At 37.5% G+C, this 62,040-nt stretch overlaps 12 protein-coding genes, 1 non-coding gene and 1 pseudogene across 16 annotated transcripts; 10 read left to right on the plus strand and 4 right to left on the minus strand.

The window, feature by feature from the left end:
* LOC18591195 (abscisic acid 8'-hydroxylase 4) lies at positions 7,683-10,938 on the plus strand. Its single transcript, XM_018126268.1, has 9 exons — positions 7,683-7,953; positions 8,080-8,401; positions 8,560-8,709; positions 8,872-9,120; positions 9,272-9,361; positions 9,499-9,577; positions 9,799-9,905; positions 10,058-10,176; positions 10,544-10,938. Exons 1-9 carry the CDS (start codon positions 7,754-7,756, stop codon positions 10,641-10,643), a joined length of 1,416 nt encoding a protein of 471 aa, XP_017981757.1. The 5' UTR covers positions 7,683-7,753; the 3' UTR covers positions 10,644-10,938.
* On the minus strand, positions 11,746-14,731 carry LOC18591196 (thioredoxin-like 4, chloroplastic). Its single transcript, XM_007017174.2, has 4 exons — positions 14,573-14,731; positions 13,174-13,857; positions 12,641-12,694; positions 11,746-12,035 (listed from the first exon to the last, which is right to left on the minus strand). The coding sequence occupies exons 2-4, from the start codon at positions 13,648-13,650 to the stop codon at positions 11,916-11,918; spliced, it is 651 nt and encodes a 216-aa protein (XP_007017236.2). The 5' UTR covers positions 13,651-13,857; positions 14,573-14,731; the 3' UTR covers positions 11,746-11,915.
* Positions 15,420-17,358, plus strand: LOC18591197 (non-specific lipid-transfer protein-like 1). The gene is made up of 4 exons (XM_018125327.1): positions 15,420-15,740; positions 15,837-15,897; positions 16,733-16,835; positions 16,981-17,358. Exons 1-4 carry the CDS (start codon positions 15,615-15,617, stop codon positions 17,060-17,062), a joined length of 372 nt encoding a protein of 123 aa, XP_017980816.1. The 5' UTR covers positions 15,420-15,614; the 3' UTR covers positions 17,063-17,358.
* Positions 18,247-20,410, plus strand: LOC18591198 (alpha-amylase). Its single transcript, XM_018125718.1, has 4 exons — positions 18,247-18,416; positions 18,506-18,638; positions 18,890-19,674; positions 19,821-20,410. Exons 1-4 carry the CDS (start codon positions 18,339-18,341, stop codon positions 20,070-20,072), a joined length of 1,248 nt encoding a protein of 415 aa, XP_017981207.1. The 5' UTR covers positions 18,247-18,338; the 3' UTR covers positions 20,073-20,410.
* On the plus strand, positions 21,723-23,825 carry LOC18591199 (annotated as a pseudogene).
* Positions 24,634-26,506, plus strand: LOC18591200 (alpha-amylase). The gene is made up of 4 exons (XM_007017180.2): positions 24,634-24,813; positions 24,933-25,065; positions 25,170-25,951; positions 26,110-26,506. Exons 1-4 carry the CDS (start codon positions 24,742-24,744, stop codon positions 26,359-26,361), a joined length of 1,239 nt encoding a protein of 412 aa, XP_007017242.1. The 5' UTR covers positions 24,634-24,741; the 3' UTR covers positions 26,362-26,506.
* Positions 26,573-28,875, plus strand: LOC18591201 (pentatricopeptide repeat-containing protein At2g04860). The gene has a single exon (XM_007017181.2). It carries the CDS (start codon positions 26,583-26,585, stop codon positions 28,734-28,736), a length of 2,154 nt encoding a protein of 717 aa, XP_007017243.2. The 5' UTR covers positions 26,573-26,582; the 3' UTR covers positions 28,737-28,875.
* LOC18591202 (protein CYPRO4) lies at positions 28,929-32,118 on the plus strand. Its single transcript, XM_007017182.2, has 2 exons — positions 28,929-30,721; positions 31,486-32,118. The coding sequence occupies exons 1-2, from the start codon at positions 29,069-29,071 to the stop codon at positions 31,765-31,767; spliced, it is 1,935 nt and encodes a 644-aa protein (XP_007017244.2). The 5' UTR covers positions 28,929-29,068; the 3' UTR covers positions 31,768-32,118.
* On the plus strand, positions 32,324-33,933 carry LOC18591203 (photosystem I chlorophyll a/b-binding protein 5, chloroplastic). Its single transcript, XM_007017183.2, has 6 exons — positions 32,324-32,657; positions 32,757-32,889; positions 33,008-33,120; positions 33,240-33,344; positions 33,442-33,530; positions 33,622-33,933. The coding sequence occupies exons 1-6, from the start codon at positions 32,446-32,448 to the stop codon at positions 33,762-33,764; spliced, it is 795 nt and encodes a 264-aa protein (XP_007017245.2). The 5' UTR covers positions 32,324-32,445; the 3' UTR covers positions 33,765-33,933.
* Positions 34,041-39,202, minus strand: LOC18591204 (protein WEAK CHLOROPLAST MOVEMENT UNDER BLUE LIGHT 1). Of its 2 annotated transcripts, XM_007017187.2 has the most exons (4): positions 39,120-39,202; positions 38,921-38,978; positions 36,413-37,376; positions 34,041-36,217 (listed from the first exon to the last, which is right to left on the minus strand). In XM_007017187.2, the coding sequence occupies exons 3-4, from the start codon at positions 37,340-37,342 to the stop codon at positions 34,361-34,363; spliced, it is 2,787 nt and encodes a 928-aa protein (XP_007017249.2). In that variant the 5' UTR covers positions 37,343-37,376; positions 38,921-38,978; positions 39,120-39,202; the 3' UTR covers positions 34,041-34,360. The 2 variants fall into 2 exon arrangements, with proteins under 2 accessions (XP_007017249.2, XP_017981206.1); XM_018125717.1 differs by lacking the exon at positions 39,120-39,202 and having other exon boundaries at positions 38,921-39,037.
* Positions 42,167-45,191, minus strand: LOC18591206 (UDP-glucuronate:xylan alpha-glucuronosyltransferase 2). 2 transcript variants are annotated; one of them, XM_007017189.2, is made up of 3 exons: positions 44,824-45,191; positions 44,072-44,708; positions 42,167-43,356 (listed from the first exon to the last, which is right to left on the minus strand). In XM_007017189.2, the coding sequence occupies exons 1-3, from the start codon at positions 45,016-45,018 to the stop codon at positions 42,407-42,409; spliced, it is 1,782 nt and encodes a 593-aa protein (XP_007017251.1). In that variant the 5' UTR covers positions 45,019-45,191; the 3' UTR covers positions 42,167-42,406. The 2 variants fall into 2 exon arrangements, with proteins under 2 accessions (XP_007017251.1, XP_007017252.1); XM_007017190.2 differs by having other exon boundaries at positions 44,819-44,889.
* TRNAR-CCU lies at positions 43,958-44,030 on the plus strand. Its single transcript has one exon. It is a non-coding gene; the product is annotated as a tRNA-Arg (tRNA).
* Positions 46,300-48,889, minus strand: LOC18591207 (protein TIC 22, chloroplastic). 2 transcript variants are annotated; one of them, XM_018125317.1, is made up of 8 exons: positions 48,461-48,889; positions 48,317-48,379; positions 48,104-48,178; positions 47,741-47,791; positions 47,213-47,272; positions 47,030-47,101; positions 46,769-46,804; positions 46,300-46,689 (listed from the first exon to the last, which is right to left on the minus strand). In XM_018125317.1, the coding sequence occupies exons 1-8, from the start codon at positions 48,824-48,826 to the stop codon at positions 46,597-46,599; spliced, it is 816 nt and encodes a 271-aa protein (XP_017980806.1). In that variant the 5' UTR covers positions 48,827-48,889; the 3' UTR covers positions 46,300-46,596. The 2 variants fall into 2 exon arrangements, with proteins under 2 accessions (XP_017980806.1, XP_017980807.1); XM_018125318.1 differs by lacking the exon at positions 47,213-47,272.
* Positions 50,770-52,647, plus strand: LOC18591209 (calcium-binding allergen Ole e 8). Its single transcript, XM_007017194.2, has 2 exons — positions 50,770-51,028; positions 52,307-52,647. The coding sequence occupies exons 1-2, from the start codon at positions 50,770-50,772 to the stop codon at positions 52,645-52,647; spliced, it is 600 nt and encodes a 199-aa protein (XP_007017256.2).

Consider the following 62,040-nt stretch of genomic DNA (forward strand, 5'->3'; position numbering starts at 1 on the left):
TATATATATATATATATATATATATATATATATATATATATAACTATCAAATCAAACAAAACTTGATCAAAATTATAGGAAGGTCCATTAATTTTCAAAGTAGATACTTTACTCCAAACGTCTAAACAACGTTAATGTTGAATATGAAATATTTAAATTTTTTTTTTCTTTTTCTGTTATTTTCTTTCTCTCAAGTCAGCCTGCGATGTCCCTTTACACCGACCAACCACCTATCGCCACCCTGTGCTCCCCTGTAGAGTACCAGATTGGTCTCTCTTGGAGAGCTTGATTGTCGACCGCGAGAGGTCGAAATTTTTTTTGAAAAAAATAAAAATTTTAATTTATTTAATGATAATTTTTTAAATTAATAAAAAATAAAATTATTTTAAAAATATTATCACGTCATTAAACGAACAGGAATATTGATAGTTGACTAACGACAAGGATTATTTGTTCAGTAAAAATATATTTTGAGACGAAGTATCTAGTTTATAAACTAATGTACTTCTATGTAATTTTGATTAAAATTTAAAAATATTTGAGTATTTTACTTTTTTTATTTCAATTGTGAGAAGAGGAAAGTTATTAAGGTACATCCAAATGTGAATTTTCTTATTCATTGGACAGGGAATAAAATCCAAGAAAGATTTTCTCCAGGTGAAAAGCCATGCATACGCTGAAGCATTCCCGAGCAGCAAGACCACTAAGCCATTACAAGGATAACAACGTTGTAGGAACAACTAAGAAGTGATCGGTATCTACCTGCAAGGCATGATTATTGGATCGAAATTGGAAAATGTGCATGGATGTCGAAATAATGGGGCAAGTGAATGTTCCTAGTGCCTAGCTAGCTAGTTCTAGACTTGTGCTGGTTCCCTTATCAATCTTGTTCAAGTGGACGCAGGAGTTTGGATGAAACTTTATTGCGATGAGAGGAAAAATCCCATTTCTATATAAGATAGAGCCCGTCAAAAGAGTTGGAGGAAGAAGAATATTATCTACTAGACCTAATCCTTGTGTAAAAGAAGTTTGATTAGCATTTAGCACTAATAAAAGTGAAAAGGACATTCTTTTATCTCTCCTCTATACGAAACTACAGATGCTAGAATGGTTAGATCAAATTTCGAGCATTGATTAGATCTTGGCTCCATATAAAAGGTCATATCAAACTTTGAGGAGGATTTCACATTCAAATTCCCTTGTAACATGTGTGAGTATATCATTGATTAATAAAAAGGAAGTAATGCTAGAAACAACCACTTTCACTATAGAAAAAGAAAGAGCAACAGAACAATCACCCCAAAAAAGAAAGAAAAATTAATTTAGTACCTGATATGCATGCACCGGAATGGAGATATTCTTCACATAAATTGCTGAAGTTTTTATCTGGTATGAGAAAAGTTTCACTGAAGTTTCTCTTTTCTTCACCTTCATTATTACACCTTCTTCTGTTGCTCTATCATAAAGTTATTGCAACGACTAGTAGGCTATATGATATCAATTAGGAAATTAAGAAGTAGAGAACATTTCATCCTTGGAATGAGTTCAAAAACAACAAACTACAGTTACGAGCACAGAAAAAAGAGTCCACTCTTACAAAATTACCTTATCAATCATTAAGAGATTTTGTGTTCATTGAATATCGGATTTTACAAGATTATCAGTCAACTTATTTTACATATGTATGAGATACAAACACCGGATTTTGTGTTCTCCTTTGTATCCATCAATATATAAAAAATATACTTTTTTTAAAAAAAAAAAAACAAATGACACAAGATCTTGTGTTTTTATTTGTGAATTTACGATCTTATTTCTATATCAGCTTGAAATTAAATATTTTGACAGTAAAATAAACAAACATAACGAAAGCCCTTTGAAACCGTAAAAATTAATTGAAATTGTTTGAAAGCCTTTGAAAGTGTAACTATTAGAAAGTGTTGGAATGAGTATTCATGAAGTTCATGTTCTCAAACATTTTGAATGCAAAAATATATAATTCATTATGAATCTGCTTAAGATGTCCACATTCTTCACATGTTTCGTTATCTTGCTGTCGAAAATCACAATCTCACTTCAATTTTTAAAATTACTTATTAGAAATCAATCAAAGCTTCTTTGAAATTCATAAATATACAAGGAAATACAGCTCGAGACAATCTTAGTGTATGGTAATATTAATGCGATACTGTCCCAAAGCTGGTGCACATCGTGCCTTGAACCATGCAAGCAGCCGACACCTGGCCTAAATAATTGACGAACTAAGGATCCAGGAGAGATTTCCTTGTCATTTGGAGATTAAGTAAATCAAATCAATGTCCAACTAGGTGTCGAGACGAGAGAAGTAGGAGCGACAAGTTGTTCGACAAGTGGCAATTTCCCGTATCTTAGTACATTCTGCATATCTCCCACGCATGATTGTTAACATTGAAAAGATAAGCCTCGTACCCAAAATACACCAAACAGAAGCATTGAAGTTTTGCTAATGGAGTTGAATTTCTAATAAAGTCGTCTTTTTTTTTTCCAGTTGTTTAGCATTTGAATTTAAAGTGATGGACCAAAATCGATTGTGTCTACGTATGCAACTTTGCTTGAAATATGTTTTGGATGATACATTTGCTTTTGATAATTAAAAAAAAAGATTCGAATTCTGTTATTTAAATCGTGAAATTATACATCAATTAATGAATCAAATATTTAAGTACGTTTCAATAGTATATTTAAATCGAACATTTCTAACCATGGTTAAGGATTTTGGCAGAGAACTACTCAAGATATCAAGTTGGCAATAAAGGAAAATTGCCACTTCTCATCATGTCTTAAATTTTTTCTAACATGGGGTTGCTGTGTATCCGCTAAAGCAGAGCAGACAACAAGGGAATGTTGATGTAGTAGTATTGATACCACAGCTTCTTGGAATATAACTAAAATCGGAAACTTTCATTATTTTTTGATAAAATAGAGTGTAGTAATAGATAATTTATATTTAATATATATGAATAAAATTTTTTTATCTTTATTTAATGTTTATTTTCATAATTTTACGTCACATGTCCAGTATTATGTTATCAATCTTAAATTCAAAATCATAAATATTAAACCCTAATATGAGAAGTTTATAAAACACTTGACGTAAAATTGTAAAAAAAAAAAACAATCAAAAAGGACAATAAATGAGGATGTATATATATTTATATAGTAAGCTCATCATGAAGCAGCGAGATTTCTAGTATTGCCCATGGTGATTACCTGATAGGATATCTTGGCGTTTTCGGTGCAGCTCAAGCTCAAAAGAGTCGTGGGCAATGAACAGCTAAAGGGTTGTTCAAGATCTTCCATCCTTCCTCTCTATAGCCTGCAACTTGATGTAGCGCAAATCTATAGCCTCCAACTTTTGGGAATGATGCATTGCGCACGATTCATATGATTCCTTGGATGAACTTAATTCAGACATCCCTATTGCTATAGTTTCTTTCTATATTTCGTAGGTTCATATCCTATATGATCCACCTTGATTCGAAAGCCGAAACCAAACCCCTTTTCCCCTTCTGATCCCCGCAATATGTGGATACAACTATTACAAGTTATTGCTTCAAGGATTACACAGGTTGATAAGTGGATATTTTTTATCTTGTGTCAACTTACAAGTATCCGAATTTGGTTTGATTTCCTATTAAGTACCTGTTAATTAGATTAAATGGCCCCTTTGATACTTCTTTCGGTGTTTTTTTTTATATTTTCCATTGTTTGTCTAGTTTTTTATTATTTACCCAAAAATTTAATTTTAAACACTAATTCATAAATTCAATATGAAAAATTAATGATAAGAGTGATGTTAATATATAAAAAATCTACTAAATATATAATACAAAATTATGAAAAAAATACCAAACAACTATCAAATCGAACAAAGTTCATCATATTTTGTGAATATTTTTTGAGAAAAATATCAGACATTTTTAAATTTTGATCAAACCTATACAAAAGTCTATTAATTTTCAAAGTTAGTTATTAAAAAAAGCTTCTTCGAAATTCATAATATAGAAGGAAATACAGCTTGAGACAACCTTAGTGTATGATAATATTAATGAGATACTGTCCCAAAGCTGGTGCACATCGTGCCTTGAACCATGTAAGCAGCCGACCCCTGGCCTAAATGATTGACGAACTAAGGATCCAGGAGAGATTTCCTTGTCATTTGGAGATTAAGTAAATCAAATCAATGTCCAACTAGGTGTCGAGACGAGAGAAGCAGGAGCGACAAGTTATTCGACAAGTGGCAATTTCCGGTATCTTAGTACATTCTGCATATCTCCCACGCATGATTGTTAACATTGAAAAGATAAGCCTCGTACCCAAAATACACCAAACAAAAGCATTAAATTTTCCAGTTGTTTAGCATTTGAGTTTAAAGTGATTGACCGAAATCGATTGTGTGTCTACGTACGCAACTTTGCTTGAATTGTGTTTTGGATGGAACATTTATTTTTTATAATTAAAAAAAAAAAATTCGAACTCTGTTCTTTAAATCGTGAGATTATACATTAATTAATGAATCAAATATCTAAGTACGTTTCAATGGTACATTTAAATCGAACATTTCTAACAATGGTTAAGGATTTAGGATTTTGGCAGAGAACTACTCAAGATATTAAGTTGGCAATAAAGGAGAATTGCCACTTCTCATCATGTCTTAAATTTTTTCTAAAAAACACATAAAAATTCGAATGTATTTATGTTTAAAATAAAATTGAGATTCTCTTATATTTGTAAATATAATTAGTTTTAGATTGAATATTTGACGATATTAAAAATTTATCAAGTTTTTTTCTTTCACACGTGATTGTGTCAAGGACATTTGGACATCGATATCTCTTCTGTACTTAGGATGTATCTATGTCCCATATAGCTGTTTTTCTCCTTTTTTTCATGAGCTAGTCTACGTGTCATATTTTGATAGGTTAAATGAAGTTTCGGACAGTACTTAATGTAATGGATATGTACAAATTGATGTTGAAAAGATTATCGACAGACCCCTATCATTGCCAAGGAATCTACTCCTATCCAATGAAAATTTTTTTGACAGGTACCTGATTGTTCATTGTATTACTGGTCTTACCCTAGATGATGAATGAAATGTACGTTGTAACAGTAGTTTTCTTACTAATTGTAATATTCGCTAATTATATATAGGTGCATGAGCCAAGTCCAAAGAAGACTTGAACTGACGACTTACGATCTTGCATGTGTATCTTCAAAAAGGTATAAAAGCTAAAAGTTCGACTTCGAAGTGTCATGATCGACTTCGGTAAATGCTAGTAAGTGCAGCTAAGTATTGAGAGTATTGTTTCTAGAACTCTAAACCCATCTCTCTAATAACCAAAAGAAAACCGTAATTCTAATGATTACATTGAATTACTACTTACCAATGAATAGAGCAAAAACAAAAAGGGATGGCGACAGAGAAATGAGTGAGTTCGGGGCCCTTCCTGGTTCTACCTTGGGGATGGGGTGGCGGGTGACTTTTCTCGTATCGGAAGTCTCTGGAAATGGACCACCCAGATTCAGAGATGTGTCAAGCTCCAGCTAGCTGTGATGGTGACGGGCACGTCGAGCGTTGGGACATGAGCGTAACCACCCTATATATGCCTTTGGGCTTCGCCTTTGACAATAGTGGAAGTGTGAGAGATTGGGCGTACACCGAAAAAGTTTGCGGTCCAATGCTGCTGAGACTTCCACGACCGCAGAACCAACACAAACAAACAATGTTCTTTCTTTTTTTGTTTGGTCGTCGCACCGACAAGGAGTGGGGCGGGGAGAATCAGTGAGATGGTAGGGACCATGTAATTCCAGATTGGAGGATTTACGGACTGGGAAGTCGAAGATCCTAAGAATTCCACACATCACATGAGACCCCCCCGTGCTCTACCTGGTGAGCTGGATGCCACTCTTCCCCCTTTTACTCCTTTCATTTTCCCTTCAAAACAACATTAACTCTCTCATTCTTTGAGAAGTGTCAATATCATTAGCATGCCTACATTCTTTCTGCTAGATTTTAAGCTTGTTTTCACACTAGTTGCTATCTTTAACAATCTATACTTTCTCTTTTCATTGTCCAGTGGAATTTAGAGTGAAATATATATAGTTGCTTGAATTCAACATCGGACATGTATCATGACTGGGGTTTTGTCATGATACAAATCTTTGAGTTTGGGATTTAGCATGCGTCCATTCTCCTCATATATACACTTCATCTTCCCAAATTCATCATTTAGTTGCATCTTTTCTAGACTTGCTTGATTGTTATTGTCAAATAAACATAGACTGTTGAATATGATAACGATTCAAAGGGGCATGCATGGACCATCTAGGAGAACATGTTCAAAATCCTTTTTTTTGTTTTCTAGCTATACATGCTTTGGTTGCCTCAGAATTTATTACATACACATCCTAAAATTAGTCAAATGGAAAATGCTACCAGTTGTTTCGAGCAGTCAATATATATTGTGTCAGCTTGTTGATTATTCATTATTGATCTTTAATGCTTTCAAGCCATATTCACAGAATGAACATTAACTACTATCTTTCACAATCCCTGGCGGGCATAGTTTTCAACTTCGTTTTGTTTCTAGAAAAATCAAGAAGCCACAAATTAGGTTTCTCACAATGACCAATTGTATTGTTTTATTTAATTTATTGGATAATTTGGTTTTTTTGTTTTCTTTGTTAATGAGATTGCATTTGCATCATATATTACAATATTACTCGAGAAGAAATTGATCGACGAATAAATTAAATGAACCAATAAATTATCATAAAATTAGACAAAATTCACGTATAATAATATTTGAAGTTATTTGTTTTCCTCTGTTGAATCAAAAGTTAATTTCTTTACTATTAAACTTTAACAAATTAACATTTAATAAAATATATTGAATAACATCTAAGTATTTGATTCAATGATAAATGCATGTATCTTATAAAAAATTATTCTCGATTCAAAAAATTCACTGAATTATATATTTACTGTATTACACTGGGAGCTATGTTTTCTATTAGAATTTAACTTTATGGTAAAATTTGAACCTAGCAGGATGATTACAAAATTATTGTTCATTTTTCAATCATTATGGCTTATCTTCTCTAGTTTAGACTGGATGTGCCCCGAAGAGTTGGCGAATGGGCCCTGGACGATTATGGATGGACTCTCAGATTTTCCATATATTAAATTACCAGATTACTCTTTTAAGGTTATGTGCTTGGTCTCCATTGGTTCAGGCCCCACATTCCCACAGGTTAGCATCAGGCAGCATAACAGGAAAGCGAATCAGATTTTTGTCACCTTTATTTTTCTGGACCACAGTGATTACATTTGCAATTTGGGGGATAAGCTGTAAAATTCATATATATATATATAAGAATTGGATTCATCAACATAAATTTGAGAAATATAATAAGATGTAGCTAAGGATTATAAAGATATGGATATGTTGCATTAGCTCAATAACTGGTGAAAATTGTCTGCATAATGATGTCCAGTGGTTTTTTGTTGGATTTGTATGAATCTTACCATAATATGACAAAATCTAAATAAAAATAACGCACGTCCTTGTCTCCATGTTCTTTCAATTTCTCTATATTAGCCAATCCCTTCTCCCTCCACCAATGACTCCTATCACCAAACCAACATCTTGGATTCTACAACGAGTCAGGTTTAACTTTGCTACTCCCAAGGAGAGTGTCCGCGACAGAAATGGCTGGAATTTTTGCATATGCTGTTATCTTTCTCATAACTGTAGTCTTATATAGATTGTTAAGAAGGGAAAAGAAAGAATCCCAAGGAAGAGCTGAGGCTGAGCTTCCTCCAGGGTCAATGGGATGGCCTTATATGGGAGAAACTCTCCAACTCTATTCTCAAGACCCAAATGTGTTTTTTGCTGCCAAGCAGAAAAGGTTTTCAAACCCCCCTTCGTTTTGCTGCTCTGACTTTCAAAGTGTTTTACTGTCTTTTTTATTCTTTTCTTTTTGGGCTTTTTCACTCAACTTCGTTGTGGTAAAACTTAAAACATGGTGATTCAGGTATGGAGAGATTTTCAAAACACATATCCTAGGCTGTCCTTCTGTTATGCTGGCTAGCCCTGAGGCTGCTCGCTTTGTATTGGTAACTCAAGCTCACTTGTTCAAGCCCACGTACCCCAAAAGCAAGGAGCGTCTGGTTGGTCCAGCTGCGCTGTTTTTTCACCAAGGGGACTACCATACTCGTCTCAGGAAGCTGGTTCAAGCCTCATTGTCCATTGAAACAATTCGGAACTTGGTGGCAAATATCGATGCCCTAGCAGCCTCTGCTTTAGATACTTGGGATGGGGGGCATGTTATTAACACTTTTCATGAAATGAAAAAGGTTAATTTCGCTTCAATATCGTCAAAACAAATGATTGGGTTCAATGTTTTATAATTCTTTTCCTTATTGACACAGTTTTTTCTCTTTTTTTTTTTGTTCTGGTATTAATAAATAACGTCTTGAATCTCCTGACTTAAGTTTGTCTCCAATGATTGCAGTTTTCTTTCGAAGTTGGCATACTATTTATTTTTGGCCGTTTGGAAGCTCGACATAGGGAGGAGCTTAAGAAGAACTACTTCATAGTTGACAGAGGCTACAATTCCTTCCCTACAAACATCCCTGGAACTCCCTACAAAAAGGCATTACTGGTAAGCAGAATATCATATCATACAAGCAATCCCATTTCTGTTAATTTTGATTTTATTCTGACCTTTATCTTGTTTTCTTCTTGGAAGAAACTTCTCGAAAGTTCGACTTGTCAAATTATTAACTGTCTTCGTTCCTATTCCCTTAAAACGAATTCCCTGCAGGCAAGAAAGAGGTTGAGTAAGATTTTGAGTGATATCATATGTAAAAGGAAGGAGAAGAGGTTGCTTGAAAAGGATCTTTTGGGTTGTCTACTGAATTACAAAGATGAAAAAGGGGAAGTCCTAACTTGTGATCAAATCTCGGATAACATCATTGGTACTCTTTTCGCTGCTCAGGACACCACTGCCAGCGTCATGACATGGATTGTCAAGTACCTCCATGACAATCCGAAACTTCTAGAGACAGTTAAGGTAAGAGCATGGAACCAGTCCAACCATTTTTGCGGTTTCTAGATTCGTCCCCCCTCCCCATTAATTTATTGCTTGTCTTTATCATTGAAATTATGTCTCCAGGCCAGATACAGAAAATCTTATTTAACTATTGGTGAGGCTGTCTTTGTAGGCTGAACAGAAGGCAATTAGAAGACTGAATGAAGAAGGCAACCAGCCACTGAGGTGGTCACAGACAAGGGATATGCCAGTTACTTACAAGGTGAGAACTGTTAATCATAGTGACTTGCCTTATACAGGCATCTAGTCACATTGAAATTTGTTCTTTTCATGAATTGCCAAGTTGGATTTGGCTACCCTTCAATCCTGGCTAACAGTGGAAAGCATTAACTTGACCAGGTTGTATTAGAGACATTACGAATGGCAAGCATCATATCCTTCACTTTTAGAGAAGCAGTTGCTGATGTGGAATACAAAGGTAAGGATACATCGATTTTAATGACAGAGGGAGAGAATTTATTTGGGATGACTAAATAAAAGTGCACTTTGGGTGAATATGGAATTAAGAGCACTGCAAAACCATAAAAGATAATTTTTTCAGATTTCACTGCCGAAATACCTATGAGCATCCCATTCTTTGACTGAGCATTATCATATAAAATGACATAAGACAGTTGCTGACTCTAAAATTTGCAACAGGATACCTCATTCCAAAAGGTTGGAAAGTAATGCCTCTGTTCAGAAACATTCATCACAATCCTGAATTTTTTACTGATCCCCAGAAATTTGATCCTTCCAGGTTTGAGGTATGAATAGACTAAAATGTGCTATATATCCAATGTGTCTGTAGATATTTTTCTTTTCCTGTTTCATTTATGATTTTGCTATTAACTTAACTTTTATGGAGGCATTTCTCTGGTTGTAGACATATGATAAGTTACTCTCACTGTTTTTGTAGGTTGCCCCAAAACCCAACACTTTCATGCCATTTGGCAATGGAGTGCATGCCTGTCCTGGAAATGAGCTTGCAAAGCTGGAGATGCTTATAATGAGCCACCACTTGGTTTCCAAGTTCAGGTATTGTTTGAAAATCACAGTTCCAATAATAAGTAATGCTCCTGTCATTCAAACAGCACACTGGCTTAACAGTAACTTGGACCATATTCTCATATTGGTCCCCTTCAATGAGATTTCTTTCTTTGTCACTAGTAAAAACAATCTTAATCAATCTAGAAGAGAATGTTCTACCATCAAGATGTTTTAGAAAAGGGATTCTTGTTCATGTGAATGGCTGTATAAATTCATAAAAATGATCTAAAAAGACAACAAGAAGGAAATATAAGAGGGGGAAAAAAAGAAATGAAATTACATATCTTTGGGGAAGGAAGAAGACTTGTTTCTCTGCACATAACTGCTGACAAAAACATTTTGTTGGGTTTTGCAGGTGGGAAGTGGTAGGATCCCAAAGTGGGAGTCAATATGGCCCATTTCCAGTCCCTCTGCAAGGACTCCCCACCAGATTTTGGAAAGAATCTACTAGGTAGAAGGCAACATGGATGTGGATTATAATAATAGCTGTGATGGAACGCGCCTCACCCACCTCATTCACTCTTTTAGTCGCTACAGTAAAACTTTTAGCCTGGCAGTTTTCATTTTTACCATCCAATTTATAGCCCATCCCCTTACAAGGTCTTAGGGGATGGTAAGTTGTTTCCCATCCACTAGTTCAGTTTTAGTTCATTCTCATTGTCATTCAACGCCCCTCGTATTTTTTCTTTTAGCGGCAAGCAATTTGTAACTCGACATTTGATATCTATGGTAGTTGAAAGGTTTCCATTAGCAAACAAGTACTATTCCAAGTTTCGCATTTATCTGCAAATCCTTTTCAGAGAGGAGAAACATCTTGTTTTGGTTTTCCATTGCTTGCCGTTTTCCATAAATCATGACCACTTATGCCGTACCCTTGGAGTTCTCTTCCAGAGGCTGCCAGGGAGCCATGTGTCAAACTACAATGGGCTGAGTTGGAATGGGTGATGCCTCCGGCAGGCGAGCTCCGTCTGAAGGACACCAAGTTAGTTGACTACAGTTTGTGCTGTCTTCCCTTATGGACCCCACTAATTAGATGTGGCTACCAGAGCTTGATAGCTTTGAGCCCATTGTCATGTCAGTCTTTACCAGCAGCTTTGGCCATGATATTTTAAAGGATCCTGTACTGATGTAGACTGGAGGAACTTCCAGCAAACACATTTACCTTACCCTGCTTAGTCGATTGAGTTCATAACGCCTGTTTGGTTGTTTTCTTTCCTTCTCATCCTTCGAATCTGGCATAAGAAGGTCAGGAAAAGTTATCTCCACAGCACTTCATATGTTGATTTAATCCTACTTAACCATTGTCATTGGAAAATCTTTCTGCAAGACATCAGATTGAAGTTTGAACCATATCATGCGTTGGTCTGGTCAGTTGGCAAGGCATATATCAGTTGTACATGGTTTTTCCTTCATATGAAGCATTCCATATTCCTGATCATTCAATTTCTAGATAAGCCATAGCTAGAGTTGGCTGGAGAGGGCCCACTGATTTTTACATAAGCCATATCTAAAGGCTTCATCTTTAGCAGATAGACATTATTATGAACACTCGGAGCATACGGTCAACAGACAGAACAATAGAAACAACATTTTCAATTTTTAAGTACACCATATGAATAATGGTTACAGTAGTAATACGTTCTATACCAGTTATTCTTGTCTAATCCAGTCCAAGTATCTCAATATTTTACTGCAAAAGCAAAGTTCGAAAATATAACCGCCTTTGCTTAAGCATCTTGAGTGGTACATGTATACTTCAGAATGGCTTCAACAATTCTCTCCTTGTCTCTGGTTGGAAATGCTTCCAAGAGAACTCCATTTTTATAAAAGTGGAAGAGAGGCACTGCCTGCAACATTGAGGTTCATCGTATTTTCAATGCAGCATAGTACAGGAGCAAAGAAAAAGGACTATATATTGCTGATAATGATATAGAATGATGCATGAATAAAAGAAAAGCATGCTTAGTAGATTAGGATGCATCCACATATGCTATCCTGATTTTGGAATTAAGAAGTAGCATGGACCAGAAAAAGGAGGTTTCCCCCAAAAAACCATTGATGCAAAAAGCTTCCTTTTCTTGGTGATTTTCTTTCTTCCCAACTTGATTAGAAATAGACATAAGTAATTATTCAAGATCCTTTTCTCCACAAAAATTTTAAATTTCTACTCAGTTTGATCTTTTTGCCAAAAGACAAAAGATCAGGTTCAGCTATGATAATGACTCCACACAGGTGATCAGATGATAATGACATCTAAAGGAAAAGTCAGCAAGCAAATTGTCATGATGCTCAGGTTTTCTCATCAAAAAGTTGATCCGTACACACAAAATAAATGAGTGAACATGAAACTAAGCATCTTTGGATCGTTGATTTTCATTGCAAACAACTGATGCTTCTATTTTTTGCAAAATACTCTGTATAAGGAATGGACATAATCTACAACAGAGATTACCCTGATTCTAAGTCTTTCAGCAACTTCAGATTGTTCATCATACTCATCAAGTACCTGCGCCAAAAAACATATAATAAGAGCTCATATTTTATCACCCGTAGTCCTGGTGATGGTTTGAAGGAAAATTTAGACTAATGACTGAGGAACTTAGTCCAATGCAAACTGACACCCAACCAATTTTTTGTCTGGTCAAAATGCCCTCCTACCAACTAAGAGTCCAACTCTGCTGGATCTATGCCTTCTAAGATGAATTACATTTTTTAAATGGTCAAAATCCACATCACTTGCATATCAGATAAATATCAGTTTATCAGAATTTACTGCAAGTGCTAGGTCACTCTTGGGAGGCCTTTTTCCTTCCCTAGGAATGTAAGTGCAATTAATTTAGATGGTGTTAAGTGCTGAAATTCCATCTTAAGTTTCTTGTTGCTAATCGCACCCATGAACTTGAATTTAGGATAGATGCATGTATTCTAAGCAATAACATGGCTTTCTTTGCAGTGGATGCAGTTCAGCTTGTGAAAGATACTCACATTATGTTTCAAGAAAATTACTGCAGCTTCTTCATCGCCAGAACCCTTGCATAGTTTTGAGAAACCCTGCTCAATGTACTTACAGCTTCCACAGGAAGTTCGATAAAAATCTACCACAACTAAAGAATTTGTTTCCTTGGCCTTATCAAGGATTTTCAAAAACTCTTCATCAGTCTTAAATTCTCTAACACAGTCCACAGGACAGAGGTCATCATCTTCGTCAGATAATTGCCCTTGATTTTCATCAGCCACACCTTTGATACATCCAGGATGCAATGTGTGGCTAATTTCCAATGAGTCCAAGCCAGCAGTTATAGTCATAGCTGGTGTTTTGACCCTCATAAGACAAGAATTAACATGACTTCGATTATTATGTAAGCTGGGCAGACTACAGGGAATTCTATAATTGAGTTGCCCATCAAGATTTTTTCTGAAAATGAAAGAGGCGTTACTGTGGAGCATATTCTGCTTGTGCATGACAGCATACAGCAAACTCTCCACAACAGAAATATATTAAAAAAAAAAAAACCCCACCCTAAAATTTATGAATTTAGAGGACAAAGTTGAGATACGTGGGTTAATATATTGCCTGATTGAGCGGTTATCTTTCTAGTGTCCCTTATCCCTTGTCTGGTTCCATCAGCTGAGTGGTAATCAATCAGGCAGCCATCACTCATTCACTATCTATATGACAAATACGTATAAAAACATCAGAATTTTCTCCAAGTTGAAAAGTTATGCTTTATTTGTAAACAAATAACCTGCAGATTCCTGATTATCCAGATATTCAAATATTCAATGTATCTAGATAAACTTCATTCAAAGAAAGGTGGTAAACAGAAGGTATGATACAGGACATTTTCTGAAGTATATATATTCATATTCTCAAGTTGTCAGAAAGTGGGAAAATATGGATCATTCGTATTGTATAAATGACAGTGTTTTCTTTATATCTATCCAGACAACTGCAATCTTCAAGAAGAAACTACATGACTTTTCAGCTAAAGCAAGAACAGAGGTGCCATTTTCCAAAGGGTCAAAAGACCCATCCAGCACTTTGAAGATCAGAGTCAATCTACACCCCTATTTTCTGATCTTCCTATTGTTTTGTACTTTTCCCACTTGCCCACTTCCTCCATGAAACCAAACTTATCATACCAATTCTGGTTTCTTTCTGTTGAGCATGGATAAAACTTAACCATCCAATGCAAACAAGTAAACATGTAACAGTTCATAGTTCATCAAACACTCGACGGAGATTTGCTAAAACTGAACCAACAGGGATACAGGTTTCGACAAGAACAGCCGCTAAAATTAAGAACAATTGGTATCAAAGACTAGCTAGGAGACTGTTCTTCATGTTATGCGGAAGAATTTGAAGAAATGAACAGCAGCTTACCTCCGGCAGTTAAAGAGAGGTGACTTGCTTTTGGCGATAACTGAAGAAGCTTCGAATGAGAAACGGACACGCCACCACCTCATCCGCTTTTCACGTTCCCATACGCTATCCAAATATCCCTTCATACTATTAATTTGTTTAATGGGGGCCGTGTTTTCCCCTTATTTATCCAAGGGGAACAGCTCTTGTCCACCGTTTTTTTCAATACTATTATTATGCTAACATGACTTAATCTTCCCCTTTCTTAATTACTCTATTGAGGCATTATTTCAATGGTACCTAATTGCGTCAAGTCAAGTGTTTCAGAATAGGTAGACAGTGTGTTTCAATTTTACATCGACTAAATAAAAAATTTTTAAAAAGTTTATATCCCATGAAAATTGCATTGCACTACTTCTCTAAATCAAAAGCTCTAAGTTCAGATCTTTACTGTCAAAGTAAAATGCAAAATAGATATAGCAAGGATTTCAACTCAAGACTAGTTAAGGTTTTTATTCATGAAAATCTCAAAGCCCAAAGGCCCAAAACCCACTTCTAGATCAAAGCAACTGTGTTAAACCTTAGCCCACTAGAAAATATCTTAGCCCAGAACCAGACCAGACCAGAAAGTACTCGAAAAATTAATAAACGAAATCCCACGTGGACAAGCCACGTCAAGCTGGTACAGAGAATTAATTAACTAGTTATTGCGATAAATACCCTGTCAACGTTCTCACAGTAAGTAAGGTACAACTTATCTAAAAGTAAGCCATCAAGCTCTGATATATGTGAACACTGAGACTAGGGAAAAAGAACAGCTTCCCCATGGAAACAGCCGTATGGAAGCAAGGTTTTTATCATTTTTTTACAATATTAAATAGTTTTTATTGGAAAGCGTGTCACGCTAGCCATTTCATGATCCCTTGCCGGATTGAAATAAATTTTCGCCAGCTGCCTTCTCCCTACCTACATAATAAAAACAGTGTTAAGGATCCGTTAGACAAAAGCCAATTTCCATAGCTGCTTCTTCCTCTTCTTCGCTTCCTCAAAATTTGGTGTAATAATGGCGAATACTGAGTTGAAATCCGATAATTTGTTTGAGATGATGAAGATACATTTGGCTACCGATGCTGGTAAAGAGCTCACCAAGAAGATTGGCCTCGTTTACCAAATCAATATTGCCCCCAAGGTCCAACCTTTATGCATTCTTTCTTTCTTTTCTTAAACTTCAATTTAATTTGAAGTTTTGTTTTTTTTAATTCTGGGTTTTGTTTATGAGGTATAGAAAATTGGGTTCGATGAGGTTTCTTACGTTGTTGATCTCAAGAAAGGAGAGGTTACAAAAGGTTAGCCCTTTCTCTTCTCTTCTTTTCTTTTTTAAGACCTATCGTGTTTTTGTTAATCTTGTATTCTTTTTCCGGTTTTGATGTTTTGCTGGGTTTGTTTATGTTGCTCTGCCTCTTGATAAAATTGCAGCTTAGTAAATTGTGATGATGGAATAGAGTTTGAAGTTTGTATCTTTTACATATGTATGTATAATTCTGTAGAAGTTTTATCTACAAAAGATTATCTGCTTATCGAAAACTGAAATGGTTGCTTGCCAGTATCTGCTGATTAGTTCATTTCTCCTAATCCTGTAATTAGAGTATAAATTTTGTAACCGGTTGGGGTTCTTTTCTAGTATCATTTTCTTACATGTCTGTTCTATGATCATTATTTGGTTATTCAACTGCCTCTATGACAATGGTAGCAGAGTAGACCCCATTTCATTAGTTAATGCTTTACATGGTACAAGTCCTATTAATTCTTTGACAGCTTGCACTGCATTCCATTATTAGATATTCAATGGCAAAGTCCATTAATATTTCACCCTACTGGCAGGTAAGGGGGTTACCTAACTCTAACATATGGTGCTCTTATGTTAAAGATAAAGCCTGCAGTTTATTTCTGCAAGTTTTTGGCCATATAAAATAGGTATTATGACTGTTCTATTTGTATATGTTTACTTTTTATCTCGGTGACTTGCTCTTGGAGATACAGTATGATTACATTGATTCATGGATCTATACAATTAATTCAGTCTTCTTATTGCATTAGTTGGACCTAATAACTAAAGCAACATTAAGATACTGCTATTTTTTATTATATAATTTTTCATTATCCTATTGCTCTGAAACTTAGGTAAATATGAAGGGGGAAAGCCTGATGCTATATTTTCCTTTAAGGATGATGATTTTATAAAGGTTGCCACTGGGAAGATGCATCCCCAGATTGCCTTTATGAGGTACAATTTCCCATTTCTATTTATTTAGCCTTTATTATTAGTATTTTCTTTCTTCGGGGGGAGGATGTTGAAGGAAGTGGGGGTTGCAGTGTTAAGGATCTGTTCAATGTGTCTAACAATTAATATGTTGAAATCTATGATGCAGGGGTGCAATGAAGATTAAAGGGAGCTTGAGTGCAGCTCAGAAATTCACTCCAGACATTTTCCCAAAGCCTGCAAAGCTGTGAGCAGAGATGGTAATGTAGTACTGTATTAGGTTCTTTTGTTGGGAAAGCTAAGTTAGAAAAGTATAAATGGAAGCCATCCGTCAAACTATTTCATTGATAAGTCAGTTGTAATCCCTAAGGATTTGGATTATAAAGCTCCACAATCCATTTTATTGATCAATTGCAATATGCTACTTTTTTCAACCAAAGACTACGTGCTTTGTTGGATTCACAATTCCCTTCTTGTCAAGTTCACCATGTGATCAGATGCTAATTTTGCTTGTCATGCTTACTTGCTGTTCGCTGGACCTTGTTAACTTATTGTCAGGGCGCTTGATTTGATTTGTAACTCTTTTTGGGCGTGGGGACCATTTTATCTTTCATCAGGCAACTGCATTGTCCAACCAAGTATCAAGATCTTTGAAACAGCTCCTTAACTTGCAAACCCTGAAATGGGTTGTGCTATAATAAAATTCTGGTGATATGCAATTGCTGCTGATCACCAACTACAATTGTTTTATTCCAAGTCTTCTCATAATATATATCTTCCAAGTCTTCCATTAAATCCATGAAAGCTGGAATTAGATTCAACCGCTGTCACTGTCCATGTTGGCATATTTGCACTTTTTGCCCAATTCTCAAGTCAAACAAGGGTTAAAGTAACTGTAAATATATACCATTAGCAAAGCCAAAGTCATGGCTAAAACGTTTTTGAAATGATTAATATCTAAGAAAGATAAAAATCAATGATTAAGTAAAGCATTAAATAAGGGGAATTGCATTGCAAGAAAATAATACTCAGGGATTTGGAAGGTTGTAACTGTAATAAGATAAAAGGAGCTTAAAAGAACTTGAAGTGGAAACATCACAGATGACCAATACAATACGTTGAATTGTGACAAATAGACTTGCTGGAATTGCATCATTGAATGGCTTGAGTTCATTCAAGGTACCATTAGACGTCATAAATATCATCTACCGACTGATTGTGGTTAGTGCAATGGCCTTCGGAAGAATTTCCCGGCAGCTTCCGAACTGGACTCTTTGTTTTGATGGGGCTTGATGGGAATAATCATGGAGTCATTATTACGACCATCGTTTAATTGGTTTCAGACTTAAACAGAAATTTAATATTTTTGTCTATTTATTAATTTCAATCAAAATTCATTTCTCTCCTTCAAACACGTAATTGACTTCGAAGTTTTTGAAGCATCAATCACGCAGAAAATCCCAAAACATGCAGATGATGCCTATAAATGAGACGGCATAAACCTCAGCCCTCAAGACAAAAGGCCAAATGTTGACTTCACTTTGCTTCATCTCTCTCTTCCTCTCTGTCTTTCCCTCTTTGGTATCCCCTGCCTTACTGTTCCAGGTATGTTTTTTTTATCTCCTGACAACATGCAGAGGCTTCTGTTTGATTAAAACATAATTTTAATATTTAAGGATTTGATGTTGCTACAGGGTTTCAACTGGGAATCATGCAACAAGGCAGGTGGATGGTACAACTTTCTCAAGAACTCCGTCTCTGATATTGCTAACGCTGGTGTTACACATGTTTGGCTCCCTCCACCATCGCAGTCCGTTGGGCCCCAGGGTATACTCTACAATTAATTCTTCATTGATCATAGATATCATGTCATGTGGTGTGAATGATTACATGAATGTTCTGATTGATCTGCCAAAGGATCAATGGCCATTTTAGTGTTGATTACTGTGGCAGATAGCTTTTTTTCTCTTCTCTAGAATTGAGGCCTTGTATTTTGTTTGAAAATTGTCCTGTCCTAGCCATCTTTGACTGTATTGATGACTATCTTCACATCCTCAAGGAGCTCATTTTTCATCCAGGATACCTGCCAGGAAGGCTGTATGATCTTGACGCATCAAAGTATGGATCTCAGGCAGAATTGAAGTCATTGATTGATGCTTTCCATCAAAAAGGAGTCAAGTGTGTTGCTGACATAGTAATAAACCATAGAACAGCTGAGAGGAAAGATGGAAGAGGTATATATTGTATTTTTGAAGGTGGAACCCCAGATGACCGTTTAGATTGGGGGCCATCCTTCATTTGTGGCGATGATAAGGAGTATTCGGATGGCACAGGCAATCCTGACACTGGACTGGGTTACCAGCCTGCTCCTGACATTGATCATCTCAATCCAAGGGTACAAAAGGAATTATCGGATTGGATGAATTGGTTAAAGACTGAAATTGGATTTGATGGATGGCGTTTTGATTTTGTAAGAGGCTATGCCCCAAGCATTACCAAAATCTACATGGATCAAACTTCACCAGATTTCGCTGTTGGGGAGAAATGGGAAAACTTTTCTCTTGGACAAGAAGATTCACATCGCGGTGCACTAAAAGATTGGGTTGAAGCGGCCGGTGGGGTTGTTACAGCATTTGATTTCACTACAAAAGGGGTTCTCAATGCTGCCGTGCAAGGGGAGTTATGGCGGTTGAAGGACTCGAATGGTAAACCTCCAGGAATGATTGGACTTTTACCTCAAAATGCTGCTACTTTCGTCGACAATCATGACACCGGTTCCACCCAAAATCAATGGCCCTTCCCATCTGACAAAGTCATGCAGGGATATGCTTATATTCTCACCCATCCTGGCGTCCCCTCCATTGTAAGTTAACAGTAGCAGAAGTAATCAGCATTGTCTTCTTAACTTGTCACTATTCTTTGTAACTTTTGACTATCCAAATACACTTGTTTAATTGTTTACTTTGCCAGATTCTCAACCTAACGGAAACATGTTTCTTCCTCTTGCAGTTTTACGATCACTTCTTTGATTGGGGTTTGAAGGATGAGATTAGTAAACTGGTGGCGATCAGGAACAGGAATGGGATCAGTACCTCAAGCACGGTTAATATTCTGGCTTCTGATTCCGACCTTTACATGGCATCTATTGATGAGAAAATTATTATGAAGATTGGACCAAAGATGGATCTTGGAAACCTTGTTCCTTCTAACTACCAGCTTGCTACCTCAGGGAACGACTATGCAGTATGGGAGAAGAAGTGAAAAAATTTGAAAGAACACACAAAAAAAAAAAAGGGGAAAGCAAATTGGTCATCCGATGATGTTCTAAAAGAGTTGTCATTTCTGTTGAGAAGTAATACTTCATTGCATGCAGCAAGTGTTTGACTCTTAATTAAGTTTGTTTTCTTAGTTTGTTACAGTTTGCTTCGTTGTACTATAATTAAAAGTCTTGAGCTGTCCCTTACGTGTGAGTATGCATGAAATCTAGATTTAACACTTGTTAAATATGTTTACAAGTGTTCTTCATGTAAACAGGGTATATAAGCCTTGTATTATCTCCTCAATTTATGAATAATATGGTCCTACCTTCATTCTTTCTTCTCTTCCTCTACATATACTCTGTTATCAAGTCTCAGTTGCATTAACAATTTCTGTTAGAGCTAATTTCATGAGATCTGTTTGCTTCTTGTTTAAAAGAATTGGCAAAATACCTCAATTTTCTATGCAAAGAACATATTTGAAGCTAACTTACGAATTATCACCACTTTTTCTCTATTCTGTATGACCTCAGCCGTAAGTTTTTTCTTCCTAAAACAGCCTCAAATGATTGAATCAAACAGTACAGCCCTCCAATGCTGTTCGATGATAACAAAGATGGACAGGGTTTTTATCCATATCATTCTCTAGTTTGGATGAAGGTTAGCCGCAATTACCTCTTATCCGCTATGTTAAATATTCCTCTGTTTTCAATGTTATTATTGTCTCTTTCCATCTTATCCGCTATGTTAAATATTCCTCTGTTTTCAATATTATTATTGTCTCTTTCCCTCTCTCTCATACTCAGAAACCTTCTTTGTAGCACTCGTGAATGTTTGACGTAGGATGGCAATGTTATTGGCCTGTGTACTAGAGATTTTGTGAGGTGGATTTCAAGTTACGTATCACCACTACTACAAGAAAAATTAGAAATCTTTCATGTACAAAATTGGAGAGTATTATTCTTACGGTAAAGTGAGTAAGAATTATTTATAGTATTTGGAAAAATAGTGGCATGGTGGGAACAGAATCGTATTAGGTGTGACAAGGGTTCTTTCATTAGCAGAGTTCCACTCCTACACGTTGTTCAGCTTCTCTTACATGAATGACCCACCAGAGAGATCCCATTTTGAGGAGACAGCATTGTCCAGTTCTTCCTTTTGAGTGTTGCGTTTCGTGGGACTGGAAGACTCTTTTTCGTAGGAAAAGATGGCAAATTCTTTTTGGGTTCAAAGTGTTTTCTTTTTCTTTTCTGTATTGCAAGAGGATTTGCAGCCTGATTGATTAATGAAGTCGCTATCCATTGCACCATATTCTAACTTGGCAGTTTCTAGCTCTGCATCGGCATGAGTGTCCCCAACATAACTGTTTTAATGTGAACACTTCCCTGGTTATTCTCAGCAAAGTCCTACATCTTTGGCTATAATATCCAGGAATCAATATAAGAGGATAAGATCGATGACAATAATTCATTACAGATAACTAATTCGTGAATCAAGACTGAAGGAAAGGGGGATAATAAACAAAGATGAATTCAGAATTAGAACATCTTTCTTGAGATTTTTCTTGCCTTATCATTTTTTGCCAGATAGACATTTCTTGTTCGTTTTTGCTGGTTTTTTTTTTTAATTGGGTGTCTCAGTTTCAGTGTTCACAATGTATGAGCCATATGTGGATTGTGAATCTTGAGACAGGCATTGTTGGTGCCTATAAAAAGCCAGCAGCATCATCAAGCTCGTCACAAGAGGGCTAAGATACCAACATAAATAGAATGAGTTCCGTCACTTCACTTTGCTTCCTTTCTCTTTTCCTCTATATCTTTCCAGCTTTAACATCTCCAACCTTACTCTTTCAGGTATAGCTTGCGGTCATTTATCCCTCTCGTCTTTCTCCCACACTACAGATACACACCACTCCATGTGCATATTATGCGAAACTCTTGAGTCTCTAACTGTTGAAAACTTTGTTTGATGTCATATAGGGGTTCAACTGGGAGTCATGTAACAAGGCAGGAGGATGGTACAACTCTCTGAAGAACTCCATCCCTGATATTGCTAATGCCGGAGTTACTCATGTCTGGCTTCCTCCACCCTCTCAGTCAGTTGGACCTCAAGGTATTTCAAGTTTCAAGTTTCCATTGAGGCATCGATTGTGCTGATGTATTGAATGTAACAAAAAATGAGGGACTTACTATACAGTTAAAATATACCTTTCTGTTAGTGCTATTCTTAAACTGAAAGAGATTTTACAATTGACCAAAAGCATGAAAGAGAGACCAGAATCTATATCAGCATGATCTCTTAGCTTCCTTTCTCTCTCGTTTTCCCCTCTTCCCTTCTCGTTTATTTTATCACTTTCAGTTTGCTTTCTAAGAAAAATAACAGCCACCTTTATCGTGTCTACCGTCCTATTAAAATCCAGGATATCTTCCGGGAAGGCTTTATGATCTTGATTCATCAAAGTATGGATCTCAGGCTGAATTGAAGTCTCTAATTGAAGCTTTCCATCGAAAGGGAATCAAATGTTTAGCTGACATAGTAATAAACCATAGAACTGCTGAGAGAAAAGATGGAAGAGGAATATATAGCATTTTTGAAGGTGGAACTTCAGATGATCGTTTAGATTGGGGGCCATCCTTCATTTGCGGCAATGATAAGGAGTATTCAGATGGCACAGGCAATCCTGACACTGGACTGGATTACCAGCCTGCTCCTGACATTGACCATCTCAATCCGAGGGTACAAAATGAGTTATCTGATTGGATGAATTGGTTAAAGACTGAAATTGGTTTTGATGGATGGCGATTTGATTTTGTAAGAGGTTATGCCCCAAGCATTACCAAAATCTACATGGAACGAACTTCACCAGATTTTGCAGTTGGGGAGAAGTTGGAAGATCTTTCTCTCGGGCAAAATGGCCAAGATTCACATCGTGGAGCGCTCAAAGATTGGGTTCAAGCTGCTGGTGGAGTTGTCAAAGCATTTGATTTTACAACCAAAGGTGTTCTACAAGCTGCTGTGCGAGGTGAGTTGTGGCGGTTGAAGGATTCAAATGGCAAGCCACCGGGAATGATTGGACTTTTGCCTCAAAATGCTGTTACGTTTATCGATAATCATGACACAGGGTCTCCTCAAAGGCTTTGGCCTTTCCCATCTGATAAAGTCATGCAGGGATATGCTTATATTCTCACGCATCCTGGCACTCCATCAATAGTTATTTCTTACAACCTTATTTCTTAGTATTATCTCTTTTCATGAGCACATGTAATTTTTCAATATTATAGCTGTTAATTGAATTTTGTGTTTATAAGTTACTGGCAATATTCAGTTTGCTATACTGTCAACCTAATGAATGCTTACATTCCTTGTTGTGCAGTTTTATGATCACTTTGTTGGTTGGGGCTTAAAGGGTGAGATTACTAAATTGGCGGCAGTAAGGAGTCAGAATGGAATTAGTGCCACAAGCACAGTGAATATTCTAGCCTCTGATTCTGATCTCTATGTAGCTGCAATTGATAAGAAAATCATTATGAAGATTGGCCCAAAGTTGGATCTTGGGAACCTTGTACCTTCCAGTTACCAGCTTGCTACCTCAGGGAAAGACTATGCTGTATGGGCGAAGAAGTAAGACAGAAATCAATGTTCAAATGGAAGTGTCACCCAAAGATATCTAAATGCTATTATTGGCTAAATTTCTTGAGAGATATGTACGAATATTATTGAAATAAATAAATGTCTAATACAAGTACTTTCATTTAACTACGTGATCGTTACTTGTGACTAATATGCAGCATAATCTGCATGCCATCAACAATGCAATAATACCTAATTAAAGGTAGTTTAAATCTATTCCCTATTATATGAAGTGAAGAGAGAAATAAAAGAAGGTTTCTGCTGCCAGCACCAATACCCAAACTTGTTTGCTGGTTTACATGAAAAAATTAATGGAGTTTAAGGTGCTGCATACTGAACCGGACAAAAGTTGAGCCGGTTAATTATTAGTCAGTTTCTCTGGAAGTTGAAATCATTCTTTATTACTTATGAGTTTGTGGCAAAGTTTCCATTATCCGATTCGTGGCAATGATTACCCTGATGAACATGATGAACACCACAATTAGTATTCCTGTAATGGTTTTTTATCAGATGTCTCATTTTCACTTTGCTTGACTGGTATTCAGTATTGTTGGCACTCACAAACCCCTTTTTCCACATTCTGGCTAGATGTTGATTGTCTGCAGATAAATGAAGAAAACAAATATCTAGAAGCTACAAAAGTTTGACCCCGTTTCTGTAATGAACACGTTACGGAGTTAGAAAAGTCTTCCCGTGTCTATTTGCCAGGAAGAGATAAGGGAAAAGTTAGACTAGCATCACTGGAACCCAAGATGTCGTAAGGGACTAAGAGAGAGAAGGCACAGGGGAATGTAAAATGTTGGTTCAAATTTAAAGTCCTCTTGGCTTTATCCTTTGTTGAATTCACTTCTCAGTTCATATCAATCAGTAGAGTTTTCTTTCTTGGTTTTATTATCATATTCAGCATCTTCTTCTACGATTCTTCATTTCCCACAGTATTCTTCCCTAACTTTCCGGGACGTGTTGAATTTTCAATATGGGCAGTGCCGGTGGATGTCCGATAAGAAGAACCTAGTGTCACCAGCCCAAGGCAAACAACGAAAATGAAGTTACTCATTTCACTCTGCTTCATCTTTCTCTCCTCCGCTTTCGCATCTGCAGATATATTGTTTCAGGTAAAATATGGAGTCATGTCCTTCTCTTTTCTTTCATAGTTCCATCTCTGTTATTCTCTCTACAGACACACATAATAAGAACCAATTGTAACTGTTGTGATTGTTTGATGTTATAATAGGGATTTAACTGGCAGTCATGGACGAAGGAGGGAGGATTCTACAACTTCCTAAAGAGTTCCGTTCCTGAGCTTGCTAGTGCTGGAATTACTCATGTCTGGCTTCCACCACCCTCCCAATCTAGAGACCCTGAAGGTACTCTTCTTATTGTATTTAACTTGCTTGGCAACAAGCCTACGTGTTTACTCGCTTATGCTTAATCCAAAATTCTAAATATCCATCTCACCATTTTGTCCCAGGATACTATCCTGGAAGGCTCTATGACCTGAACGCATCAAAATATGGCTCTCAGGCAGAACTAAAGTCCCTGGTTGAGGCTTTCCATCAAAATGGAATAAAATGCATAGCGGACATTGTTGTGAATCATAGGTCTACAGAAAGAGAAGATGCACAAGGAGTATTCTTTGAAGGTGGAACTCCAGATGGCCGTCTAGATGGGGGAACATCCTTAATTTGCAATAATGACCCCAACTTTACTTACGGCACCGGGAGTCCTGATTCAGGCAGGGACTTCCCCTTTGGCCCTGATGTTGACCTTCTCAATACGACCACACAGCAACAGTTATCAGATTGGATGAACTGGTTAAAGACAGATATTGGATTTGATGGCTGGCGATTTGATTTTGTAATAGGCTATGCAACTAGCATCACCAAATTTTTCATGGAACAAACTAAACCTGACTTTGCAGTTGCGGAGAAATGGGATGACTTTACACTCGGCCAGGAAAATGCACATCGTAATGCACTAAGGGATTGGGTTGGAACTGCAGGTGGAGCTATCACAGCTTTCGATTTTACAACGAAATTTATATTTAATCAAGCTATAAAAGGAGAGCTGGGTCGTTTAAAGGACTCAAATGGAAATCCTGCAGGAATGATTGGAGTATTACCTCAAAATGCTGTTACTTTTATTGACAACCATGACACATGGTCTCAACGACTTGCCCCATTTTCAGATGATCCCGACAAAGTCGCACAGGGCTACGTTTACATTCTCACACATCCTGGCATCCCATCCATTGTAATTTCTGTTACCTTATCTTCATTTCAAGTCTCTTATCTTATATTTGTATGGATGCAGTACAATCATGAAGAATTTATCGTGTCATATAGTTACTTTCGGGAGTATGAAAATCTGCTGACTTCTATCCAACTGGAAATCTCTTTCTTCTTGTGCAGTTTTATGATCACTTCTTGGAATGGGGTTTAAAGGATACAATCAAAAATTTGACAGCCATTAGGAAGAAGCATGGAATCAATCCAACAAGCAAAGTTAAGATTCTAGCGGCTGAATCCGATCTCTATATGGCAGAAATTGATGAGAAAATCATAATGAAGATTGGGCCAAAGGGGGACCTTGGAAACCTTCTTCCATCTACCTACCAGCTTGCTTACCCTGGAAAAGACTTCGCTGTATGGGAAAAGATATAAGGGGATAAAGAATTATGCTTAGAAAGAATAGTCACTAGGATGATCTAATAGAGGTTATTCTTGTTCTTGCTAATAAAAGAGTTTCTGTATCAGAATTAATGCAAACAAAAGAAAAATAAATAATATTATATATATTGAAGGATTAGGAGGTCTATCTTTAATGGTAATTTGTTTTGAACTCTGGAGGACTTTGGACGCGCCAAAACTCCAAAGGCTAGAGCATGAGCTTCTTTAAATCAGTTGGTCTCTCTTTCTTCCATTCTTTACTAAAATCACAGCTTGAAACCAAAACCGTTAATTCTCCCTTACTTGTTTTCCGCCAATTACTACAATTCAATCTAAAGCCATCTGATCTCACTTTCTCTCTCGTCATCAAAGCCTCTGCTTCATATTCACTAAAACAGAGGCTAGAAGCCAATCAAATACATACCCATTTACTTAAATCCGGCATTATTCATTCTGTTTACATAACAACTGCTCTTCTTAGCTTATATGTAAACTTGGGTTGCATTAAAAATGCAAGCTTTTTGCTTGAAGATATGCCCGAAAGAGATGTTGTTGCTTGGAATGCGTTGATTTCTGGGTACTCAAAAAATGGGTACGATTTATATGCATTTTATCTGTTCATGGAAATGCTTAGAGAGGGATTTAGTCCTCAAACGACGACGTTGGTTGGTTTGTTTCCGTCCATTGGGAGGCTTGAGTTAGTGTCTCAAGGGAAATCTATTCATGGGATTGGAGTTAAAGCTGGGTTAGATAGGGATTCTAAGGTGAAAAATGCTCTTACTTCGATGTATGCCAAATGTAGGGATTTGGCGGCAGCGGAAATTTTGTTTGAAGAAATGGTGGAAAAGAGTGTAGTTGCTTGGAATACTATGATCGGTGCTTACGGACAAAATGGTTTGTTTGATGAAGCAATGGTTCTATTCAAGAAAATGAGAGAGAACACTCTGGAAGCAAATTCGGTAACAGTTATGAGCCTTCTATCAGCTAATGCTGATCATGAGACTATTCATTGTTTTGCTATCAAAACCGGTATAGTCATCGATGCTTCTGTAATTACTTCTTTAGTCTGTGTATATGCGAGGTCTGGAGATAATGAATCAGCTGGATTGCTTCATAACTCATTGCCTCAAGAAAATTTGGTCTCCTTGACTGCTATAATTTCAAGCTATGCTGAGAGAGGGAAAGTGGACATGGTGGTAGAATGTTTTGCTAGGAGTCAGCAACTAGATATGGAATTGGATGCAGTTGCAATGGTTAGCATTCTCCATGGGGTTAAAAATCCTGCTTACACTGATATTGGACTTGCTTTTCATGGTTACGGAATAAAGACCGGTCTGTGCATTCATTCTTTGGTTGCAAATGGGCTAATAAGTATGTATTCGAAGTTCAATGACATAGAAGCCGTGTTTTCTTTGTTTTCTGAGATGCAAGAAAAACCATTAATTAGTTGGAATTCAATAATAGCTGGCTGTGTGCGGGCTGGAAGAGCAGATGATGCCATGGAGTTATTTTGTCGAATGAAGATGTTTGGACATCATCCAGATGCCATCACCATTGCCAGTCTACTTTCCGGGTGTTCACAATTGGGTTATTTGCAGTTTGGTAAGAAGCTTCACGGTTTTGTCCTCAGGAATAACCTAGAGGTGGAAGATTTTATTGGTACTGCTCTTATAGACATGTACATCAAGTGTGGAAGCATTGATGTAGCAGAAAGAGTGTTCAAGAGCATCAAAGAACCATGTCTGGCAACGTGGAACACAATGATTACAGGTTATGGTGTATGTGGATTTCAAAATAAAGCGCTTACTCATTATGCTGAATTGCGGGAACGGGGGCTAAAACCTGATAGAATCACGTTCTTGGGGGTTTTGGCTGCGTGTATCCATGGTGGTGCTGTTGATGAAGGAAGAAGATACTTCCAGATTATGACAGAAGAGTTTGGTATGGCACCAAGTCTGCAACACTGTGCATGCATGGTTGCCCTCCTTAGTCGTGCCGGCTTGTTCAAGGAAGCATTATTATTTATCAGTAATATGGATTTCGACCCTGATTCCGCCGTGTGGGGAGCTTTGCTCAGTGCCTGCTGCACCCACCAAGAGGTCAAGCTTGGGGAATATATAGCTAAGAAATTGTACCTCTTGGATCACAGAAATGGTGGCCTCTATGTATTGATGTCAAATCTTTATGCTTCTAAAGGGATGTGGGATGATGTGGCAAGAGTGAGGCAAATGATGAAGGACACTGGAGGCGATGGATGTTCAGGAGTTAGCCTACTTGAGGTGACTTCATTTAAGGAAATGGATGACAATTCGTATCTTTGGGAAGTTGACCATGGTGCACAATCTTGCCAGCAAACATTTTCAGACTGACAAGACCAAATCACCAAAGCCTATTGGTCTGGGCCAGGATTAGTGGCAGCCCAAGTCTACCCATTTTACAGCGAAAGGTCAACCGTACGGTTCATTAGTATACTACCCGATAATAGCCGGTAACCCGTAAATTGCCCGTTGAGTAACCCACTGCTTGTCCTTTTCAGAACCCTAATAAACGTGAAAAGGGGAAAGCCAAAGAACTGCAACTCTCTTTATTTCAAAATTTGAAAATTGGCGCTCTTTGCAACACCCATTTGACATTTCCGCACCCCTTCGATCCCCAAAAGGAAACCCATCTCCCAAATTGTCAATTTTCTCTGTCAGTTACAATGGGTGGCGCTCACAGTCGCGAGGAACTGATTTCAGACTCAGACGAAGAAGAGTATGAAGAAGAAAACGAAGAGGAAGAAGAAAATTTTCAAGATTCTAAAGATGAGAGTCCGGAAAGATCTTCCTCAGGTCGAAGAAGACCCAAGACGCCGTCGTCTCTCGACGAAGTAGAGGCGAAGCTCAAAGCCCTGAAACTCAAGTACCCATCGGCCAACACCCAAAACCCGTCTCTCAATAACGCCGTTAAGCTCTACCTTCACATCGGCGGTAACACCCCTAAAGCCAAATGGGTGACTTCCGAGAAGCTCACATCTTACTCTTTCATCAAGACGTCGAAAATCAACGGTCAGGATGACGAGGAAGATGGTGAGGAGAGCGAAAACGAGGAGGCCAATGGGGAAGCTTGGTGGGTTTTGAAGGTTGGTAACAAAATTAGAGTGAAAGTGGGGGTGGAAATGCAGCTGAAAACTTTTGGAGATCAACGTAGGGTTGATTTCGTGTCAAAGGGAGTTTGGGCAATGAAATTTTTTAGTGATGAAGTATATAGGAGCTTTGTTAGCAAGTTTAATGATTGTTTGTTTGAGAATACTTATAGGATCGAGTCCAATGATGCTAACAAAGTTAAGGTTTATGGAAAAGATTTCATTGGGTGGGCCAAGCCTGAAGCAGCTGATGATTCAATTTGGGAAGATGCTGAGGATTCTCCATTGAAAAGTCCTCAATCTGCAACCCCAGTGAGGGTGAATCAGGATCTGAGAGAGGAGTTTGAGGAGGCGGCAAATGGAGGAATACAAAGTTTGGCCTTGGGGGCTCTGGATAATAGTTTCTTGGTGGGTGATTCAGGTATTCAAGTTGTTAAGAATTTTGCTCATGGGGTTCATGGTAAAGGTGTTTATGTGAATTTTGATCACGGGAGTCAGAGGAGTGGTTTGAGTTTGGTGCATTCGACACCAAAGAAGGCACTTCTTATGAGGGCTGAGACAAATATGCTGCTTATGAGTCCTATGACTGAGGGGAAGCCTCATACAAATGGGCTGCATCAGCTTGATATTGAGACTGGGAAAATTGTTAGTGAGTGGAAGTTTGAGAAAGATGGGACTGATATTACAATGAGAGATATAACAAATGATAGCAAGGGAGCGCAGTTGGATCCATCAGGATCGACATTTTTAGGACTGGATGATAATAGGCTTTGCAGGTGGGATATGCGAGACCGTAATGGGATGGTTCAGAATCTTGCTACTAGTACCCCTGTTCTGAATTGGACACAAGGGCATCAGTTTTCAAGAGGGACTAATTTCCAGTGCTTTGCAACCACTGGTGATGGCTCTATTGTTGTTGGGTCTCTTGATGGGAAGATTCGGTTGTATTCTATCAACTCTATGAGACAGGCAAAAACTGCTTTTCCAGGCCTTGGGTCGCCTATCACTCATGTTGATGTTACCTTTGATGGGAAGTGGATATTGGGTACAACTGATACCTATTTGATCCTTATCTGCACCCTTTTCACTGGCAAAGATGGCAAGACAAAGACGGGTTTTAATGGCCGTATGGGAAACAAGATTGCAGCTCCGAGGTTGTTAAAGCTGACTCCCCTGGATTCACATTTAGCTGGGGTTAACAACAAGTTCCGTAATGCCCAATTTTCATGGGTAAGCATACATATCCTCTTGTTAGATTTAACTGCCTGTTGCTTGTGCTTTTAGCTGCTGAGATTCAGATTAACTTACATGATGTAGATATGACCAACTGCCATCTAATTTGCAATGAAGAGCTTAGTTGGCAGAATGTAATCAGAGTTATTTGATGTCCCCTAATTTTCTATTTTTCGTGCCAAGAAAACTTTAGTTCCTTTGATTTGCATTATTTATAAATATGTTGGTTACAGAATTGATGCAGCATTTTATTTGAACTCCTAAGTTGAGGGTCTAGAACTGATATGATTGGGGATATTCCAGTTGCACTTCTTGACTCAATTTCACTGTCCCCAGTGAAAAAAATAGTGGTATTAAATTTTGTCACATGTAGTTCTGTAATATGACTTTGATTTTGAGGGTTCTCCATATGCTGATTTATTATCTTGGCTTTGAGGTCAACAAGTTTCTCATTGTGTAGCGCTCTTTTGTCGTGCTTGGTTAAAAAACAAAACTAAAGTGATACTTAGTTGAAGCAAAACTAAAGCTGCTAGGCTGCTTTATTCCCTGCAAATTCAATGGCCTCTGCAAAATGTCATTAGCATGCCTTTTTGTGTCATCTCAATCGTTCTAATCAGTCACTTAAATGGATAACTGACCAAGGTCACCACTGTGCTTGCCAAACCTTTTCCCCCTTTTTAAGACTCAGATAACTGTTCTTCCTGTGATTTTTTTAGTTCCATGAACAAAACTTTAACCATGTGCGTTACTACATTACATAGGTCACAGAGAATGGGAAGCAGGAGCGCCATCTGGTTGCAACAGTAGGCAAGTTTAGCGTAATATGGAACTTTCAACAGGTGAAGAATGGGTCTCATGAATGCTACCATAATCAGGAGGGTTTGAAGAGCTGCTACTGTTACAAGATAGTCCTTAAGGATGACTCCATTGTCGATAGTCGTTTTATGCACGACAAGTTTGCAGTCACTGATTCTCCTGAAGCCCCATTGGTTATTGCTACCCCCATGAAAGTCAGCTCATTCAGCATATCCAGCAGGCGATGATACGCTTGGATACCTCTCTTCTTTTATTTGGTCACTCTCCAAATGCTATCGAAGATGTCACTACTGCATTTTTAGAGCTTTTCAATTGTATCTTTTATTAGATTAGGTGTGTTGTCAAGTTTTATATGGCCAGACTTTTATTGTTATGATCTCCCTACCTGCCAGGAGTTTCTAGTGTGATTCCTAGTATTATCACTCAATTACTGTTGTTTTTAGTTCTACATGAAGCAATCACTGCTTCCTATGTCAGAAAAGTGAATGGCAAGACGTTGTTATGCCGAACTTTTATGTATCATCATCTTCTTCTTCCACTATTGTGTGATTTAATCAAGCTGTTTCCAGAGACCATGAAATTGCAGAAACCAATATTTTTCCTTTTTCGTGCTTTCATTTACCTTACTTGAACCAGATCTGTTCTGATCGGAGCATATCTTTCAAATGGTCCATAATCCACATCCAATGGCTAGGAAGGGGCAAGTGGGCCTGGGCTATCATGTTTTTGACATATAGATGGCATTTTCTCTATATTTAACAGTAATAACTTTAATGGTAGTCATTTACGTGGACGCCCTGTATGCCTCCAATCAGGAATTGTAGATAGACAGAAACAGACCAAAAAAATTTACCCAAAAAAACCAAATAGAAAGACAGAGAGAAGAGAAACTGCAAAACGAGAAAATGGCCGTTGCAGTTGGAAGAGGCTTCCTTGTTCAGCCTTGCTCCTCTTCTTCATCCATATTTCATAACAAAATATACAAACCCTCATTGGGTGCAGCAAGCACATTGTGGTCTACTTCTGCCCCTCGACGTTATGGACAAATTGCAGTTCAAGCACAGCAGCGACCAACGTGGCTCCCTGGACTTGACCCTCCGCCCTATCTGGATGGAACGTGAGCCACTAGCCCCATAGAAAAGTCTAGACAACTGAATTCTGTAATTAAATGAAAACTTCTATATCAATTTATTGTTTTCCCTTTGTCCAAATTCAGGTTGGCTGGAGATTATGGTTTTGACCCACTTGGGCTAGGAGAAGACCCGGAGAGCTTGAAGTGGTACGTTCAGGCAGAGTTGGTCCATGCTCGATTTGCAATGGCTGGTGTTGCTGGAATTCTATTTACTGATGTAAGTGGTTGAAAATCATCTTCCTGAGTACCAAATAAATATCATTGGTCTTCTTACGAATGGATTGGTTTAACGTGCACCACAAATTTATGGTGATATATTACTACTTTTATTGCAGTTACTACGCGTTACAGGGATCAGTAACTTACCAGTTTGGTATGAAGCTGGTGCAGTAAAATTTGACTTTGCCAGCACAGGAACTTTGATAGTTGTCCAGTTGCTTTTGATGGGGTAGAATACCATGGCACAACTGTTTTGCCTTTTGCCTAAATGGAAACAAAACCTCGCTAACTTTTCTAGATATGCAATAATAAGAATTTTGTTCCTTGGCTTGCTCTTTATGCGCACAGGTTTGTTGAAACTAAAAGGTACATGGATTTCATTAGTCCAGGTTCACAAGCCAAAGAGGGATCTTTCTTCGGATTGGAAGCTGCACTAGAAGGTTTAGAACCTGGGTAATTCTTCTATGGCTTTGAAAAGGATGCTTCCTAATCCCCAAAACTAGGAATTTGTCATCCATTAGCTTGACATTTTTGTTTCTGTGATGACCAGCTACCCTGGAGGTCCTCTGCTAAATCCTCTTGGTCTGGCTAAAGATATTAAAAATGCTCATGAGTGGAAGCTTAAAGAGATAAAAAATGGTCTGTTTTGCCTAATCCTTCCTTCAATGATTATTATTTCCTTCTTTTTCCGATTTTTGTTACAGGTTTTGAGGCCTAGTATTTCTTGCAGGACGACTGGCCATGATAGCCATGCTCGGCATCTTTGTGCAAGCGTATGTGACTCATGCAGGTCCAATTGATAACCTTGTGCAGCACCTTTCGAACCCATGGCATAAAACTGTTATTCAAACCCTTGCCAACTCCAGTTCTTGAATGTAACAAAGGTGGGCTTTTCACCTTTGTCATGGGCTTTGGTAGGATGGAATGTAAGTGAATATATTTACCTATTCTTTTCTTCATCTGCTGTAAGCAACTGAAAATTTAATTTGTGGTTCATTCACAGTAAAGCTGGTAAACAGTGCATCCAAATGCCTTTCACGATTGTGTTATTGACATGATAATGCGAACTTAAGCAACTCTAATGGCCGACGGTCGAAATGTAAGCAGCTGGTTGCTTTCTACAGAGAAATATGCTTGACAAAATATGAGTAAGGCGAAGAAAACCAAATTCTTTCATCATATAACAAACTTACATCACTTTTACAAGAGTTAACGCTCAAGCGTCACGAAAACCTATACAGAAGCGTCTTTTATTACGTCCTCCAGAACCTCCAGCCATACAAACCCTTTTCCAGTAAACAAAAATATATTCTCAACATTATCATACATCAAATAATCACTAGAATTTACACTCAAGAGAGTAAAAAATCAGTCAAATCTTATCCAGGATTTATGGCCACTGTGACAACCCAGACAAAAAGGGCGGTAAAATCACAACAGCAAAGATATCACAGCGATTCACTGAAGACTTAACTGGACTTGGATGAAGTTGACTTTCTTCTGGCCAAAAACATGAAAATCTTTGGGAACAGTGACTTCTTCTTTTTCTTTACAACCTTTGCTTCCGGGGATGATTCGGTCTCTGTGTTATTCCTGTGCGCATATGCCTTTGGGCTTGCTAGAATGTGGGCAGGAGCAGCAGGTACAGGTTCAAAGTTCTTTGTTTCTTTATTTCCCTCAAAACTTGCCCTTGGAGCGTTCCCTCCATGACTCAATTCAGTAGCCTTTCGCCGCTGCTCATGTTCAGCTCTCCACTTTCTCAATTCCTGCTCCACACCTAACTTCCCTTCCTTGGCCTTCTCGGCCTTCTCCATAGCAATTTTTAGCGCTTCCCTTCTATTAGCCATCTCTCGATTTACTTCTTCCAGCTTTTCCAAGCTTCTCGACTCGGATTGCTTAGCTACCTCAATTTGAGAAATGGCAGCCGCCACCCTCATGTTGGCCTGTTCCTCTGCCTCATGTGCACGTTTACTGAGCTCATAGTACTCCTCCAAGGAAAGCGTTACACCAGCAGGTGAATCGACATTATTGGTGCTTTGAGCTGATTCACTCTCCTGCAATGCTTTGATAGCAGCTAAAGCTAACTTCTCCGAAGCCTTGGCAGCCTCTATCTCCTTTTGAGCTGCAAGTAATCTACTCTCCATGGTACTTGCTCCAGCCTTCGCTTGCTCTGCTTCTTCGTTTGCCTTGCGCAGCTCTTCTCGAGCCATTTGAGCAAGTGACTTGGCCTCATCGGCCTCTTGTGCTGCCTGTTGCAGTTGTTTGGGCAGCTCCAACATCTTCTCTCTGGCCTCTTTTTCCTTCATCTGGACCATGGCTATTTCTGACCGAGTCTTGTCCAGCTCAGCTTCCAGAGAAGCAACAGCAACCGATGCCATTCCTTCTCTCTGCTTAATGGCAGCAAGAGCAGATTTTTCCTTTTCAACCTCTGATTTTAATGAAATAGCAGCCACCTTCAAACAATCCACTTCTGTAGTTGCTTTCTCTATATTGAGCTTCACCTCTTCAAGTTCCTTCTTTGCTGAAGCAATTGCAGCTTGTATATCAGTGTGAGTTCTTCTCTCTGATGCCTGTGATTCATCAGTGGAGTGTCCATCAGTTTGCTCCTTAAGTTTAGATTCCATATAAGCAGCTAATTCAGCTTTCAAATCAAGTAGCAGAGCTGAAGCAGTGTCTAGCTTTAATTTTAGCTCCTTTGCTGAATGGATTTGCTGATTAAGTTTCTGGAGCTCCTCTTCAGCCTGTTTCAGTTCCTTCTCCCAATGATGAGTATCTTGGTCTCGGGCCATGGCTGCTCCAATCCTTTTCTCTTCTGCCTCCAAATGGGCAGCATGTGCAGACTCTAAGGATTCCTTTGTGGCAATCAGCTCAATAGTCAATTCTTCCACTGTCTTCTCAACCTCTTTCGAAGCAGAAACAGCCTCTTCAGCTTTCTTAACAGCTACATCCCTCTCAGTCATCAAAGAAGCATATTCCTTTTGTAATGCTTCCAACTCTTCTTTAACGGATTTAAGCTCCGAAACTGCAGCTGCATGCCTGGCTTTGGCAACCTCAAGCTGTGTCTTTGCTGCAACACTAGCCTCATCAGCAATCCCTTGTTCCATCTCCTCCACCCTGAGCTTGGCAAGTTCAGAGTCTTGCTTTGCCTGATTCTCTTCAGTTTGTGCTCTCTCCAGGCTCAGCTTTAGCTCTTCTATTAGTCTCTTTGTGCTGTCCAGCTCCTTTAATACTTGCATTTTTGCCTCTTCAGCATCCTCTGACCGTTGCTTGTATTCAGGCATCTCATCCTGTACTTTCTCAAGCTCTTGTTCTACAAGCTTACGTCTCTATAGCCCAAAGAGAATTTTAAGTTACATTTAGTGGACATGAACAAAGTAGACAGAGAAAAAAAATTAAAAACATCATTTATAGTTGATACCAACAGAGAACAAAAATTTATGATCAACAACATTCACTAGACATGACAAAAATATGCAGCAGCATAAGTTATAGTAAAACCACTATAAATATAGCAAATATACCTCCACAGTTTGCATTCTATGAGCTTTCCAATCAACAATTCCTCCAAACTTGGAAACAGCTTCTTTAACAGATTCAAAAGGTGCAGCTGTATCAATAAGACCTCTATTTACATCAACCTGCTTCATGTGTTTAGGACTAACAGATTTTGGGGATCCAACAGCAGAACTGATAATCTTTTGATGGGGCAGAATAAGATTATTGATTTGGGCTACATGATCTCCATTTTTAGCACCTCCTGCCTCTGAGTCATTAACCTTGGAAGAGGAAGCAGAATGAGCATTTGGAGATTGTTGTTCATCCGAAGCATGTTGAATGGATCCAACAGCAATGGTGCCAACCTCAGGAAGGGGCAAGGTAAACTCACTCGATTTTACTCCATGGGAGGAAGCAGAAGGCAAAATCATGTCACATTCACCATTGACAACATGAGAACTGACAACCGAATCAGCTTCTTGAGATTGCTGTCCATCAGAAAGACCATGTATTGATCCAACAACAGCACTGGTGACATCTGTAGGGGGTAAAGAAAGCTCACTGGGTGGTTCTACATGGTCAGTTTCAGAATCTCCAACCTTTGGATTTGAAGCAGGAGGAACAATTATGTCCTCAATATGAATATGTGAAATGCCAACAGAGCCAGTATTTTGGGATAGCTGCTCACCAGCACTGTCATGCATTCCCTCAGTCCTAGAGTCTTCCATCACTCTACCCCGATGATCTGTCTCAGTTTGATCAATCACAACTGATGAAGTCGAAGCCGCACTATCTTTTATATGGTCTTTTTGTTCCATTACTGACAAATGACTGTCAGTTTGTTTTGTTCCATTACTAATTGAAATTACTGGAACTTCTCCAGAACTGTGGTCAGCATCTTTAGAGGACAAAGAAGATTCTGAACGAGGAATCTCTTCTGTTGTTACATTCTCCATATGAGAAAAATGGCAAGGAGTCCCACCAAGGTGTCTGAAAGGAAGAAAATAGAAACTATGTAAGGAACAGGTAAAAAATCCCACAAGAAATCACTGCCTAATCCATCTAATTCCTCACAAAAGCATCCAATATGAAAATCAGCAATTATATGCCTAACATACAGCATAAATTTCATCACCAAAAACAAATTAGTGTCTAAAACTGCATTCTTCTATAGTAGATCCATAATTTAAGTTGAGCACCATCTGGTTCCACATTTAAAGGAAAATATTTGAGGTGGGAAACAAATTTTGACCTAAGAAATCAGGAATGCAAAAAATAAAAAAAACATTAAAAATCACGCGGGATCTGGAAAGTAAGAACAATTTGTCATCTTAAACTTGCTTTCCCTCTATTTTTAAGCTAATGCATGCATAGTTTAGTTATCCCATCTCTTATCAGCTACAGATGTTTAAATTTAGATTCAACCAGCAAACACTTCAACAATGATAAATCACATCAAGGAAAGAACCAACGACTTCAAATAACATTAATGGAGGCAGATATTGAACAGCTCATCAAATTTCATTTCATACAAATTAAAGCCCACTTTTGGGGCTCACTTCATTAAAAATTTTCAATTAAATGGCAATGCACTCATTAATTTTTATCCCAAACTTCTACAAACATCAAAACCAGAAACAAATAAATGATGCAAGCTAAGTTTAACCCCACAAATTAGAGGGTCTGCCATTGATGCTAACTAGCGATTTAATCTGCAAACAAACGTTTCTAAATTATTCCATCTGCTAAGAACAAACAGTCAAACATTTCATATATCCAATCGCAATAAAATAAACTTCTTTACCTTGAACTTCAAACTTAATCCCAAGAATTTCACAAATTAATACCAACACCTTTCATCTATGATACATTAAAACTTAATCCAAAAGCATCTCCATTTTCAGTTCCATTTATTTTCTTATAGGCAGATAAACCATTTTGGCAAAAGATATTACCGTAATTAATCATGATTAAGGAAAATAATAATAATAATAATATTAATAATAATCCACACGGACTTTTGCCAGTATTTTCAATGAAAAGTTTGCTTCTTTTCCACAGAATCAATAACAAATAACAATATTCTGAGATTAGGAGACAAATTATCATCTAGGAATTTGCTAATCCTGAATTTGATTGCTAAAAGTTCTGCAGAAAAACAAACAGAGAAGTAAATTAAAAAAGATAAAGAAAAAAAAAACGAAAGCCCACAGCAGCCAAATGAAGCTAATCCATTAATTAAGAGGTCATAACTTAAATGAATTCTCTTATCTTTCTACAATTAAAACAGAGAATAAATGGAAACTCAATCAAGAAAGTAAGCTAGATTACTTAAAGTCAACGTTATAATAATTTCATCCAACTCAAGCCGCACAGATTTCAAAATCCTCAGAGCTTCATTTTCCACAGCTAAAAAAAAAAAACTCTCGATTTGCAGCTTAATTCATAATTAAAGCATCGATTAGACAGAGATTAACCCAAAGCTAATTAACAGATTTCCTCAAAGGAAAGGAAAGCAAAGGAAAGGAACTTACCCGGATAAACCAGAAACAAAGAAACGAGGAGTGGAATGGAAGCGATTATTAATGAAGTCTGAAAATTTTAAGACACGAAAATTCAGGGGGAAATAAATGGAAAAAGAATTACTAATATAACTATAAATAAATAATAAGGGTGGGGAAAATTTACTTCTAAAATTAGAAAAATAGAAAAAACCGGAGAGAACACACGTGCCTATCTCCACCTCTTCTTACAGACTAGATCCATCTGTACCCTCTCTCTTTCTCTCTTTCTGGATAGATTTTCCCCCTTTTTTTTTCTTTATTTTTAAATTCTGAAGTGGAAAATAGAAAAAAAAAAAGGTTGGAATATATTCGTGCATTGTTCAAGGGAATCTGAGATGAGAAAAAAGTGGTTTTGTCGACCACAATCTGCCAGCCCAGCTATGGCTAAAATGGCTTTCAAGGCTTAGCTCAGCTCAGCTGGCTAAAGAAAGAAAGTTTGTAGAAAGTCACCGTCCACTCGCCTGAGAGAGCGTGTACTCGCCTCGTCGAAACAGATTAAGGTTGGGGCTGAAGCCGGGTCACCGACACGCGATTGACAATCACCTTTTTGTTTTTCGTCTACCAAAGACTCATTGACGAGGAAAGGCAAAAGGGGAGGAGAGAGAGAGAGAGAGGGAATGACGGATGAGGCCCCCCTTGTGGCCCTGTCTTTCAGAGAACCGTTGGAAAGTGGGCCCCAAAAGATTGACGTCAGAGGCGGCGCTATGTCCAGCAAGGTCAGGAACGTTGGATCGGATCGAGAAGTCTGAGTCGAAAGATTATTCAGAAGCTTCCGAGGTGTTTTTGCGTGAGCGTGTGCAGACGATGGAAAACTGAAAGACATGAATCCCAATGTTTGCGTTGGTGTCTTCGGCAGTGGCAGGGTGAAAAGGAGAAAGAAAGAAGAATATTTGGGTAAAAGAGAGCAGAGAAAGGCAGCTGGGGGCTTGTGTGGGAGGGGGAGTCGTCTAAATATTGCAAACAAGTGTGGACAATTTCGGGATTTGGCTGTTCATGCTTTGCAAGTGGCAGATTTCTTTTTAATTTAATCATGAAGAAAAATGATGATGCCATCATAGTAAATGTAGAGAGACGAAATAAATTAGCACAGAGAGAAAGTGATAGTTTAACAAATAAGGATGACAATGGTCAATTGTTTCAGGTTGCCTTTGACACTATAATGTTTGATCTAATCCTTTGTAAATCATGCCTGAATGTTGGAGATTCTCCTCACTCCAGGTTTAAGTTTGAAGACCAAAGATACATAATTTGAGAATTAGCATAGCAAGGGCGTCCCTTTTAAGGACAAAACTGCCAACTAGAATTCCTCTTTCTGTGAAATGCTGTGGCTCTGCCAAAAGTCCTCTGATAAAGGACATAAGAAAATAATTGTTTCTTCAAAACCATAGTATTAATTCCACAAGGTTACAGCCTTTGCAAGATAGCCAACCTGTCCAAGCTTTGCCTGTCAAGAAGTGACCAATGACCGAATATATTTCCATTTTCACGTCCTTACATGATGGCTCTTTAAAGTTGGCTGAATTGAGAACCTGAGATTGGGACAAGGTTACCTGGGACTAGAGGTGTTAATATGAGCTGATTTGGTTCAGTCTAGCTAAAGTCTTTGAAAAATCGAGTCAACTTATTTTTCACATAAATCATCAAAACTCCAGTCTAGTCCATCTTTTATTAGTCCATAAGTGGGGTTGAACTAGTCTACTTTTTTTTTAAAAAAAATATTTTTATAAATCCACCTGATAAATTTTTTTTCAAAATTGTTTTATGATTTAATTTATAAATTAAATAATAAAAACATATTACAAACAAATAAATTACATCAAATATAAATAAATAAATAAATTACATAAATAAAGTTTCAATCATTAATACCAACTACCATCTCATAAATATAAGTATATAACCAAATAATAGAAACTTTAAGATTCATTTATATCGTCCTCAATCCCTAAGTAAAACATTTAAATCTTGCTTAGACAGTAATTATATCTCAAGGTTTGAATCATTACCAATTTATCATATAATATTTATGGTCATAAAAGAAAAAGAGATAATAAATTTTAATTTAAACTAAAATTATTAATTTGATAAGTAAATATTAAAGATATTGAAATATATAAAATAAGCAATACTATTGATAATTAAATTATTAATTTTATATAATTAAATATATAAAATTATTAATTTATTTTTTTACTTTTGACTCATAGGGTTAACTTGTCTCGACCCATCCCGGCTCATTGACTAGATGGGCTGATCCATTTAAGCTTGATTTTAATATAAACTTAAATTTTCAAAACCCAACCCATTTCATTGTTAATAACAAATAAATTGATCTAATGGGTCAGATTCATTTTATCAAGTCTACCTGTGACAGGGAAAGAGGACATTTCTATTTTGGGCGCCTTTTGCCTCTTCAGGCCCAACAATATCAGCAGGCCAGGCCCTACCTGCCTCCATGGCTATCCCCTCCATCGACCCAACCAAGGGTCCAAGAGTCAAGTCCTTCCGACGTTTAAGCTGATGTACATACACACTTGGTTTTGCAAATGCGTGTATGATTGTGACTATTCTTTAAGAAAGCATCTACACTACTTCTCTCACATGCATTAGGCTTCAAGTTTTTTCTTTTCCATATAAATTAAATATATACGGCTTCGTTAGGTGTACCTACAGAAATATTCTCAACCAAACATTCATATCACATTTCATTCATTCATCACCATCAGCTCTCTAATTCTTGCCTTGCACCCTATAATCAAATCTCTTGAGACACTGCTTTCAGGACCATTTTCTCAGGTGGTTGAGACTAGCAAATCAAAGAGAATATAATATATATATATATATATATATATATATATATATATATACAGNATAATATATATATATATATATATATATATATATATATATATATACCAGAGAGCAGTTCGTTAAAGGGACCTTATTAATAAACTTATATTTGCAGTAAATGATTGGGTTTTGGTATGCATTTCCATCGTTGGCAATTGGAGTCCTTTGTTAAATGGCTGAAACTTGCATGTGAAAACAATCACACCATTTATATTTTCTTCCAGCTAATATATTAAACCTGATTACCTTACCTTGAACTTCAGATGGGAATTTTTTGTCCCTGATGTTTCTACTTTCTAGATTCTATCACTGGCAAAAGTAGATGTTGGTAACTTCTTTGTTTTGAAAAAACATGGCGAAAGCAAGTATAAATTCCCACAGGGATAAGATAATTAAGGAAGGAGCAGAGAGTAAATTTTCTGCTGCAAAAGATTGTACAGACAGTAACCTGTAAGGCTGTGACCAATGTCTGATACAATATGGTTTAACTATCGACACATAAATTACTTGGGAAACAGCTGGTAATGTGTTCTACAATGGAAGCAAAAAGATCCATCCCAAAAAGGGAAGGAAAGAAAGAAAGGAAGGAAGGAACATGCACAAATTCTATTGGATCAAATTCTTTTTCCAACGTCTTGAATCCGTAATATTGATCCTCCAATGCTCATCTTTCAACCCTGCCTCTCCAGCCTTTTTTCTATCCCAATCCAAGTCAATCTTTCTCCGCTTTGTTAACCCACAAAACTGCCGCAACTTCTCGTCCATGGAGTCATAAAACTTCCACCATCTCTGATGGGCCACATCACTGGCGTAAACACGTTGGTCCCCTATGTTCCAGTTACAATCATAGTCCCTGTAACAAAGCCAAGGCTTTAATCCCAAGTAATGAATCGCATAGACTTTTGGTGGGTCAGCTGCAAAAAGCTGGTTCTTTAAACCAGTTTCAATGGTGCTGTTGGACCAAAAATTCTTGAGAAAATTCACTCTCCGTGGTAAACGATGCCACCAAACGAACACCTCATTGAGAAAACCTTGGTCCCCTCCATTGTACGAGAATATTTCTTTACGTTTGTTCATTAGAAGTTGAAATGTGCAATTTGATGGCTCGATCACCATAATGCCCGAATTAAAAATCCAAACGTCGTTGCCTGTCGCTGTCATTTGAGGGAAATGGAAAAGGAGATCAAGGTTTCTTAAAACAATGATGTCTGCATCGATGAATATGACCTTGTCATAATCCGTAAGCTGCCAGAGCCTGAACTTGCTGTAATTGTATTCATTGTAGGAGTGCTTTTCAGCTCTGGGGTTTCGGATTCTTTTGATGAAGCGGAGCTGCCACCCGGCTGCCTTGAGAGCGTCGCGCTTTGGTTCGGAGATGGACTTGTCCAGAAGAAGGATGAGGTCGCGCTTGGTACCGGTTTTTACGAGACTTTGGGCAAGTGTTATGGCACCGCAGACGTATGCTTCCGAAGAATGCAGCACCGTGGCATAGGCTTCACGCTTGACCGTCGTTGACGCCTGTTCGATCTTGGAGGCATCAAATATTTCATCAATTCCTGAAAATTCATTCATTTGCTTCTTGTTATGAACTAATAGTGAATAATTGGAATGATCACAAGTTCACAAATTACTTAGTGCTTAGATAAATGTACCACATATCTTGAATCATCACTAAACTGGATCTAATGCTAGTTAAATTCATTTATTGTTGCAAGATAAGATTCAGAATATCTTTAGTAAACAAAGAAAAATATGATGATATATCAAAGTTGAGATGCTGTAGGTCCCCCATTTGTTGTGGTTATGCAGTCATTCCTAACTAATGAAGACAAGTACAACATGGGATTCTTATTTGGAGCAGGCAGTGCCGCCGGCTGCTTAAGTTTAGACGCTAAGCATTTGCCAAAAGACGACAAAAGCATAACTACTCCATCTAGACTTTCTCAGCAAGCAAAGTCAATTAATTTGGAAGTTGCTAATATCAGCATCAATAAACCAGCTACTCTTTAGGTAATTCCTCTCCTAACCACACATGTTTTTCCCTTATTTCGTTTTCGTGTGCCAACTTTGGTTTTTCAACCACTTGCAGGGAAAAGGTAATCATAACTTTGAAGTATATATTAAGTAAAAATTTAACAGAACGCTTTTCATCTTCTAGCGCCTGTAGCTCAGTGGATAGAGCGTCTGTTTCCTAAGCAGAAAGTCATAGGTTCGACCCCTACCTGGCGCGGTTAATTTTTTCAAAAAAGAACAGAGCTAAACGAGTCATACCTCGTCCCCATAATGGCAAAGCCAGCTTGCAAGAACCAACAGGCAAGGAAACTTTTTGTTCTAATCTTGCTACTTCCGGCTCATAGTACCACCACTCATCTTCCTGTTTCACCAAATCATTGCATCGGAACACCTCTAGCATTGGCCTGCACTTGCTCAGGAACACCACTTTTGTCCTCCAATTCCAATCCCTTTTCCCATTTTTAACTGCCAGATTAGCTGCTATCAGATGAACTTGAAGCCTGAACACCTCCCTAGCCCATCCGTCTTCTGGGTACTGACATGGCAGTTTTGCCACTATCAAGTCGAGGCTATCGTACTTACTGAAGTCTGGCATTGGTATCTCAGGGCACTTTGGCCCATCAATTTCTTCCTCTTCATCAATCCATTCAGGAAACAGGTCTGGCCATTCGAAAAGCTCCGAGACTCGCTCGAAAAGGATTGGAATTGTTTCACCATGTGTTTCCCATTCACTATAATCCTCATCTTCGAAGTTCACCATCCCAATCTTCAATCCTCCTCCAATCTCATCAATGAACCTTGGCACCTCTAACTTGGTCAAATTCGTCTTAGGCTTTCGTTTACTTCGGGCTTCATTCTCTTCCAGAACTGCCTCCATCTTCACCCCTTTTTCCACCTAAAGCAAAATCACGTTCACCAAATATTATATCAGAGAACAGACAAACAAATCTTCCTGAAACATCTACTTTGCATTCAGGAACCAATATTGAAACTGAGCCAGCTCACCTTACCTTGTGATGACACTCACCCAAGGAGCATCTAACAAGCGATGCTGCATTCTCAAAATAGACCGAAGAAGATGGGCGCAAGAGAAGAGATGCATAGATAACCAGAAAGAAGGCAAGAAAAACCAGGTTGATTCTAATAACCAAAGCTTTTGAAGGAGTGGCCTTGATGATTTTCTGAAGACCAAGTCCTTCACCCATCCTTAAGCAAAGGTGTCCTACCTCAATGCAAGCTCAAAATATATAGATATAGAGATAATAAATTATCATAACAACTGCCTATAGTTTAAAGTAAAGTACAATAATACGAATTATGATTAGAAATTTAAAGGATTTCAAGGGTGTAGTGGTTAGAGAGCTTAAGTGAGAGTGAAATTAGAGTAAAACTCAATTGAAGCCGGACCATTTATAAAGCTCCATCTGTCGTTTCCTTCCCTTTGAGACAAGAAGGTCGGAATCAAATAAAGCTTGACCGTCTACCCCAAATCCCATGCTGTTTGGTGCTAATATATTGTAGAAAATTTCCCCTGACTTCCCAACAATACCCTGTACATATTTCTTTCCAAATGAAGCATATAATCATATACACAAATCCCCACCAGCAAAAGGAGCCCAACCGCTTCCCTAACTTTTCTTCTTTTTACTGTCCAACTTTACGCTAAAAGGGTATAATTCTCTTGTCAAGTTTCTTTTAGCTACAGTTTCACACATGAAGAAAAGCGAGCCAAAGACAAGGGGGGCAAGAAAGTAAAGTGATATTTTCATGAGAAATTGTTTAGGGCAAACAAATTATCAATGGGGAATTTACTTCCATAATGGGTAGTTAAGCTGGCCTCCCACCAACTATTTAGTTGCCCTGTCAACTTCCTACATGCAATGAAACGCCCCTTTTAGCCGTTACAGGAATATGCCAGGCTCTACCAATATCTTGCCTTCTTATTTGCAATTTGTACCTCTTATTTCATTTATTCGAAAATTACACCACAACAATAACAATAATAATGATGTGTGATGATTCAATCAGGATTTAGGTTGGTCATCGGTATTATCACAACTCATCCGCAATGATTTCAAAGACATTCTAGTACACGACCAACGCCAAAATGAACGGTGAACTATCAGATTGTTGATAATTACAAACTGGGTGTTGGAGAGCGGGGCCTATGTCTTAGGCCAATGTGTGCTATTGCCTTATGTTTTTCAGACCAAACATGAGTAAATTAACATGACCAACAAATCAATAGGGAGATCGGGGAAAAAAGGCAGGGACCATAATTACTAGAAAGACTTTGGCCTTGGTCTGTTTACATTGCAGTTCATTTATATGGGAATTCAGAGTCCATCTTTGCAAACAATGAGCTAATAAATTCCCTGTTGCCTTTTTTAAAACTCTTTCCTTCAAGATGAAGAAATCCAACATTGATGATTAAAAGTCAAGAGTATTATCTTTGTAAACATTTGACTATTAATTCTCACTGGTAGTTGTGGGTATCAACCAAAACCATTTCCACAGATTAATGCTATTAACTCATTCAAAAGTATGGGTGCATATCAATCACTGCAACTGCTAGGTTTTCCTTTTCCTTTTCCCTTCTTTTTTTTTTCTTTCGGGGTGACATATGGAGACCCATTGGATATCGAGTTACAGAGACAGAGCCAATTCACTCCTATCCCATAAATTCTCTCTCCCATCCCGAATAGACTTCAAGAGCTTCGAGTTGATGTAATTGCTGTTTTGATGCTATCAAATGGACAGTCGGAAGTAAGATGCACACCGCCTCATACTTTCACCACGTCTTGGATGTGTTGAGAATAGCTTTTACCTGGTGGAATGAATATTAGATCCTCCCAGCCCGAGTTTTTCTCACTCATCTGCATCAAACCAAAGAGGAACAATCAGCTTCCATATCCTTCATGCTAAATACAATTACTTAGCAATCAGACCCTATACCTCCATTTTCCTTAGAACATCTTCCAAGCTTCCAACCTGCTCAAACAGATCAGATCAAATGAATGCAAAGAAAAGAAACGCCAAAAAGGAAAATCATTCCATTGATAAAGCAAGTACTAGAAAGGTGGAACCATTGAAAGTATTGGGGTGGGGGGCAGTGATGTGTATATAGTACTAGAAAAGAAGAGCAGAGGAAATCTACATGCAATCACTCATCCATGCATGTATATACATTTGAATGCCTATATATATATATGATACCATGATATGTTGAGAAAGACCAGTTCCTCTTGATGCCCTTGAAACCTTTGACAGTTCTTTTTCTATGTCTTCCTGTACAATAACAAGGCAAACAAAAGAAACTAAGTTACATTTAACAACTATCTTTAAATGCATACTGAACAAGAAAACAGCATCTATAACAACTTGATAGATCAAGCAAACCTTATTAAAATATATTGGGAAGAAACGCTTGTTTTTCTTCCTCACAACAAGAAGGTCAGACTGTAAACACAGACATTCAACACAAAAAAGTGAGACCTAACATTTAATTCTGGTAACATAAATTATTATCACAGCTCAGCTGCTTCATGCACTACTACTATAAAAAACAGCATCAATGGTGGCAATATATTTAAGAAATTGTGAAGAAAGCAAATTCTCTGATTCATCATCAGATTAAAAATATGTTGGGCATGGTTCCCTATTTAACAACAACAATAAGAAAGAGTCTCTACCCTTTTGCTCTATTGCTAATACAGAAAAAACTGCTAATTACCTAATAACTTCTATCGATAATAAAAAACGCAGCCACAGAGTAACCATAAACATGCATAAGCAAGCTTTTGGTAGCCCTTTATGTGATGCTTTGTAGATGATACTAAATGAACGAATTATTCAAACTGAGAACATTTTTTAGCCATATTTCCGCTCTCAACGACATCATATGTATTTAATAAAAAAATAGCATACCTGGAAAACAGGAACTCCATCAAACCCACTTTTGATATCAGCAGCTTTCAGCTGATTAGCATGAAAAGCAATTGTGAGTAATAGTGTGAGATTGTCCAGCTAAGAAAGATAACATCTTAACTCAAGAATGAACAATGTAAGTCGTAACAACTCCATTTTAAGTATTGTAGCTGAGGTCTAATCCATTTCTTGGCTAAGCACCCAACATCCAATCCACGTAAAAATTAACACCCAACAATCTGTCTCTTATTCCTACATGAAACCTCCTTTTTTTTTATTTAAATTTTTTCTTCATTGCCTTAAAAATTCTTGCAAGAAAACAGCTATAAACACAATCTATTTGCCCTTGCACGAAACACTAACCTCTAATGCGTTCTTTATTTGAATTGGATCCGGTAGAAAACGAAATGCAATTCCTTCTGCCTTCAGTGAATACACCTATAGCATAAATGATAAACCAGTAAGAAAAAAAAAATTAATACTGTTATTTCTAATCCAATTTGAGTTAACATTTCTTATTTCTATAGCATAAATGATAAACCAGTAATTAAAGTAAAAAAGAAAAAAGAAATTCACCTGATCAAGTGTAATAGGCACTACTTTAGCATTACTTCTCAGCTCTCTTCTCCGTAATCGAACCTACAACAAAATGAAACAAAATCAACCTAAAGAACAGTAAAAGCTTCGAATTTTGCTCTAAATTTAAAAAATTTAACTAACCTGAGCGAGAAATGCCTCGGCGTCTTCTTGTCGAAAGCAAAGCAAGCCAATAGACTTGGGTCCATTGGGATCAGAAATAAGCACGAACTCATTGTTGGAGTTGCTCACTGTATAAACGGCGGTGCCGGCTAGGGTTTTGGACACCTGCTCGGGACTCAAGGTGGCAGCTGCAGCCTTCGGCTGAGAGACCGACGCGAAAAGCGGACGATGATAGTAAGCCGCTGGAGGAGAGAAACCAAGAGCGACGTTGCCGACAAGACTGTTGGTGTGGTGGAGGCGGGTGGCGAGCTCGGCGCCGAGACGGTGGATGAAGGTGGAGAGGGATAAGAGAGGGTTCGAGGGAAACGGAGGTTTTGGGAATTCCATTTTTCTTTGAAAAATAAAAACAAATAAAAAATTGAGTTAAGGGCTTGAAATGTTTTTCCTTAACGGTTGTTTTCCGCTGCCTAATAAGTTAACAGCTTCGTATTCGGCAGTTATTACTGGGCTTAGCCCAGTTTAAGCCCAATTTTAGACCAAATTTGTTGGGCTGAGGTGAGTAGCCATAGATGCTTTCATTGGGTTTGAAAAGTTATTCAAAACGGAAAGCCCATTAAAGTCCAACGAATAGATTTTTCAATGTCAGTTTCTCTTATTCATATGAATTTGATAATAAATAGATTGAGTCTTTAGATCAACACTGACGTGGGACTACGGAATAAATTCACTTGCATTATTATTAATAGTGAAAGCGACTAGTGTTATATATATATATCTGTTGTTGCATGTCTTCTTACTTATAGGAAGGAATATTTTATCAGATTAATCTTGTAGAAGACCGATCTTTGACACGACACCAGCTGGAATATATAATTATTCAAAGGGATTTGTATGTGAGTTGGACTGTGTTCTCTTTATTCTTCAACCACCAACGAATTAACGAGAGGGAGTTTGGTTAAGATCCCTTCACGAGGGCCTGTCTTCTTCATGCCCACTTTCCCGACTCCTTTTCCTGTCCCCTACTCCAAAAGACCATCTTCTTCATCACTACTTTTATTCTGATGCACACTAGTTCAAGAAAACGGGCCAGCTAATTGTTAATCTGGAAAGAGCTCGAGCTACGTAGTCTAGCTTTGTGTCAGGGTTTATAATATCTTGTAAGATATTGCCATAGAGAAAGATTAAACAAAGGAAGCAAATTGGCAAAAAAAACATATACTTTGGCCTATGATCACAGGGCTAATCCCCAAAGGCCAGCTAGTCATTCAATAATCGGTTGGGAATCGAAATTGCTTGGAATTTTCATGATTAATTATGTGGGCATTTTATCTTGCTAGCTCATTTTTAACTAATGAATAAAAGAAACCAAAACCTAATATTTATCATGGATATTCTCTTACATATGAGGACTGCTGCTCGGGTTTAATCTCTTATTCACGCCGGCCATCCGGTCTTCACCATCCATTATTCTATGCATAGTATTTGGGGGGAAGACATGCACCTTCTGCTATCTTTAAAGAGCACAAGCGAAGCTATACCCTTTTGTCTTTAGAGCCCCACCGATCACTGTTTATTCTTTACATATATGCATATATTCAAATCTTGCATAAATATTCTTTTCCTTACCTTTTGGAGGCTAGCTAGCCGAAAGACTATCATGATGTTCAGAACAAGTGAAGACATGATAAAGCTAAGCCTAATTGAAATGATATGATTTGTTCTTGTTAAATTATTTGTAGTACTCAATGCTGAAATTCATGTTCTTTTAGTAGAAAAAAGGGCGGGAGGAATATTACGATTTGAATCTGAAATTTTCTTCTAATTAAACTTTATTTTTTTAATCAGTTTAGCTAACCCAAAGTGACAAATTTTTGAAAAGAATTTCTACTAGCTACTATTACGTTGTAACTCCTAAAAAGAATAATTATGAATAATAATATAATAATTTATATTTTAATTGATTATTTAGCTTCCTAAGTAGATTAAGGAGAATCTGAGGTTACCAACACAAACAAGAAAAGAAACCTTTGCATTGAATTAATCGGCTAACACCTGCTTTATTAGCATGAATTGTACCTTCCATAGTTAGTTAAAGTTTTTGCCCTTGACCAAGACTTGGAGTTCCAACGTCTAAACCTTTAGTAAAGCTGACTCCTCCTATTATGTATACTTCAAAAAGAGGGGGAGTAAAAGATAATGATTAATCATCATTCATTATCTCATAATCTCTGATTAATTTTCACTATAGAATTAAGCTACTCTGCCACTAGTTTTATACTACTGCGTTATCACTTACACCGGTTGCATAGATAGAGCTAAGGTTAGAAACAATGCCTGCATGGAGTCCAAGAAGTAGCCCAAGCTTACCCCTCTCAGAGGAGCAGCTGAGGGGTCTGCTGAAGAGATACGACAGCAACGGAGATGGCCGGCTAAGCAAGAATGAACTGAAGACAGCCTTCCTTTGCTTAGGCCTTGGCTTCAGTAGTTGGAGGGCTGGAAGAGCCCTCCGCCATGCAGACGCCAATGGAGATGGATTCATCAGCGATGAAGAGATAAATGAACTCGTCAGATACGCCACCACCAGATGGGGTTTTTATATTAGCTAGCTACATATTTTATTTTATGGAATTAATAGTTAAACCCGACCGAAGACTATTACTATATGTAGCAGTACTTGCTATTGTGTATATATGCATGGCTAGCTGTTTACTGTTATTAGAGAGTTATGTAGTACATATTCACCCAAAATAGAACAATATCTTGTGCATATATCTCTAAGCTAGCATCCCTTCGTATAAATGTATGAAGTTCTGCACAAAGGGCATGAAGATCCATGTGAGACACAGTGTGGATTAGCACTCCACACCTCTTCAATGCAGCAGTTGCTTTTTTCTTTCTTTCGAGGTTTAGACTACTGATTACTCTCTCTCTCTGTTCTAAATATGAGAAAGGCAATTTTATATATATCTTTCACAGCAAGTGGCACTCAAGGTTTCCAAATTAGATTACTTGACCCAGTCCGATTCTGTGATAAAAGCGTGGTTCAATACGCACTTTAGACTCTTAATGCTCAAGAAAATTACTAATAAATTGAGTATGGAATCATTTGTTTCACGTATATTCCTTTAATTTGTTAAATAAGAGAAAGTATGAGCAATAGATTATTATATAGGAAAAAGATTTACTATTACTATAGCACATGATTAGCAATAATTTATCCAGATAAGTATTTAGGGAAACTTTATCAAAAGTTTCAGTCAAAGTTAAAATGAACATTAATTAAATTCTCTTAGAAGGTAAATAAAGAATATATTAATTTAATCATCGTTAATATTTAATGTACTAACGATATATAATACTTATACAGTATCACTTAATTAGTATTAAGTGAGTGATATTGAATTATATTTGACGCCCAAATCTTTGCTCTGGGACGTGTAAGATTTGGCCCATTAGATAGGAATGAACACACCTCTTTTAGTTAGTTACAAACTCATTTGGCTTTCCATGGATGGAATTTCATTTTATTTACTAATCCTTTCATCAACAAAAAAGAAGATATTTGCCTTGCGGCTAAGTTCTTCCAACTCCTATAATGATAATCAAGTTGTTAATTAACCTTTTCTACGTAAAGAAAAGATACTTTGTCCTTTATTCCATACTTCAGTTCCGAAAACTATTTTGAAGGGGCAACTGGGCAGTGTTACTTTTAAGGACTATATATCCATATCCTGCCTGTACATCCACAACACAGAGAGCAAAAACAATCTTTTCCTTAGCCTTTCTTTTGTGTTTCAGATAGTTCACTTGATCTTTGTATCTTACTTTCCTTTCCTTTCCTTTCCTTTATCATGGTCCACTTTCTAGGTTCAATGACTTCAAAGGACGCTTCTGTTCCTAAAAGCATAGACAAATCATGCCCAAGGGCTCCTTGGCAGCCTGTGAGCACAGATATAAAGCGTGTAGGAGTGGTTGTAACTGAGGATCAGGTGAGGGGTATCTTTAATCGCTTTGATGCTAACAAAGATGGCCGTCTTAGCAAGCAAGAGCTGAAGGACGCCTTTGCCAGTCTGGGTTCGCGTATGCCTGGCTTTCGAGCATGGCTAGCGCTACAGCATGCGGACGCCAACGGAGATGGGTACATCAGCGAGGACGAGTTTGAGAAGCTTGTTAAATATACTTTGAAACGTGGTTACATTTTCAAATAGACCATCCGTAGTTACAAGAGGTAAAATGGTTTCGCTAGCTACTTGTAGACTAGAGTAGAAGGGGCTTGCTAACTTTGCTTTTGGCCAGAAAAGAGGGGAAGATATAAAATAGGTTTTCTCCCCCTAGGCTAAGATGATGTATTTTAATTTGTGTATATTCATCTTAGCCTGTCTTCTCTTTCTGTTTTCTAGATGTTTTCTGGTGTGGTGAGTAGGTTTGTGTATTTGTAGGTCTACCACTGTAATGGATCAGTAGTTGGATATATGTACAGTTTAGCATGAGAAATATATATGTTAGTACGTAATATGTATCCTCTGTTTTTCTTTTTCCTTTTTAGCTCAATCAAGTAAGATTTTATCAAGTACAAGAGCTGGCCGGTCATAAGACATGAAACCAGATACCCAAAAGCAAGAAGAACACAGCCAAATTAAGTCCACAAAAGGGGTTTGCAGTCAACCCAGACCAAAGACTCCTGAAGAAGACAAATAATGATGAACAGTACATTTCCAGCTGAAGAAACTGTTGGGAAATTACGGAATTGTCTCTAAAGAATTGCCCAAGATCTAACCAATCAATAGAATAAAGAAAGAAAGAAATCAAGCACACCCACAAGAACACAAGAATTTACGTGGTTCGGTCTTTTAATGACCTGCATCCACGGGTACAGTAACAGAGAAAGATTTACTAAGAAAAAATCAGGAGATTACAAGAACAGTCTCAAACTCATAACCCTTATCCAACGTACACCTAAATCACTCTCTCTAAATCTAGGTGATGACTATTCTTTAACGCCATAGGGTCCTTTTATAGTGCAAAATACAATAACCTTATCCTAATTTAATTAGAAATCTTATCCTAATAGAATTAGAAATTGTTATTCTAATCTAACTAGATTTAAAGACTATTTATAAGGTATACTAATTTAATTAGAATTAAACAATCCTAATTAAATCACAATTCAAGACTATCCTAACAAATCTCCACCTTAGGCTTGAATTCACCAAGCTCCACCTTACGAACCAATCTCTGTCGACACCGCCACTGCCCCAATGGGCCTCAAGCACTACGAACACCGATCAAGTCCAAGCAATGCTTGAACTTTATCCCAGAAACTGACTTAGTTAGCATATCTGCCGGATTTTCATCTGTAGCTATTTTCTTTACTACAATCTCACCTTTAGAAATAATCTCTCGAACGAAGTTACACTTGACTTGGATGTGTTTGGTTCTCTCATGAAACATCTGATTTTTAGTCAAATGTATAGCACTTTGACTATCACAAAACACAACTGTTTGTGTTTGTTCAAAACCAAGATCACTAACCAAGCCTTTAAGCCACAAAGCCTCCTTCACTGCCTCGGTCACAGCCATATATTCAGCTTCAGTTGTAGACAAAGCAAAGGTTGATTGAAGAACTGCTTTCCAACTGATTGCAGATCCTGAGAGAGTGAACACATACCCCGTTTGAGATCTTCTACTATCTAGATCACCAGCAAAATCTGATTTGGAGAAGCCAACCACATTACGACTAATGTTTGCACCTCCTTCACACACTAAGCCAACTTCAATAGTAACTTTAGGTGTTTTCACAAGCTCCCATGTTTGATCCCAGTGTAGAGACTCAATCTTCTTAGAAGACTCGACATATATAATTTTCTCATGATAAAAGTAAGGCTCTTCAATCTCTACTTCCACAAATAAAACATAAGAATCAAAATCACCATCAATACAAGTAATGCTTCGTTGAGATACCAATTCTTGTACCTCTTGCAATTCTTTCTGGATTTCACTATCATCTCGCACTGTCACAAGAGCATTGATTTCAAGCTCCACCTGCTTGCCAACTTCTTGGTCTGATGTGTTTGCAATTCTAGACTTTATCCCACAAAGTAATGCAGACTTGTCAAAGGTAACATCCCGACTCACCATAAACTTGGGGAACTTACAATCAGTACACCACAACCAATAACCCTTCACCCCATATGCATAGCCTAGGAATATGCACTCTGTCGCCCTCAACTCAAGTTTACCATCACTCACATGAACATGAACAGGACAACCAAATACTCTCAATATAAAATAATCAGCAGGCTTACCAGACCAAACTTCCTTGGGAGTCTTAAATTCAATTGCAGTTGATGGAGACCGATTTACCAAGTAACAAGCCTTGTTGATAGCTTCTGTCCAAAATACTTTGGTTAGGCCAACATTTGAGAACACGTATTTTGCTCTCTCCAAAAGTGTTTTCTTCATCAATTCTACAATATCGTTTTGATATGGTGTTTTGTCGACAGTGCGATGTCTAACGATTTTCTCATTCTTGTAGAATAGACCAAACTCACCTTTGCAAAATTTCAAACCTTTGTTTGTTCGAAAGCTCTCGATCCTTTTCTTAGTCTGCTTCTCGATCAATACCTTCCAATGCAAAAAGGTGGTTAACACTTCACTCATAGCCTTTAGAAGATACGTCCACACCTTTCTTGAAAAATCATCAATAAAGATCCACATGTATAATGATCCACCTTTTGATACCACCGGAGAAGGATCCCACAAATCTAAATAGATGTAGTTTACTGTACCCCTGGTTTGATGAGTTTTAGTGCTAAATTTCACTCTATGTTGCTCACAGAAATCTAGCTTTCCACTCTTTTGACCACACAGCAAACTATGCTTACTTAGTTTTCTAATCCCTCTCTCGCTCATATGACCAAATCTCATATTCCATAAACGTGTTACATCATCTTCAGGATCATTAGATGAGACCACAGAAACAGTTTCAATGACCGTGTTTCCCACTAGACAATAAAGGTCACCGGATAACTTGCCCTTCATGATAGTTAAGGCTCCTTTAGATACATTCAAGACACCATCTTGGCCACTATATTTGTAGCCCTTCTTATCTAACAAACTCAAGGATATTAAATTCTTTTTCATGTCAGGGACATGTTTTACCTCAAGTGTTCTTACCATACCATCAAACATCTTGATTCTAATTGTGCCAATTCCAACAACTGAGAGAGAGAAATCATCTCCTAATTGTACAGTGCCCATATTAACAGATTGATAAGTTGTAAACCAATCACGCCTAGGACATATATGAAAGCAACAAGCCGAATCCAAGATCCATGTATCCATCAGGTTACAATTAGTAATTGCAAGAACATTATCAGTTTCCTCAAAAGTATCAAAGTCATCTCCAACCACGTTTGCAGTATTCTCAGACTTATTAAACTTTTCATCATCCTTGAATTTGATACAGTCTTGACGAAAATGCCCTTTCTGACCACAATTCCAGCAAGTTTTCCCTTTTGCTCTAGATTTACCTTTTCTGTCTAAGCCTTTCTCTTTACCTCTACCTCTATTTACAACCAAACCTTCTGCTTGATTTTCATTCCGAATACCACCAACTTTCTTCTTTAATTCCTTGGAATTTAAAGATGCCCTTACATCCTCGAAAGTGAGAGTGTCTCGGCCGTAAAGCATAGTATCCACGAAATTTTCATACGATGGAGGCAAAGAACATAAAAGAATTAGGGCTAGGTCCTCATCCTCAATTTTAACATCGATATTCTTTAAATCAAGAATAACTCTATTAAATTCATCAATGTGGGTATTAACGGACGTACCTTCACTCATCTTGAGAGTATACAATCGTTGCTTCATATAAAGCCGATTCGTCAGGGACTTGGTCATATAAATACTTTCGAGTTTAAACCACACTGCAGCAGCAGATTCTTCATCCGTGACTTCTCTTAGCACCTCATCAGACAAAGCAAGGAGAATAGCACTATGTGCTTTTTCCATAAGGTCATCTTTCTCACCATCAGATAAATTCGAGGGAAGATGCTCTTTTCCCTTCAGTGCCTTCAACAGTCCTTGTTGCACTAGCAATGCGCGCATCTTAACACGCCACAGGCTGAAATCGTTTCTTCCATTAAACTTTTCAATCTCATACTTGGTCGACGAAGTTGCCATAGCGAGATTCAGATTGATCCAAGACCTTGAAGCTCTGATACCAGTTTGTTGGGAAATTGCGGAATTGTCTCTAAAGAATTGCCCAAGATCTAACCCAATCAATAGAATAAAGAAAGAAAGAAATCAAGCACACCCACAAGAACACAAGAATTTACGTGGTTCGGTCTTTTGATGACCTACGTCCACGGACACAACAACAGAGAAAAATTCACTAAGAGATAAATCAGGAGATTACAAGAACAGTCTCAAACTCATAACCCTTATCCCACGTACACCTAAATCACTCTCTCTAAATCTAGGTGATAATTATTCTTTAACCCATAGGGTCCTTTTATAGTATCAAATACAATATCCTTATCCTAATTTAATTAGGAATCTTATCCTAATAGAATTAGAAATTGTTATTCTAATCTAACTAGATTTAAAGACTATTTATAAGGTATACTAATTTAATTATAATTAAACAATCCTAATTAAATCACAATTCAAGACTATCCTAACAGAAACAGAACAAACATAATTCGAGCTGGAACAGTGAAAGAAAACAAAAGCATACACCGGACCGAAAGAAAAAGGCAATAACATTATTCAGTCTCTGTTTTCTTTATTGTGATCGAAGCATACGCCAGAAGCATTCTTTTCTCTCTAGGTTGATCGAAAAAGTAAACCTCAATAATCTTGGGTTGAAGGGACACTGTATTGTAATATGCGTTTGAAAAAGAAACCAATTCCAACTAAATTGGATACATAGGGAAGCGAAAGCTCCACCATGGTGGAGAAAGCAAAGCCAACACTGGTGCAGGACCCAGCAGAACCAAACTCCAGTAATGTTTAGCTTTCGCCAGGGTAAAGATCTAAAAGGAAGTGGAATCCCACTTTGCATGTGTCTCTTACTTTACCTCTGAGATTGCTGGAATAAAACAACATTTGTCACAACTTGGTCATGATCTTGTCCGATTAATGGACTTCAACATGTTAGTTATTTTGCTGTGTATATGATGGATTGTAAGTAGAGAAAATGTAAAATTCTTCCAATGCCTTTTTAAGAGGATTATTATATTACAACTTATAAGCTTTTGCTCTTTCCAGAGTCTGATTTCCTTTTAAGTTGATCGGACTTATACTTTTCATTTATACATTCAACTCGACGATGGATACATGTATTTTTAAATAAAAAAAATATTATTCAAATTAAAGCTCAATGTTATTGAAAATTAGCTTAACTAGTTTTATATGTATTCAAGTTTTCATAATATACCACTCAAATCAGTTTGTTTCCTCATACAATCGAATATATCATATGCATGCAGGATAAAGCAATCTTACCCATTAGTTCTTCTCTTCAATTTCTTTAATGAAATAAAGAAAAACAAAATTCCCAAACTCAATAATGTGGCTTCCCAAGATGCCTTTTGCGTCTTCCTCAACACGTAGCCTCCTATGTATACCTAAGCTTTTCCCAGCCATGTCATGGCTTAAGTTACAAAGAGATAGTAAGATTATACATACATGCATGATATGCAAACGCATGCATATACCCATCAGTATAATATTTAGAAGCAGCTTATCAGTAAAGGTCGAATATCTAAGGATTTATTTAAACCCCAGGCCCAGCTAGGCTACACCAACACCATCAAACTATAAGCAAACAGCCTTTCCTTATAGTTCCCCTTGTAACCACTTCATCACTCCAGCAATATCATACTTCCAAAACAAAAAAGACATGCATATTGTCCAGAATTCGCCAAAATCTGTTGATAAAAAGTGCGCAAGGATTCATGCCGGACAGGAATTACCGGTGCCCTTTATTGAAGAGCATCTGAAAAAAATGTTCAAAGGGTTTGACTCCAACAAAGATGGCCGCCTCAGCAGGAAAGAGCTTCAAGATGCTTTCAACAGCTTAGGTTCGTATGCTCCCAGCTGGCGAGCCGGTCGAGCACTCCGCCATGCTGATGGAAACCGAGATGGACACATCACTGAGGACGAGTTGGACTATCTTGTAAAATATGCTGTGAGACACGGTTACACCGTACAATAAAACCAATTGTAAAAAAGCTCTGTAAGTTAGCTTGGTAAGGTTCCTGGAAAAGCAGCAGTAGTACTGTAAGGTCGGGAGCGGCTTTTTTCTGTTTTTCTTCTTTTCATTGTTCAAATGTGGTCTGTTATATATTCCTCTGAGGAAGCTGTTCAGTGCTGCTTGAATGTACTCGTAGTTCAGTCTAATACATAATGCTTTCTTTTGCTTTTGGGATCACTACCTTGCATATCTAATGCTTTGATAACTCTATTAATCTTTATGGTGACAAGAGAATTTTAAGGAATTGTTGAAGAATTTCAATAGAATGTTGGGAAGTTAAGGCAACCTATGCACTGCAACGGGCTCATTGATCTCGACTTTGAAGGCAGCTTGTAGAAACAAGTAATTTTCTTTTCATGGTTGCTCAAGAGATTGATGGATGACCTACACCTTTCACTGGAGTAATTTTTACCAAAGAAATAAAAACATAGTCTGCAATGTCTATCTTCAAATATTAATAACTGGAACAAGTATTTTGAACAGAATTAAGTAAAGAAAACCAAAAAGAAGATTTCATCTGGCTATCTTTCTCTAGCTAACATTAAATTAGTGAACTTGACACTTGATTCTCATGGTGAGTAATAACCATTTCCGAATTGTAAGTGGTCATGTTTACTTGCCTTATATTTTGCAAAGCAGGGAGATGAGAATGGGATGCCTTCATGGCAACGAAAACTGTTACGCTGTTTTTAGATGGGATCTGTTTAGTTCAAAAAGGGATTCAAATTGCAGTATGTTAATTTCCATACTGTTAGATTTAGAAGTGGTAAAGGGTATTTTTTCCCTTTGATCATTTTGTGTAAGGGTATGTGAAACAAAGCCTTGTTTTGGACTTAAATATTTCCCAGAATTTCCCAGTCCTTTACGATCCTCCCTCTGCCCAGGGATGCTCCCTCATCTCCTTCCACTTAGATAAGCTTAATTCAGATAGACATAATCATCCAAATCCATTTGATTCGGGCAGAGTTGAGGGGGGTTTGTATGTTCTTATCATTTTCTTAGTGGCTAGCCAATATGTTGGGTTCATATGCGAAGGTTAACTAATTATGCCTTTGAACTGACCATCAAGCTGAAAGTTATTCTTTTGCAAAGCATCCTTTCAGATAAAGTAAGATATATCCTTTGCATAAATAAAATCACATGCATCAAGGAGATATGCTTATCACCAGTTTCACCAACAACAAAAAAAAAAAAAAACCTTTGTTCTGCTGAGTTATATATCCTAGAGAAAATCATACTGTAATTAAAGTAAATTCCCCAAATCTTTGGACCGCATCTTTGGACCATGCTTTTACCTCTTTATTCACCATAAAGCACCCTTTTTTCCATTAAAAAAGAACAAGAAGAGTAGGCTTCTTAAAAATTCTCACACACCCCAAATCAACAGATGCTCTCCCCCATGCATAGGCCTTTTATATTCCAATGGTCTTCCACCTGCTTTATGTTATTAATGTGGTCATGTCTCCTCTCATATTGTATATAATCAGCCTGTTGCTTGCTTGGTGTCTGCTAATATATATCACGTTGTTTGTTCTAAGGATATCAAGCAGCATTAACGTTTGATCATTAAAATTTAGATCAGTGCTGTAGTTTTCCTGAAAAAGATGAACTTGACTCATTTTCTACTAATTTTAAGCTTTTGAGTTTAATCATGATTTTAGATTGTTCACCTGTGTTTTTGCTCAGCACTTAGTTGAATAAAAATAAATTAGTAATTGTTTGATCTGTAAATATTAATATGTAGAATATATTATCAATTTGTCTCAAAATATGAAAAATCCAACTTTGGTCTAGATTATGCCTTTTTGCCTTAAAAAGTAAAGGGTAACCAAAAATTCTGCACAAGACTTTGAATTTTCCAAGTCTACGTTGATACAAAATTATGCAGCTATATGTTGTGGATTCTGTTCAAATGCATGTTGGAAAATTGATGGCAAAGAATAGAGTTCCCTGCTCCGATTATCCTTATAGAAATGGCATACTGGAAAAATACCGGATTCTTTTATCTTATTTTCCTGTTCCTATCAACCCAGTTTCACCTTTTGGATCCTGTGGCTCAGACGGTAGACTTCCAAGTCTAAATAAGTTGGAATTGCAGGAAGATGCGGAGGAAATTTCCATTCCGAATCCCCTATATAAACACTTGATTGATTCAAGCTTTGGTATACCACAAAACAACCAGTCTCTTTTGTATAGCTTTTCTCCTCCATACCACCTATATATCTACACTCCAAAACATGCGTCGTGCTGTAGATTCCCCTAAGAATGCCCATATGAATTGCAGTGCCTGTAAGAATAGGGGGCCAAAGACCCACAGGATTAAGTGTGCGCCGGTGCCTTTGACTAAGGCACAATTGAAACTTATACTTGTAAGCTTTGATAGAAATGGAGACAACCGCCTTAGCAAGCAAGAGCTGAAGGATGCCTTCAATTACATTGGGTCTCATTTCCCCAGCTGGCGAGCTGGCCGAGCGCTTCATCGTGCTGATGACAATGAAGATGGGTACATAAGCGAGGGCGAGATGGATGATCTTGTTGAATACGTTTCGCAATGTGGTTACACCATTTCATAGACATAGATCCTCACCTAATTGGTATGCTTGGTATTTGGCAAGGGAATCTTTTGTTTCCCCTTTGTATAAGCACAAACTTCGTGGTCCTTTTCTCTTTTTAAAATTGCTCTTGTAGTTTATGTACTTAAAAGCAGCAGATAGAAACTGGATTAAGAACCCCTCTGCAGTGTCTTGACTTGGATGTAGTATTGCCTATACAATTTTCTTTATGAGAAAGTTCTGTATGTTTCGAACGTATAAATTGTTTGTAATTCAATCAATGTATGCTAATCAGTATACAGTTAATAAACACAACTACGGTTAACTTGTAATCCCATGAGATTGCCTCAACTTGATATATTATGAAAGTTTATTACTGGTGAAAACCTGGCTAGGTTAGGAATGATCCATAACAAACACTACAGTAATCTACAAACTATTTTCACAAGATAATATTACTAACTGTATAACAAGAGAACATCCCAAACAAGGGCTGAAGTCAGGAGATATCTGATATGGGTATAAGTGAAGAAACCCTACATTCGACAGAAAAGAATATATAAGAAATCATATTCAAAAGAAATTACTTTTGTGTATGAAATAAAGTCATAATAATTGGTATATCAAAGCACTAATTTGAGATTTTAATTCATGCTTCTTATTGATCTTGTGGAATTCCCTGTATTTCCCTTTTTCCTTGCAAGTTGTGAAGGTATATATACATATATATATATATATATATATATATATATATATATATATATATATATATATATATATATATATAT

The sequence above is a fragment of the Theobroma cacao genome, chromosome 8 (assembly GCF_000208745.1).
Source record: "Theobroma cacao cultivar B97-61/B2 chromosome 8, Criollo_cocoa_genome_V2, whole genome shotgun sequence".
NCBI lineage: Eukaryota > Viridiplantae > Streptophyta > Magnoliopsida > Malvales > Malvaceae > Theobroma > Theobroma cacao.

Bases quoted from the DNA above. Each gene is read 5' to 3' on its own strand.
- LOC18591202 (XM_007017182.2), top strand. From the start codon at position 29,069: ATGGGTGGCGCTCACAGTCGCGAGGAACTGATTTCAGACTCAGACGAA. The intron at 30,722-31,485 runs GTAAGCATACAT...TACATTACATAG, and splicing joins GTAATGCCCAATTTTCATGG to GTCACAGAGAATGGGAAGCA.
- LOC18591206 (XM_007017189.2), bottom strand. From the start codon at position 45,018: ATGGGTGAAGGACTTGGTCTTCAGAAAATCATCAAGGCCACTCCTTCA. The intron at 44,709-44,823 runs GTAAGGTGAGCT...ATTTTGCTTTAG, and splicing joins TGGGTGAGTGTCATCACAAG to GTGGAAAAAGGGGTGAAGAT. The intron at 43,357-44,071 runs GTATGACTCGTT...ATGAATTTTCAG, and splicing joins TTTGCCATTATGGGGACGAG to GAATTGATGAAATATTTGAT.
- LOC18591201 (XM_007017181.2), top strand. From the start codon at position 26,583: ATGAGCTTCTTTAAATCAGTTGGTCTCTCTTTCTTCCATTCTTTACTA.
- LOC18591196 (XM_007017174.2), bottom strand. From the start codon at position 13,650: ATGCACAAGCAGAATATGCTCCACAGTAACGCCTCTTTCATTTTCAGA. The intron at 12,695-13,173 runs GTGAGTATCTTT...TTTTTGGCGCAG, and splicing joins TAATTTTCTTGAAACATAAT to GTACTTGATGAGTATGATGA. The intron at 12,036-12,640 runs GTAATCTCTGTT...TCAATGTTGCAG, and splicing joins CTGAAAGACTTAGAATCAGG to GCAGTGCCTCTCTTCCACTT.
- LOC18591198 (XM_018125718.1), top strand. From the start codon at position 18,339: ATGTTGACTTCACTTTGCTTCATCTCTCTCTTCCTCTCTGTCTTTCCC. The intron at 18,417-18,505 runs GTATGTTTTTTT...ATGTTGCTACAG, and splicing joins CCCCTGCCTTACTGTTCCAG to GGTTTCAACTGGGAATCATG. The intron at 19,675-19,820 runs GTAAGTTAACAG...TTCCTCTTGCAG, and splicing joins ATCCTGGCGTCCCCTCCATT to TTTTACGATCACTTCTTTGA.
- LOC18591200 (XM_007017180.2), top strand. From the start codon at position 24,742: ATGAAGTTACTCATTTCACTCTGCTTCATCTTTCTCTCCTCCGCTTTC. The intron at 24,814-24,932 runs GTAAAATATGGA...ATGTTATAATAG, and splicing joins CTGCAGATATATTGTTTCAG to GGATTTAACTGGCAGTCATG. The intron at 25,066-25,169 runs GTACTCTTCTTA...ATTTTGTCCCAG, and splicing joins CCAATCTAGAGACCCTGAAG to GATACTATCCTGGAAGGCTC.
- LOC18591204 (XM_007017187.2), bottom strand. From the start codon at position 37,342: ATGGAGAATGTAACAACAGAAGAGATTCCTCGTTCAGAATCTTCTTTG. The intron at 36,218-36,412 runs GTATATTTGCTA...TTTGGGCTATAG, and splicing joins ATAGAATGCAAACTGTGGAG to AGACGTAAGCTTGTAGAACA.
- LOC18591195 (XM_018126268.1), top strand. From the start codon at position 7,754: ATGGCTGGAATTTTTGCATATGCTGTTATCTTTCTCATAACTGTAGTC. The intron at 9,906-10,057 runs GTATGAATAGAC...CTGTTTTTGTAG, and splicing joins TTGATCCTTCCAGGTTTGAG to GTTGCCCCAAAACCCAACAC. The intron at 10,177-10,543 runs GTATTGTTTGAA...TGGGTTTTGCAG, and splicing joins CACTTGGTTTCCAAGTTCAG to GTGGGAAGTGGTAGGATCCC.
- LOC18591197 (XM_018125327.1), top strand. From the start codon at position 15,615: ATGGCGAATACTGAGTTGAAATCCGATAATTTGTTTGAGATGATGAAG. The intron at 15,741-15,836 runs GTCCAACCTTTA...TATGAGGTATAG, and splicing joins AAATCAATATTGCCCCCAAG to AAAATTGGGTTCGATGAGGT. The intron at 15,898-16,732 runs GTTAGCCCTTTC...TCTGAAACTTAG, and splicing joins GAAAGGAGAGGTTACAAAAG to GTAAATATGAAGGGGGAAAG.
- LOC18591207 (XM_018125317.1), bottom strand. From the start codon at position 48,826: ATGGAATTCCCAAAACCTCCGTTTCCCTCGAACCCTCTCTTATCCCTC. The intron at 48,380-48,460 runs GTTAGTTAAATT...ATTTTGTTGTAG, and splicing joins CCGAGGCATTTCTCGCTCAG to GTTCGATTACGGAGAAGAGA. The intron at 48,179-48,316 runs GTGAATTTCTTT...TTTATGCTATAG, and splicing joins TGCCTATTACACTTGATCAG to GTGTATTCACTGAAGGCAGA.
- LOC18591203 (XM_007017183.2), top strand. From the start codon at position 32,446: ATGGCCGTTGCAGTTGGAAGAGGCTTCCTTGTTCAGCCTTGCTCCTCT. The intron at 33,345-33,441 runs GTAATTCTTCTA...TGTGATGACCAG, and splicing joins CTAGAAGGTTTAGAACCTGG to CTACCCTGGAGGTCCTCTGC. The intron at 33,531-33,621 runs GTCTGTTTTGCC...TATTTCTTGCAG, and splicing joins GCTTAAAGAGATAAAAAATG to GACGACTGGCCATGATAGCC.
- LOC18591209 (XM_007017194.2), top strand. From the start codon at position 50,770: ATGCCTGCATGGAGTCCAAGAAGTAGCCCAAGCTTACCCCTCTCAGAG. The intron at 51,029-52,306 runs GTTTTTATATTA...TCCACTTTCTAG, and splicing joins ATACGCCACCACCAGATGGG to GTTCAATGACTTCAAAGGAC.